Below are 72,089 nucleotides of genomic sequence, written 5' to 3' on the forward strand. Positions count from 1 at the left end.
AGGTGCCTGGACACAGGAAGACTTGCTCATTAATGATAAAGAAAACAGGAACTTTTAGCTTATTTTCAATAACATCTGTGAATGGAGGTGCATGCAGATTTTTCTATTTTAGCCATTTTGGACATACCATTCTCAGCCTCTCATTTTTGTTTCTGGTGAGCCAGTCAAGCTTCTAATGGGATCTCCCTTTGGACATTATCTCCAAGACATACTGTGGCTGAAAGAATATGAGTAGCCTGTTACTTAGCCAATATAACCAAAGCATTATTCATCTTCCTTCAGGGAGAGCCAAGAAGTAAAACATCTATATGCAAAAACTCATCCAAAGCACCATGTAGTCATCAACTCACAATGAACTGTTTACAACTTCCATCCCCAGATGTTGATAGACCCAGCCAGTCCTGCATGACTCAACTTTATTGGCCTGTACAATTGGTCTTACACATGGGCACTCTTGTGTGTCCATCTCTATTCCTGATCTCTTTTGTTCTCAGGGAGCCTACAGAAATAGCTCAGGTGTCCAGAAAGGGCAGGCCAGACCCAGCCTGTCAGCAGCTTAACCAAGTGACAAGACTCAGAGGTGAATTCATCACAATTCATTCCAGCTTTCTCAGCCAAGCAGCTAGGTGCATTAGTGGGACAAAAGCTCTTTCGTGGACCTTGGCATCAGAAAGCCTTCAGTCAGCACTAGAAATGTTCACAGGGGAGCTGTTGGAGGTTTTTCAAAGTGAGTGAGTTTTTAATTAAAAAAAAACAAAACAGAAAAACAGAAGCTCCCCGTGAACATTTCTAATGTTTCACCCAGGTCCTAGTTGATTCAAATTACTCTAGTTGGGTTGCATCCAGTAGGGAAGGTGGGGTGCTCTGTAGCAGTGCCTGGAGACTTCACTAAGACTTTGGGAGTCAGCTTTATCTTTGTGGACTACAATAACATGTGACTTATTTGCCATTTGAGCAGCCTGAAAGTGGATGGATTAGACAGTATCTTTCCACTAATGGGCATAGTGAAGGTAGTTCAGCAACATCTTCCCTCTTCTTATGTATGTATATTGGTCCCATTACTGTACTATCTGGACACCTCGCAGTGCATTTGTCCCTGCAGCACCCGTGTGAGGCAGGGCAGTGCTATGATCCCCCATTGATCAGGTGGGAAACTGAACAACAGAGAAACTGGGTGACTTAACCTAGTTCACAGAGGGAGGCTGTTGCAGAGCAGGGAACTGAACCCACAGACTAACTTCCTAATGCACTCCACCACTACAGTCATGCAAAGGGTCCCCTTTGCAACCACATCCTTGGCCCTCATGCCACAATAATTTAAAGGCCTAGTATTATTATTGACAATAATAACAATAATTTATTTATTGGAGATGCACAACAATTGGAGTGTTGCCTCTCCCCTCTATTGGGTGGCAGATTAACTATCACAATGATTTTTACCACCTGAGGTGTGCACGTCATCACTGCCTCTACAGGGTGGAATCCAAACTTGTCCAAGAGTTTGTGATCACGTCGCCCAGTAGGTGCTGGAAACTTGCAAAGACAATAAGCCTTAACACTGCTATTGATAGGCAACAGAGATGCTCTGGTAGCCTATTATGTTATTGCTGGAGCAGAGATTCCTGCATTTTCTTCACTTTGCATATGTATGTGTGCAGTTGGCCAGTATGGTGTCTCTTTGCTTCTGACCTGGGATTCATTGTAACCACTGAGATGACTAATATGTTCATGTTAACATAAGCAGGGGCAGCTTAACTGTCAGTCAAAACAAAGGAGGCCAGTTTAGAACTCACACCTAGGGCAGAGAATTAGAGGAAGAAAATTCATTGCCTGTGTGCCAGGAGGAGCATGCAGAGTCCACTTGCTTTTTCAAATGACATTTTACCTGCTTTCATTTACTGTGAGCATCTTCAGTACAACCTTCCCACCCCTGCAGCCAGTTCCTGCAAGAGCAAAGTTAAATTTAAGCTACTGAAGTTAGATATTTCTGAAGCAAAGAGAATCTTTAAAAATGGATTTTTAAAGGTCATTTTGAACTGTGTGTGACCACACATGGTGACCCAGGTCACTCAGCTGGGTAATACCAGCAACAAGGATGGTCACTGTTATCAGGATAAGCTCATCATTTACTTGAAAAGGGCATTTTTTTGCATTGAGGGAGTTTCTTTCCTTCTTTTTTGGAGACTTCAGTGTTATTTGTTTGTGTGGCTGCTTTGGCATCTCTTTTTCCCAGCTGGGGCCAGAAGGGAAGTGCTGAAATTATGTTAAAAACACCAGAGGGTATAGTCATTGTAGGACATCCAATCCTTGAATCAGGAAGAACTGGAGTGGTCTCTTCTTGTCCAGTCATTCAGTTTAACAGACTCTACATGGCGCATTCCAGCAGAGCACTTAAGTGCATCCTCAGCTGTAAGCCTCAGAAGAGGCCCCTTGACTTCAATCAGACCATGCATGGGTGTAAAGTTACATACAAGCTTAAGCGGTCTGTTAGATTGGGCGGCACTGCCCAGAGAAAGTTTGGAAATGTATTGGTGTTGATCTCACCAGATCTCCTAACCTTCTGAGAGTCTCCCATCCTTGTTCTGAGGCCTTCATTAACCACTTTAATGAAGCTCTCCTAGAAGGAAAGAATAGCAAGGGGAGATGGCTTTGTGGCTTAAGCCTTAAGGTTAAATTAAGAGACTTCCTAAAACTACAGGTTTGGTTCCCAGCAGCTGCAAATCCCTTCATCTATGAAAAGCAAAGTGGATTTCACCCTGCTTACTGTCTGGTGATAGATTCTATAGCAACTAGTGTGTTATAAATACCTTGGACAGGTTATTGGTAGGGCAGGAGACATTCTTGCTGATGAGGTTTAGTGAACAAAGACATTAAAAAAGCCCACAACATATGTGGGTGACTAGGGATTTTCTGCAGTCTCCTTAACCGTAATATCACCTCCCACCCCGTTATTGTGCAGTGCACTATGTGCCAACAGATTGCTTCCCCACCACAGCACCAGCTGCCTTTCAGTAGATACATATCTAACAAGGGATCCTTCACGTTTAAAAATGCTATATACCGTAATTGGTACAACATTACATTATTATACATAGCCAGCCTGCTTTATACCATCTGTGTGCCATGATCCCCTTTTAATGATGCTGCCTTTGAAAACCACACATAATAGAAAAGGATACTGATGCTAGCTAGCCCTTTCCTATTACTATAAAAATTAAAGCAGCCAAATCATTGCAGCATAAGGACTGCTTTTTAAATGCTGAAACCCTCGTGTTTGGGTGAAGCACTTTTCATTTTCCATCATTTTTGTTCTACACTGCTAAAATAAGCCCAGCTTCCATCCCCGCAGAATAATTCAGCCCACATTCCCCTAAAACCTAACAGTACACTGCCCTCTACTGCATTTTTCTCTGGCATGTTAAACAGGAAAAGGAAAAGAAAATAGTTCTCTGCTTTGCCGCCCATCCTTTGGCTCAAACGGAGATAAGCAGATGGTTTGCTCGCTCTCGTCAATGACTCCATCATATCCAAGGTAATACACACTTGCCAGAGAGGAGTCAAAATAACAACACGGATTCTGTACAAGGGAGAGTAAATGCAATTGCAAAAACAAGCAGTGAGTGGCCGAGTGTCAGCAGTTCCCATGCCTTGGCCTTGTGGTTTGTCACCTCCTGTCAGAGTTTCAAAACTAGTTACATAACTTAAATAGGTAGTTACTATGCCGTCTTGGTTGTGCGTATTGGCGGAGGGCTGGGGGGGCAGTCCTCTAATGTAAGGCTACAAAACATTGTATAGGAGCCATGTGCACAAAACCAGCATGAGCCACAACTGCATGAACTTGCAATACACTCTAAACTTTGCCTGCCTGAGAGCCACACACCATCTACGTGGACCCCCAGGCCAGGCTTAATTTTCATAAAATGGAGTAGATGGCAACCAGGCTCTCTTTATGCTGAAGGTGCAACCTGGGAAGAATTCAGGTCAGCACATTCGGTGCTTCCTATTGATTGTGGTGCTACAGCATGGCATACCAGGACCTGTAGTGGTCCCTTTGGATCATTATTAATGAGAAGGATGGACAAAAGGCTTAATTTGGCTCACAGATTTCACTTTGAATCTCCATGCCCCAGGCTGCTTGCATTTGATTCTGCTTGACTGAAATCAAATAGTGCGTTTGCTTAGGTTTAGATTTTTAGATTTGGTCTCACTGTAGAGCACTTAAATTCATCCTGATGGATGATGAATAAAATCAACTAGAGAGGTTGTGAGAAATCCTCATGGAGATGGAGTGTGTTTCTGAAAATGCCGGGCCCAACAAGTACAGCTGTCATCAACGAAGCAGCATCCCCTTTGCTTCAGAGATGGATCTGGATAAGTAATTCATTTGCACTCAAGCAATGCGGTTCAACTCTTGAGATGGACTGCAAACACCTCAACATGTAGGGATGTTTGGATCTGGAGTTTTGGTTTAGCCCATTACAGGAGTGCGGGAACCAGGTGCAAACACAGATTCCAAATTCTAAAAAGTGGAGGGCTCAGTATTCCTATCCCGAAACATGCAAAAATCATGTCAGCTCCCACACAGTCATGAGATGGGAGTGAAAATCAAGAGGGTTTTTGCTTGTCTGTTTGTCTGTTTGTTTGTTTGTTTAAATGAAAACATTGGATTTTTTTGGTATGTGTCATCTGATTGTTGAGCCTTTAAGTGTTCATGTCATCCAGTTTTTCTATGCAACCAAGAGGACTAGAAACTTAATTCTCTAAAAAAAAAAAGAAAAAAAAAGACAGAAATTGAGATTATCAAATAATCTCCTGACTCCAGAAGCTGGAGACTGAAGAAAAAATAAATACAATGAGCATACCATGAGTGGGGTAGCTCAACAGTTTGAGTGTTGGCTGGCTAAGCCCAGGGTTGTGAGTTCATCCTTGAGGGGGCCATCTGGGGAAAACAGATTTTTTTTAAAAAAGGGATGGTGCTTGGTCCTGTAAAGGGGGCAGGGGACTGGACTCAATGACCTCCTGAGGTCCCTTCCAGCTATATGAGATGTGTATCTCCATATATTATTGTTACCATGAGAAAATTATAAGAGCTGGTGATACTGGGGGCTTATATCTGGTGTTTGCTGATAATTAACAGGGCTGGTCAAAGCAATTTGGAATCAATGAGAACCTATCTGAACCTTTGCTCAAACTTGAATGGTGAAACATTTCTGAGTTCTGAGAAAGTTCAAGTCATGTCATTTCCTCCCTTCCTCCCCTATGTCCTTTTTTTGATCTTCCTCTGCATTCCTCAGTTACAGACAAGCTTGGAAGTGCTAAATAACCACAAGAAAGCCTGTTCTTGTGGGAATGTTATCCTGAATCAGGAGGTACTGAAAACCTCATGGGCAAGTCTTTACTTACTGAAAATCCAGTCCCATTTGGCAGACTTGAAAGATTCAGAGAAACACACAGAATTTAAGGTGCTTATCCATACCATTGATCCTTTGAACGCTACCCATCACTACTGATCAATATATTTAACTCAGCTGGGGAAAGTCAAAGAATGGTGATCTGTTTTGGTATCTGTGGTTCTCCCTCCTGACCTGTTCGGCAGCCACAACTTCATGAATAAATAGAATGCAGCTGGATAAGAAAGTATCTCACTCTCTTTACCAAGGGTTCTGCACAGTCTGCCTGTTGGTCCACAGACCTCCAAAAAACCAGACTGCAGGGGGTGGAGGAATTGGGTGGAAATGTTAGTCCGTGACACAATCTCTCTGAGATACAATTGTCGAGGATGAAAATTTGGGAGAACCCCTGCTCTGTACAGAGTAGCATGACAAGCCTAAAGGAAAAGCCAAGTAAACACACTTTAAGAGACAAGCTGCTAATAAATCTGTGACAAAAGACAATGTATAAATCTGTGCTTTTGAAATTATTATCCAGCCATCCCTGCTGTGCATTCTTGTGCTGCTGCAGGATAAAATAAATTGGTCTAGCTAAAGAAATGGCAGGAAACGTATGAATATTCCCTTCACTGTAATATTGACCTTTGATGTTGCTGACCTTCTTTCCCCCTGAGTTGAGTGACACAGTTACTGAGGACAGATGAAGAAATTCACTGAAAGCAGGGAATGCAACTGGGAGTAGAACCCAGGGCCGTGACTGCTGCGTTGCTTGTGTGTCTGAGCTATATCACCATGACTGAGTGGAATAAAATACAACTCCCCTGGGAAATGTGCAGAATCTGCCTTCTTAAAGGAACTGGGATTGCTTAGAACTATAGCCAAATTCTCCTATTTCTAAAAGATTAAAGGCCTTTCTATTCTTTCTCTTTTCTTTTTCTAAGAAGCCCTTGTAAGAAGCTTAGCGTAGGAAGGTGACTTTGGGGTGTAGGAGGTGGACAGAACTTAGTTTTTTATAAAATAGGGACTAATCCTGAAAAGTGCTGAGCATCTTCATCTTCTGTTGACTTCAGCAATGGCTGTAGGTTTACATGATCTATCAAGATGAAGCCCTAAGGCCCAGATCCTAATCCTCAGGTCCCCAGATAACTTTGATGAACTAGGCCCCAAACGCTTCTCCTGCAAAAGAGTGCATGTGAGGGGGTTCTTAGATGGAATTCCCTGGACTCCCACAAAACTTCCACTGCTCAGAGGAGTCCATGCATTTTCCATTACGTATACCTTAATTTCTGGCAATTCCTTTGTTTTGCAGGATTGGGCACTTAGACTGCAGCCATCTGAGGGGGGAGTCCTACCAGGCTGTAACTTCTGATGGTAATGTGCATGCTGCTGTAATAGGATATACAAACCCCACAATTGTATGAAAGGGGATTAGGTGCTGCTTTGGGCTAGCACGGTCCTGCCCTTCCCTATCAACATCTCATTTAAAGACTGGAGGAAGAGATAAAAGGAGGGAACTCCAGTTAGAAGGGGGGCAACGACAACTCTGACTTGTTATTTTTCATCACTACCTCCCTGGGTCGGGAGTGGGTAATTTGCGCGCCTGCCTTCCTTGGCTGTGGTAGCCGTTTCTCAGGCTCCCTCTCCGGAATCGAACCTTGATTCCCCATTACCCATAGTCACCACGGTAGGCACAGGAAGTAGCTCCCTAGCTCCCAGAGAGAGGGCTGACAGCAAAGACAGCCCTTGCTGTTGCAGAAAGAAGAACACAGATCCCATGAGCTCAGGAAAAAAAGAGAGAGGGATTTATGCTAGAGATCCAGTGAACTCTGGGGCACAGTCTGACACTGCCATGGTTCCTCTGGAGTAAAAAGAGGGCAATATCTTCAAAGAAGCCATATACAGTTTTTCCTTCTTTTCTCAGGAAGTGAGGACTGTTTGATTTCTTTTCATGTAGATCCTTGAGAGGGGAAGAAACTGCCAGAAGGCCTTGGACAGAAGGTTGAGCACCCACTCTGCTAAACTGACAGGCCCTGCACCCATAGTAGTAGGGTAGTCTGAAGTGCATGCTTGTAATCTCCACATAGCTCTGGAAAGGAGCATTCTGCCACGGCTGCTGGAATAATGTGTCTAGTGGAGGTGGTGAGAGCTGTTGAACCATACTGGAAACCCTGTATATAATGGAAACCACTCCAAACCAAAGGGTGCTCCAGCATCTGCCACAACCCTAATTCCAGCACCTACACATTCTGCCAAGCACTGATTTGACAGTTGCTGTACACACACCACAAGAGATGCATCCCCTGAACCAAAGAGCTAACAGCCAAAACACGGAGCATCTGTGAAGCACCAAGCACACTTCTGGCATGGTATGATTTCATTAATTAGCAGTCACTAGTCATAAAATTCAGCCCTACAATGTGAACTGCTTCCATACCGTAATGTTTGGGGAGGCATATTCCACTTTGACAGCAAAATTCTGAAGTATAGGCAGCAACACTGTGTCTGCAGAGAAGTGCATGAATAGCTACTCCTCATCGGCATGCACAGGAGCTCTTCTGGGTGGATTACATGTAAAACATAGGTCTTGTGTGCGCAATGCATGTACTTGTGCTATACACAGGTGCAGCTTAGGTACCTCCATTTGAACATGATCCCTAAATCTTTTTTCTCTTTTGTCACATCACTTAAAAACCCCCCAAAAAAACAGCTTCTCACTACTCTTCTGTGACCTTGCAAAAATAATGTCTGGTGAACTGATAAGCCCTCTTTCCGCAGCTGTGATGGTGCCCATGCTACTAGATAGAAAGTTAACTCTTTTAATGGTGTATATGATTATGTTGCCCTCTAGTGAGCAAAGGCTCACAGAGCTGATAAACCCTACAAGCACAGCTATAGATATTATTGTTATTTTCTATTATTTATAGAGCACCACAGTTGCAAGTGGAGGTGAAAGTGAATGCTGATTTGCTCCAGCCTTAGTGTAAGTAATCTTCTAAGTTTAAATAAACTCTGGAAAGCACTCAGATACCATAGTGGGGCTTAACAACCTACACACAATAGAACAGAAATTAGATCCAAGGCTAGAGATGGCAATAAAAAAAATGGATGACAGAGCAAGTAGAGAGAACAGTGACTGCACAGGAAAAACATAGGAGAGATGCTTACTTACATCCCTATCATTAATTTCTCATTTTAAAATAAATTTATATTAATAGCGAGCAGACCTTTTTTTCTGGTGGAATTGACTGGAACGGAGCTCTGCCACCTTTCCCTCCCACCCTCCAGCCCAGGATCCTGCAGCTGGCACCTTTTTTTCTAGAAAAAAAAGCACTGCCAGTGAGGTTGGAGATGGATGTTCCAGTGGGAAGGACCTATAATTTCAAAGCACAAACTCATTAATCCTATCTCGGCTTATGGCCCTAAAGGCAATGCATTATATTGTGATGATGCCAGTGGAACAAGGAAGTAGCTTTAAAAAACAAAACAAAACCATGTTTGTTTTCAAACACCCCTGTTCCTGCTTGCAAAGTGCTGAGAATTCTAGAAGCAATGTCAGATGGCTGAGTGTAGTTTAACTGTGTACCAATGCTTTTAAATGTCCAAGAAGCTGCCAATATGAAGCTCTAGAGCCGGAGTCTTATTCAGGTACCCAAAGTCAGCATGTGTATGTTGCTCGAGTCCTGCATCTGCTGAGCTACTTGCCTGATCCTTCACTCACACATCCACCCAGCTCATCCATGCAAGTAGTTCCAGCGTTGTCACATGAGTTAGCAACTCTGGCTGAGAAATGACAATTATTTTACAAGCAGAATGTTTTGAATTGACATTTTAGTGTAAACAACTCTTTGATGTTGGTGAAAGGACAATCTATGGAGTCCCATTTGCAAAACTAACCATGACTTGAAGGTTATTATTTATTACACTGTGATAATGTCTTGAAGGTCCTGATCAGGGTTAAGGCTTATCACAGCAGGAGATTTGAACAGTGTATAGGCTATAGCCCTCTCTAGTGGGTTTAGGAGTCTGCTACCATGACCATTAGATAAGGTTAGGTTCTTTGCTCAAGTGGTAGAGGCTCATGCTTTTAGTACTGAAGGCTCCTGACTCAAAGGCCTGGTGTTGGCCCTGATAGGGCCAGCTACATGTAGAGTAAACTTGTCCCCATCTGGGGAGTTCTGCTTCTTAGCTAAAGAGTTTTTCTTCCCATCTTAACAACATATGCAGGTTCAGTCCTATGCCAAAGCCCCTCCAGGGCTGTCTACACTGTCACTAAAGCTGATGTAAGTTACGTCACTCAGGGTGTGAAAAAGCCCCCTCCTGAGCATTGTAACTCAGGTGGACTTCAAGCAGTGTCCACACTGCATACTCTGTCAGCCAGAGACATGTTTCCACTGACAAAGCTTCCGCCTCTAGCTGAGGTGAAGTAATTATGCCGAAGGCAGAGTGGTCTCCTGTTAGTGAGCACATCTTCACCAGACTCACTGTCTCAGGACATCTGCGCCAAAGTAGCGTGACTAACCCTCACTACCTGAAAGCCTCTCCAGTCCCATCCCAGCCCCTTTTTGGAATGCAAGGCTATTATGTGAATCACACACTGTCACAGCCAGTGACAATTTACTTAATGGTGCCAAAATTTGTGAACTTGCCTAAAGGCTTTTGACATCATTTGGCATGAACATTAGTCAATAAATCCTGGGATGGAGGCAATTTGCATGTCACCCAAATGACTGGATATCAAATTAGGCTACTGACAGGCTCCAGAAGAGCACTCTCCTCTCATCATTAATCTTGACAAAGAGGATCGGGGGCAAGGCCGTGAATAGGAACCTGAGCTATGAGAGATTGATGCAGCAACCTAAGGTCACCCAGTTATCATTGATTTTGAAGAAGACATCAACTTTCCATTTCCTCTTTCAGTTCCAAAACAGCAGTGTGCTTGGTGGTATGGGGGCTGATTGCATGTAACAGCAAATGTAGTTTCTTTTCCTGTGAAATGTTAATGCTAAAAATCCCTGGTCCCTAGTCCCTTCCTATAGGACCAACAACTTTCACAGAAATCAGTGAAAGTTATTGGCACACTTGGGCTGCAGGAGAATAGGATCCCAGTTTAGGATCTTTATATTGCACTGTTTTATTCCCTTTCATATTAGAGAGACAAGGTGGGTGAGATAATATCTTTTATTGGATCATCTTGTATCTGTATGAGAGACAAGCTTTCAAGATTACACAGAGCTTTTCTTCAGGTCTGGAAAACTTACTCTGAGTGTCAATAAAAGAAAACATAAATATAAGTGGGCAGCACATGTATCAAAGTCCGGGGGAAGCTGTGCCTCTCCAAACAGCTCTGTGTGGTCCCAGCTATCCTCCACCCCCAAGGCCTCCTTTTATTTCCCCCTTGCAGTGTGGGGCTCTTCGTCCATGGCCAGAGCCCCAGGCCAGGGATTCTGAGCAGCTGGAGCCAGTGCTCATGCCACCAGCCCACTAGAGAATCAGACAGAGGGTGCTGGGGGGGCAGTGCTTGTGGGCAAGATCACTGGGGGAGCCCCTTGCCTCTGTCTGCATGCCTTTGCCTAGGAGCTGGACCTGCTGGCAGCTTCCAGAGTGCAGCATAGTGCCGTGGTAGGCAGGGAGCCTGTTTCAGGTTCACTGCACTGCTGGCCCCCACAACCTGGAGCCCCACCAGAAATAAGTTTGTGACCCTCTAACCTGGAGCCTTCTGCTGTACCCCAAACCCCTCTTTTCCAGCTCCACCCCTGAGCCCATACCCCGGGTAGAGCCTTCGCTCCCTCCCATACCCCAGCCCCAAGCCCAGTGGAAGTGAGTCAGAGTGGGGGAAAGTAGTGATCGGGGGCCCAGCCAGGATGTTCAGTTTTGCATGATTAGAAAACTGGTAATCCTACTGAATGTCTATCCCATGTTTGGGGGCTGCATGAGTGACCTTGCCACCCACCAAGCACTCCGAGGCAGGATGCACACTGCCCACCTGCAAGGTGCTCTGAAGCCAGGGTTGCTGGAGCAGCCCAAGACTAATTGGAGGGAGATGGTGGCAACGTGAGGCCTCTGGGGTCCAGCAGATGAAGGAAGCGGGGGGGTGTTCAGGAAGAAGGGGGAGGCCAGGCCTTTTGCTAGCTTTGCTAAGCGAAGGTTCACCCTAAGCAAAGGTATTATCTCATCTGCCTTGTCTCTCTGGCTGCGTCTACACGTGCACGCTACTTCGAAGTAGCGGCAGTAACTTCGAAATAGCGCCCGTCACGTCTACACGTGTTGGGCGCTATTTCGAAGTTGAAATCGACGTTAGGCGGTGAGACGTCAAAGTCGCTAACCCCATGAGCGGATGGGAATAGCGCCCTACTTCGACGTTCAACATCGAAGTAGGGACGTGTAGACGATCCGCGTCCCGCAACATCGAAATAGCGGGGTCCTCCATGGCGGCCATCAGCTGGGGGGTTGAGAGATACTCTCTCTCCAGCCCTTGCGGGGCTCTGTGGTCACCGTGGGCAGCAGCCCTTAGCCCAGGGCTTCTGGCTGCTGCTGCTGCAGCTGGGGGTCCGTGCTGCATATACAGGGTCTGCAACTAGTTGTTGGCTCTGTGTATCTTGCACTGTTTAATGAAAGTGTGTCTGGGAGGGGCCCTTTAAGGGAGCAACTTGCTGTTGAGTCCGCCCCGTGACCCTGTCTGCAGCTGTGCCTGGCTCCCTTATTTCGATGTGTGCTACTTTGGCGTGTAGACGTGCCCTCACTGTGCCTATTTCGATGTTGGGCTGAGCAACGTCGAAGTTGAACATCGACGTTGCCAGCCTTGGAGGACGTGTAGATGTTATTCATTGAAATAGCCTATTTCGATGTCGCAACATCGAAATAAGCTATTTCGAAGTTGGGTGCACGTGTAGACGTAGCCTCAAATATCTTGGGATGACCATAGCTACAGCAACTCTCTCACCTCTAATCTTTTTGATGAACCATATATAAAGACAGTGCTGTCAGAATCTGTCCTGTAGATGGCACCTTCTTCCAATTTTTCTCATTCTATGGGATTCATAAGTAAGATAACAGCAACGAAGGGTTCTGTGGCACATTATAGACTAACAGAAAAGTTTTGAGCATGAGCTTTCGTGAGCACAGTCTCTGATGAAGTGAGTCTGTGCTCACGAAAGCTCATGCTCAAAACTTTTCTGTTAGTCTATAAGGTGCCACAGGACCCTTCGTTGCTGTTACAGATCCAGACTAACATGGCTACCCCTCCGATAAGTAAAATACAGTATTTTTACAGCCCTATTTACAGGGTCTTTTAGACCAAGGGTTCTTAACCTTTTTCTTTCTGAGCCTACTCTCCACCTCCAAAAAATCAGAAATAACCTGATGGCCCACTTGTGTCACGGCAGCTTTTCTGCACACAAATGCCAGGGACAGCGGGAAGGGGTAGCAAGCAAGGCAATTGTCCAAGGCCCCACACCACCAGACACCCGGGCAAAGCTAAGTTGCTCAAGCTTTGGTTTCAGCCATGGGTGGTGGGGCTCAGGACTTCAGTGCTGTATGGAAGGGCTTTTGGCTTTCTGCACTTGGCCCCAGTGAGTCTAATGCCAGCCTGGTTTGGCAATCCAACCCTCTTCCCCACAAAAAATAAACTTGTTCCTGGCCACCCCGGGGATTCCTGGATGAGAATTGTCATTTTAGACATCACCTCTAGTTAGTCTTAGGGGGTAGCTGTGCTAGTTTGCAGCTTCACAAAAAAGAAACAGTCCCGTAGCACCTTGAAGACCAACAAATTTATTTACTATGTAATGAGCTTCTGTGGGTATGCTATTTTTTTAAAGTGCTACAGGACTTTTTTTTTTAATTTTTTTTTTTTTGTCTAGATAGATAGCTGGGGTAAAGATGCAGCTTGGCAACCTGTAGCAGCAAATTACACAATTTTGCAGCTGTTTAAAAAAAGTGCAAATACCACAGGTATTAAATGTGTAAGCACCTCCTTTGGTGGGGAGTAGGTGGCCACAAACGGTGCCTATAATGGAAAAGCCTTTTTCAAGCTGCACATTGACCCCATAGCGTTCCCTATTCTTTACCAACCCCCTTGTCCCTATTTTACAGACTGGAACCAACAGGGACAGGGCTGAAGGGATGAGTTTTCACAGGGAGTCAGTGCCACAGACTAGAACAGGGAGCCAGAGAGTCTTGCTCTGTGGTTCAGTTTACTAAACCCTTCCCCTCGCAACCTGGGACTAGAACGCTCAAGCCCTAAAGAAACTCCGAGTTACTGCACCACCCAAACCACGAGGTGGCGCGCTGCGCGTGCACACATCCAACCCTTCTTGAGCTGTCCCAAGTTTTCCCTGCGGGGGAGGTGGAAGTGCGGCTGGTTTCTGTTTCCCTCGATTCACTCTATGGGTTAGTCCAGGGACGGAGCGCGGTAACGCACACCCCCGCCTCATCCTCAATAGACTCTCCCAATCGCCTCCTTCCTTCCCCACCCGGAAGGAAAGAGGCGGGGTTAAGGGCTGAGGGAAAAAGCGCCGGCTTTTGCTGCGCGCGTCGCCTGTTGCGGCACAGCCATGCCGCCCCCGGTCCAGGTGCCCGACTGGGAAGCGCTGCGGCTTCGCGTCCGGACGCTGATCGACTCCCACCGCGTCACGGTCTTCAGCAAGAGCTACTGCCCCTACTGCCGCAAGGTGTGGAGGCGGGGGCCTGGGGTGGGCCTTGCCGCCTGGCCCGCGCGCCGCTGCGGGTCTCCTGATCAGCTCCGGAGTGAGCGGGTTCCCTCTCAGCTCCAGAGCTATCTAAGGCGGTCTGCAGGCCCGGCGTAGCAGGCTGGGCGGCGGGGTGGGGGAGGGAATTCCCCGCGGTCCTCGAGGTAAATGTTCATTTCTCGGGGCGGGGATTCGTCACCCGCTGCCTTCGGAGCCCTGACTCGGGAAACGCTAATTACACCGGCAGGCGCTAACAGGCCGTCTTACGTTAACGAGGGGCTAGGGGAATGGGCGGGATTAGGGCAGTGCCGAGCAGTTTATTCGTTCTTGTGTTAAGCCCGTTTTACAGCCGCCGTTTAAGGCCCGCAGGGTTTCTCTGGTGTGTGCCCCAGATTTCTCAGGCAGAGGATTGTCTTAATCTCTTCAGGAGCCTTTCTGTGTGAAACGAAGTAGTTGCCTTGGGACCAAACTTAAGCTTCCCCTTTCCTCGGGGACGTTGGTGCAAAGCTTGGCTCCTCATTGATTTGTCTTTCTGTTGTGGAATGTCCTGTGTCCTAGCTCTGCAGCGCGTAGCTTGCTGATGAAGCCAAGTTTGAATGGGGGAACCAAAGTAGTTTAGAAAACTATGTCTTTCCTGTTCTATATCATCAACAATTTCCAGTCACCTTCTGACAGCAGAATTCTGGTGCAAAATGTATTCCCAAGTTGACAGGATCTCAAATATTTATTCACAGTTAGAAGTGAAAGCTTTTTAAAACTTGAAAAATCTTATGTGAGCCTTGAAGGAAACGCTAAGCTGGAGTAATAGGTTGTAACGTCTAGTAACACTTTTCTGTCTTTTTTACATTGAAATTGGTTTCTTGGTAGCCATTGCCATGGTGTCATATTCTGAATTTGGATCCATGTGTGAAGATGCAGTCAATGGAGACTTTATTATAGAAAGAGTTCAAAATCACAGTTTTTATTCTGGTTGACAAACAGTTATTCTTATCTGGAGTACCTACTATATTGACATTACATAATTTAAGTAACTTGCATTACGTTATGGAATGCATTTTACTTGGACCAAATTAAGGTCCAAAAACAAGATTCTCAGTTCTGAAAATATAATCTGTTGCTATGCTTTATTTAGAAAGCCCATGTAGAGAAGTTTGAGCAAGTGAAATGATTATAGATTAAATATCTGGATATGCCAAAACCTAAAGATATACCTATAACAAAACTGTTCTGCAGAGGATTCTCTTTTTTTTTTTTTTCTTGGTGATTTTGGAAGAGACTTATGCATGAAGGGAAGAATCCATCCATCAATTGGTGCTCATGAGCCTGCCTTTGTCCATGCTACTCAGTAGTAATAGTAGTAGTACTAATTGTTGAGTGGTGTTAACTATTTTTAGCAATATATAGGAATCCAGTGAATTTTTTTTTAAAGAGTTCTCTTTTCTACTCTATTTCACCAGTTGCTGGTGCTGCTAAGGCTATTCCAGGTGATGGGAAGTGGCTACAGAACTGTGTGTGGTGTCAATGAAGAACTCTGGAATTAGTGTTCTTTCCTGCCACTGCTCAAGCAGAGGTGTTGTACAGGGCTCCTAGCTCTAAGGAAACATACAGCTTCTGAAGCATTATACTTACTGTCCCAAAGAGAAGGGCAAGTACTGCTAAAAGTAGTCTTTGGAGCAGTGTTGCATCTGGGCTTGCATGTCTTCACTATGGGCTTGATCAACAGGGCAGCAATCAGTCCATTAGGGGTTGATTTATTGTGTATAGTATAGATGGAATAAATTAACTGTCATGTTGATTTTAAGTATTCACATCTCAATGAGAAACACAAGGGGAGTCAGGTGGGAGAGCATCTCCAGTTTACAGGGCACAGTGAAGTTCCATATGTTAGGTTGATCTTCCAGGGAAGTATAGACCAGGCCTTATTGGGAAAGACAAAAGGAAATATGCATAAAGTTGGATTAGGGGGACAAGTGGTAAATCTGGAGCAAAGAAGGGTGCTTGAGTGGAATGAGGGTCCATTGCGTGTTTTCTTCATGGGCAGAGGAAGAGCGAGGCACAGGTTGGGGAGAGTATGTCAAAAGAACAAACACGGTCAAGAAAATGTGTGTATTAAAAGTCAAAGGGAAAACAGGAGAGTAAATTGGACCAGGAGTAAGAAACAGTGACCCACAGCAGGGAAAAATTGTTAATGGTAAGATGAGAAGGAAGGCAGCAGACACACATGTACAAAGGAAGTCAGTGATTCTTAAATGTTGAAGAAAATTAGAATGAAAAGCTACAGGAGATTTTTAAGCTGTTATATTAGCTGTCTTATGTAATGAAGTTCAGCATCTTTTTCCATTAAAATATTTCAGACATTTACTCCGTCATAACACCTTGTTTTGATAAAACTGAAATATGGATGAAATGAGATTGGGAAGGGAGGGGCACAGGGTTATCCTGCTTGATAACAATGCTTTGGGGAGAGCTGAGCCTGGAGGAGTGGGTTGAACATTGAACTAGAAAAGTTATAGGTACAGTTAATGAAGACTAGGGAAAATTGAGATGTTTAGAAGAACCTAATTTTTTAAAGAAAGGAGCAGCATAGTGGCAAATTTAGCTTGGTGAACATAGGATAATATGCCAACAGGAACAGCTTAGGCTATTTGTATATATGGTGTTCGGAAGATTTTGTGGACCGGCCAAAGGAAAATAGACTCAATAGTTCAAAATAATCTTTCATCTTCTTAGGCCCATTTATGGAAAAAAGAATCTTTCTGTAAGTCATTTTGAATAGTGTCTAGTTCAGGCATTTCAGTAATGCCATTCATCTAAGGCAGGGTTTCCTAAACTTAAAATAGTTGGGACCCAGTTTTTTTCAGTACCTTTTTTGCAGCCCAAAAATATAAACCCATATAAAAAAAGTGAAAAATCAATCAATTTGCACTGTTTGTTTATTCACGATAATAATAGTACCTAGTGATAACTTGTATATTTTCTAAGGAGCAGTATTTCCCCCCCCCGCCCCCCCCCGAAGGCCAGTACTGGGCCGCAGAGCACACTTTGGGAAACGCTGATCTAAGGAAATTTGTTAAGTGCCAATACTCATTTCATACAGAAGGGTAAACCAGTGCCTAAATTCCAGTCCTGTGATATAACCACTAGACAAACTGCTTCCTGAAAGACTAATGGAAATGTCTACAGCAGGGGTCACCAACACCTGGCACAGGTGCCAGCAGTGGTACGTGAGGTGGGAGTTCAGCCTTGCTCCTCCACGAAGCATGGAACTTGCTCAAAGCCATGTCACCTGTGGATTAACAAAAGCCCAGCTAATGCTACCAGCTACCATCTAAACAATAAAGCTCTGCATCTTTATTAATGAAGCTGTTATAAGTAGGACTATTAGCGACTTGAAAAAGTACAGTATTACTTGAACCAGCACATAGAGGTCAAAAGGTCAAATTTTGTCACCACCACCACCCCCCCTCAAAGTTTGATACCCCCGGCCGAGAGGCAGAGAGAATAAAGCAAATGTCCTATACAAGGAATAAGACAGGCATCTTTTTTTTTTTTTGTTGTTGATTTTAACTTTATTGGTTTGTTTGGAAATCTTCCATTTACTACTGAATCTGGTTATATCAGACTAACTGATCTGTATAAATAAAAGGCTTTGAATTTACTGCCTTTTTTTAAAGGAAAAGCAGTGTCACTTGACTAAATGAATTTTTTATCAGAAGTGAGCCAGTGAACTGCTTAACAAATCATGCAGTTTTTTTTATCCTGATAGTTTACTTTGCAGTTTCCCTGAACGTATGCCTATCTAAGCAAAGCTGTACAAAGGGAGTTGTCACCATCTGACTTTCTTGGGGTTACTGGCAGACAGTAATAACTTGCATGTATTCTAAATTTTTGCCACCATGGAGAAATTTGTGCTGGATGAGATGGTAAAACATTTAAATGCTAGCAGTGGCTGCATTGCCATGTAGAAACAACTTGATATGCAAAGTAACCAGAACTTCAGATGACTGCTGATTGTAGTAGTCTTATGGTATGCCCTCAGCTAATATATTATGCATCCACACAAATGCTTAATGACATGTCAGGTCAGCTCAGTTTAGTGTGTTACGTAATGCTAATTGACATACAAAACAGTAGACCCAGGACACTGCTTATTAGGTAACTCCACTTTCTGAGGTTTAAAGTAGGGAAACAGGTTGGAATGATGAGAATGAATGCTGCCGGGAAGAGTTTTAGAAAGAATATTTTCATTCCATGGTGCCTTTGTTCCAGGTTATTTTCCATAAAGTCAAGTGACTCACTAGTATTGTTTCTCTTAGCTGTTTCTCTCTTTTGTAAGAGTTGTAAGGGATTTCTCATCTGTGTACAAATGAACCAGTTGAATATTTGGGTACTACAAATCAATATACAGACTGTAAATGTCTGTCTTTACTGTGAGAATGTCTAACCTTTTCCATGTTTTGTTAGCACTTCTAGGAAAAGTTCCCTATGACTCAAAATAAAGATGGAAAAGTTAGAGAGCCTTTTTTTAAATAACTGAATTGTAAGAGGACATCTACCCTCCCTCCTCTTGTTCTTGCATCTCTCCTAAAGAACTTTCCTTGCTGTACTTTAGCATTACAGCAGTTCATTTTTGTCTTGTGCTGCTGCCCGTGCTTGAACTCTTTGTTCTACAGTAGAACCTCAGTATTATGACCTGACCAGCCAAACATACATCATATGAAACCAGAAGAATGCGATCAGACAGCATCAGGCACAGAGAGGGAGGGAGCGAAAGAAAGCAAGTACAGTACAGGTTCAAACTCCCAAAACCAGCATTCTCTACTCTGGCAACATCCGTGGTCTGGCATGACCATGGATGTTACTGTACCAAAGACCCCCCAGCGGGGAGCTATTAGAGAGAGAGCCAGCCGGAGCCCAGCAAGGCTAGTGTTTCCCACCAGGGCCAGACTCTGTGCGACTGGGGCCACACCAGCAGCCTGGCCAGGGCTGAACCTAGTACTTGCTGGGCCAGGGCCACACCAGCAGTCCAGTCAGGGCTGTACCAGTAACACCCGCGATGTCAGGTTTGAGCTGGCACCCGCAGGGTTTTCGCCAGTGCCCACGAGGCCAGGGGTCACATCAGCAGCCCAGCCGGGTCTGGAGCCAGTGCCTGCAGGGTTAGGGAGCCCAGCAGGGCTCTTATCCCCAGCCAGAGCTGGCCTCCGTGGGGCTCGGCCCACACTAGAAGCCTGGCTGCCGCCCTGGCCTCATCCATCTCACGTTTTGAGAGGCATTTCAGATTTTTAAAACTTGAGTGCTGTAGCTACTTCTAGAAACCTCATACTTGTACCTTCTTTGAGTTTTGTCAGATCTGCAGGGAAAGCGTTCTTAAAAAGATCATCATCTGCTGGGTCATCATCCGAGACTGTTACGTTATTAAATATATGGTAGAGTTCAGGTAAAACAGAGCAAGCGATATATATACATTTCCTCAAGGAGAGTAGTCACAAATTTAATTAACACATTAATTTTTTAAGCAAACATCATCAGCTTGGAAGCATGCCATCTGAATGGTGCATGACAGAGTACTGATGTATAGAAGCTCTGGCACATAAATACCTTGCATTGCCAGATATAAAACTTGGCATGCAAATGCCTGCTCTTATTTACAGTGTCTCTTGAAAATAAGAAGCAGGCAGCATTTTCTCCCATAAATGTAAACAAATTTGTTTGAATGCATGGCTGAAGAAGAAGCAAGACTGGGTGGACTTGTAAGCACTGAAATTTTTATATTCTGTTTTTGGGTGCAGTTTATGTAATAAACAGTTTCACTTTCATAAAAGCAGCGGTACTACAGTTTCTTGTATGCACTGAATTGAGAAATACTATTTATCATTTTTAGAGTGCAGATATTATAAATGTGAGCACTGTACACTTTCTGTTATGCATTCCTGTGGCACTTTAGAGACTAACAAATTTATTAGATTTTGTGAAGTGGGCTTTGCCCACAAAAGTCATGACCTAGTAAATGTATTAGTCTCTAATGTGCCACAGGGCTGCTTGTTGTTTAACTCTACAGACTAACACAGGTAGAGTTGCAAAGACTACTTATATTGATTTCATTTGCAACAAAATACATTTGAAAATGTAGCAAAACATCTAAAGTGTTTAAATTTTGATTGTTGTTCTGTTGTTTAATAGTGCAGTTAATCAACGACCCTACTAAATAGCTTTAAAAAGTTACTACCTGCATTGCTGGTTATTGGAGGTGGAGGTTGAAGACTAGCCAAAATCAGAATTTATCCCTTCTTAAAAAGTAAAATACTTGATTCAGTCTTGCAATTTAATTATTAAGTTCAGTAACAGTACCAGCATTTTGTCTAGGCGATTACACTGTAAGATTTCCAGAGTTGACTTTTTCTCCATTTGGAAATCTTTGTAATGTCTGTTGCAAGTGTCCTTCGTAATCCTGCCAATATGAGATTAAAATATTAGTATCCCTGTACTTCAGTTATATATCACTGAGTCTTTGTCCTGTTTTCTTTGTTAATAAGCTCCTAATGTATCCCTCTCTTGTGATTGTTTAAATCTTAGTTGAAAATGAACTGTGATTATGATAAACCAAAATAATGCAAACATTTTAACCCAAAGAGCTTCCTGTTAGAATTTGTCAAATGTGTAATCTGATATTCATAGTTACATTCTAAAATAATGTTGCATTTAGTATCTCCCTTAACTGTTAAACATCTACCTACTGCATTCTTAACTGAGTTTTAGTGGCTGCAAGGGCTCAAGTAGCTGCATAGTGGAATTAGATGCTTGGTGCTCGTCATAGAGATTGAGTTGAAATTATGTGCCCTTTGGCTTTTTGACTGGCCCCTCACTAATATTTTTACTTCTAGAATTATTTCATGGGGGAGACAAGAAAGAGAGATTAAATATGAACTCCAAGTCCTTCCTTGACAGGAATCAAAAGAGCTCTACCAGGAAGTAAAATAAATATATGTAAAATCTCCAGTTATGGGCAAAGTTTACTGTCATGTTAAACATATGCATGTATAACCCCTTTGCCAGCAAACTGGCTCAGCCATAATATACTCCAAGCTTTTTTTAATTAGCTGCAGCTTAATCTCTTACAATGAACCTGATGAAGTGACTGAAGTTGCTCATAGCTAGTTGCTATGAATAAATTGTTTAAAATCTGTCAAAAATGGTAAACCAGACACATTAATTATTAGACTGTTTAATTTATGTATTATAAACAATTTTAACGTTGTCTTGCTTTATTGCAAAGTTCCTGTTCAGTGTTTAGCAAGTCTACCTGGTTTTGATCTGCACATCTTTGTTCTTGACGTGATCATGCCTCACACATGCAAGCAAGGTTAGCAACACCCGCCACTTTCTGAAAGAAGCTGCTGCTGCTTTCCACATAGTGTGATTTTTTTTTTTTTAAGTACACAGTCACTGTTCAGTTTCATTATAAATTGAAGGTTATTTGCGTGCATTTTTCAAACTATTCCACAAACAAAGTTAATGTCCCTTATTTTGAATAGTGAGGGAGAGGTAGCCATGTCAGTCTGTACTCCAACAAAACAAACCAGCAGAAATGTAGCACTTTAAAGACTAACAAAATGATTTACTGGGTGTTGAGGAGGTCACTTCAAAGTCTGAGAATTGGGAGTCATGATAAACATATTCCTAATCCTGGTACAGGTAGTCAGACATAGATCTAGTATCTTTCTGTGCAGTTAAATGACAGAAGTACAGTTTCTAGATTTCAACCTAATGTTGCAGTTTAATAGCTTCCTTACAGAACTACCCATACCATTCCCAAAGACTCTTTGGACATATGTGCATATCTTTGCTGAATAAATAACGCTTGGGTATTCTGTTCTCTACAACTGCTTCTTGAGGTATCCACTCTGAGGTTTTTGTTTGCTTACTTCTGACATGATATATAATAAACTCTTTCATATCTGGAATTTTCAAAAACTGCATTTTAACCATAAGTAAATTTTAGTTATGTTTTCATAAATGTAGTAAATACAAATAAAAACAGCAAATACAGTGGAAGTTACAATGTACAATAATTCTGTTGGTAAATAAAGTGCTCTGAATTCATTTCTGTTAATATCTAATCTTGTTTTTCTTTAGTGCTATGCGTTGCTAGCTATCCTCCTCTATCCAGAATATTTTAATATCCAGCAACCTCCTGGCTGTGGGGCTGCTGCATAGGAAAGAGTTTAGTGTGCTGTTTTCTGTAGACAAAGTTCTCCCATCTCCTTCAGGGTACGCATGGAGTTAGGTACCAAATTTTGAATCCTGTTGAGCTGTGAGTGGTTAACTAAATTTAAATGAAGATGCGATTGTAGCACACGTATTTCATATAATGCAGTCATAACTTCAGTAAAGACTAACCACCTCAGGACAAGCTTTTCAGGGACTTTCTAAGTTTTTGGGTTGCTAATGTGGTAAGGGTGGAATCCTTGGCTTTGCTGCTATTAACCATGATAGCTAGATTAAAGTTAGGACAGACATGACTAGTTGGAGTCACAACATTTGTAGTGTGACTATTCCACTTGTGTTGAATCACATGAGACAACAAAAGGACTGTTTCTCAAAATTAACTTGGGAACAATGACTTGATATCTGCATAACTCTTTAAACAGTTGTGTCTATGTAATCATATTCAGTAGCAGATCTTGGCCCTAAATGACATTTGAACATCAAACCTTTGTCTGAAAATGCAGTGCCCTTTTGTTCATGGTAGCAGATTTCAAATGGAAGTACTCTGGTTTGTTACAGGTAAAAGAACTTTTTGATTCTATGGGAGTAGTCTACTATGCTTTGGAGCTTGATTTAACTGGTAAGTAAAATGACAGCTCTTACATTGAGATGGGTAAATAATATGTAGTCATCCAGATTAAGCCACTTTTTTCCTATAAACTGCCTTGTACTGATCAGAGACACTAATTCTATCTTAAATGATGCCTCTATTGTTGCAAAGTTACAACAGCATTTAAAAAATGCACATTGTGTATATGAAAAAGCACTTTTTAAAAATAAAATCCTAATTTATCAAATAGCAACCTAAGTGGTGGAGATATATGGCAATTTTCCCCCTTTTCTGTCTTATAGGAAAAGTCAGTCTTTCCCCTAAACTCCTTTTTTGTGTTCCTGTATAAATTATTAATGTTTGACTTGATGTAGAAGTGACCTTTGTGAAGAAGTTTGCTGAGTCACTGGGGGAGAAATGACAACTTTCCAGTGCTGGGACTGGAGGCAGTGCCATTTTTTATCAAAGACAAGAAGTCTGAGATTACAATACAATCTGTTTTTGTTAAAATTACTTTAATTGTTGAGAAAACAGCCCTTTTTGGGGCATTAATTAGTAGTCAAGATTGCCAACTCATCCTGAATATATTTAGGAGTGTCAATCATATTTTGTTCTTAAAACTTTGCTACTTACACTGTTTACCACTTCAGTCCTTCATAAATTTCAAAAAATAACTTTTGTGTTAAATAGTTTGAAAGAATGTACTAACTGACTTTCATTGACATCTCTCTCTTTGGTTCAGCGTACTCCATACTAATGTTCCTGCACAGTGAATGCATTCTGGCCTGATAAAGGGAACAGTAGTATACAAATTGATTGCTGAGTCCATCTTATGTTTTGAGGATTGTGACTGTCTTAGGACTCTCTAAGGCTTTGCTTAATTGGAATTCCTAGGATTATTGGCACTGTCTCTGAGTGGGCTTAAATAACCTAAAAAAGTGTGTTAAATATTCCTATTATTAATACCACATATCTCCTGTAGTGTCTGAACTATATTTAGATTTCATAAAACCATCAAGAAGGTGCCTATTCTGAGCATACTCCATTTTGATAGTTGTTTTAAAAGGACAACCATAACCACACCAACAGTAATTGAAACTTGGAAAATAGTCTTCATTTACTAAAAGCTACATTTGAAGTAACCTCTCCATTTTCCGAAAGACTCTCTAGGAAATCAATGTAGTAGCGTGCCCCAAATGTCCATGAATTCTGGCTATATCCAATAAAAGGGCAAGCAAGTTCTAAAGCCCACAGGGCCTGATGAAGAAACACTCCTGCCAGCAGTTCAGTTTTTTTAATTTTGGTTTTGAATTAGCTCAAATCTCTCCACTGATCTTGACTGTGACAATATACATACTCCAGGAAGCCGTTTACCTTAGATATGTTTCATGTAGCATATGTCTTCACCTGCTAAGATCAGTAATTTAACTGCTCAGAAACCTTACACTTAAGTTTGAAGTTCCAATTAATTCCTTCTGTGTAGATTCATACTCTTATGGGACATGCAAAACCTTTTGAAAAGTCTACGTTGGTTTCAAAGCTCATGCTTTTCAAAATGTCTGTCTGCAAACTCGCCATGTCTGAAATAAATTGATTTTTATGAAGGGCTTGTGATGTTGTGCAGTTGGTTTAAAAACACTTCAGTTCCAAATAAGTTAATTTTTTTTTTTTTTTAGATTAAGTTCACTTTCAGCCAGGATTGTTTAGAACTCTTAATGGATTTTTTTTTTTTTTTTAAATCCTTAGATGATGGCCCCAATATTCAGCGAGTGTTAGAAGACATGAGTGACCAGAGGACTGTGCCCAATGTATTTGTGAATGGAACACACGTGGGTGGATATGACAAAACTTTTCAGGTAAGCCTGGCTTTTTCATGAGTTTGAAATGAGTTGTAACTAGAAATGAACTGACTAGGTAACTCTCTGTTTTGAAATAGACAGTTTGGTCACTCTTCTGCAACACTGTTTGCAAAACAGGATCTTGAACGAAGTGTCTTATTTTCTATAATGCTAAGATGGAACTAAATATAGAATTTTCATATTCAAAGGAGATAAAGTTTCTCCATTCTTCTACAAGGCTGTGTCTACATTACCACCTTCCTTCAAAGGGAGGATGGTAATGAGGCTGTTTGGAGTTTACTAATGAAGTGCTTCTGTGCATAGGCAGCACTTCATTAAGCAAATTCCACCCCTGTGGCAACTCCGAAGTTTTAAACTTTGAAGTACCGGCACGTGTCTAGCTGTGGTGCACCCGCCAGTACTTCCAAGTGCCAGGGCATCTTCGAAGTCCCCTTACCTGGGATTTCGAAGATGCCCTGGCACTTCGAAGTATCAACGGGTGCGCCGCAGCTAGACGCATGCCAATACTTTGCAGTTTAAAACTTTGGAGTTGCCACGGGGGTGGAGTTTGCTTAATGAAGTGCTGCCTATGCACGGAAGCACTTTGTTAGTAAACTCTGAACAGCCTCATTACCACCCTCCCTTTGAAGGGAGGGTGGTAATGTAGACACAGCCCAAATGTTTTTAATTCCTGCCTTGAAGTTCTGTACAGTGGAATTCGAATGAACAATGTTTTATCAGTGATTTCTTGACATACCTTTTGTCACATAGCTTTTTCTGTGTGATATAAACATCTCTTTGAAAGTCCTATGAAAGGCTAAGTAACTGTGAACTTTAAGTATTATGTGAGTCTCCCTTTTAAACTCCCAGACTTGAAAAATGGTATCTCAGTGATCCTCTTTAATAAGGATTCCAAAATTAGGCTAGGAGCATCAGGTAGGATGGTGTAGGTGGGGAGGGAGGGGGGTGGCTGTTGAATTCATACTTCATCATACAGCTCTGAGTAACCTGTATGTATGTTTGTTACAGGCTTACCAGAATGGCTCGCTTCAGAGGGTGCTAGAGGATAACATAGATGGTGCAGAAGTTTATGATTACGATCTTATTGTTATTGGTGGTGGCTCCGGCGGACTTGCATGTTCCAAGGTATGCATTTGGGTTTGTACTGGTACACTGAATTTTGCCTGTATACTAAGTCTCATGAAACTTTTGCTCTCTGAATCTGTCATTCTAATGTAATTGATTCTACGTTTCAATGAGTCTTCCCATCCAGTTAGAAGTTTAATGGGTTGAACACTGATATAAGTATAGTGCAACATGTACTCCTTCATGAGCTTATAGTTCAGAACTTTGGCCAGGTTCTTTGCTATAGTATAGTCTTTTTTAGCTTTGAGTTGTTCCTGGACCAACAAGACCAAGGAACTCAAGAACATAGAGCCTTTTGTCTTTGGAAGCTTGTTCAGAAAGGTTGTAGGTTGAAAGTATTTTTAGCTCTCCTGTCTGGGCAGTAGAAGAAAGGGCAATGGCAAACATGCATATGTTTTATTCAGATAATCATTATTGACGGTGCTGGCAGTTGTATATGAATGCTTGTAGATATTTCTTCCCCAGGGGTGTGTGTGTAAGTGATACATATTTTCAAAGGATTGGAAGTGAAAATGAGGCTCCCCTGCAGCATTTGATTGGGTTAGGTCGTGGCATAGATTTTCAGAATCTGGTCTGTGCCCCAGCCTGTAACCAGTCTCTTAGAAGTGTGCTAGGCTCAAAGGATCCACAGTTACACAAGGAACAGCCCAGCATCTTGATTCTGAAGCTGGTACCCACAGAACAAATTGTGACCCCCTGCAGTAAGTCAAAGCAAGATAGACTTCTAAGGGAGAGTTATTCCTCCTTTTTTAGAACATAAAGTATCTTCAGCAACTGCAAGAAGCCTTTTTAAAACAAATTAACAGTGTTAAGTGTGTGGAATAGAGAGCCTACTGCTTTAGGTTAGCATGAGAGGCAGGCTTATGGTATGGTTCTAGTTTGTGGGAGCTAGGGCTCTGCCAGGCCATGTTTCTGTGAGCTTATCTGTCCCCTTTTGTTCTTGGAGTGCGTGTACACTTATAGCAGTCCAGCTGTACCAATTCAGCTGCAACACATCTAGTGAAGACACTGTATGCCAACAGGAGAGCGCTCTCCCACTGTCATAATGAAACCACCTTCATGAATGGCAGAAACTGTGATGTTACAGGCAACATAAGTGTTCATCTGCACAGCATTATTTTGGTGTAGTTTGTTACTCAGGGGTAGGGGCCTAAGTGAATGTGAGGACTTACCACTGAAGGCATTGTTCACCCAGCATAGAAGGATGGTTCTATGCCTCCAGAAGGGGTGGGACCTCAGGCAGAAGGAACAGGGCTGGGGACAGACTTCCTCCAGCCAGCCCTTCATGACTGCCACTACTGCTGCCATGGCTGTCGGAGCCTCTCCCAACAGAATTGTTAGTTTAAAAAAAATACTCAAATTGCACAACACGTTTGAGACTCTCAGCAATCTACATAGCCTAAAAGTGCCCTTTTATATTGCTAGCCCCCAAGGTAGTTGCCTCCTTTGAGCTCTCTTCCCCTCACCCCAGCTGGTAGGGTCTGGCAGCACTTTAGCATCAGCTGCGTGTGGGCCAGTACCAACAACTGGGTCTTACTGACAAACCATGCACTAGCCTACTTTCACTTCTGCTCAGGGAAGTGGTTTAGTCAACCCCTGCGCAACATAATTTGCGTTGTTTTAAGCTGCAGTATAGGTATACTGTTAGGGCAGGCCTACATTACAGCAGAGATTTAGCTCTGAACTCAAACCGTTGGTGGGTGATGTAGTGAAGACCTGGCAAATAGACTGCAGGTCGCTCTCCAGTTGACCTTGTAGTCTACCACTGACAAGAAGAGTAAGGTAGATACATGGGAGAGTTTTTCATTGACACACACTCTCTGGTATAGACTGCACAGTTGCTTGGTACATCAACTCCGGATATGTTGTTAGCAGGCATGTTGCTGAAAGCTGTTTAGTGTAGACAAAGCCTAACAGAGACATCATAAAAATATTACCAAAGTTATAGCACTTAACACAAGCACTGATGTAATTGTTGTTGAATGAGAAGGATAAGTGGTACAGAGACTGTCATCAGGAATGTTTTCTGTATGACAACCATTTGGAGGAAATGAGTAGTGAAAGCTTTTAGCATCAGAAAGTAATGGAGAAGTTCAGCAGTTCATATCTGACCTTGTTTTTTGTTTTTTTTTTTAAATACAGGAAGCTGCTACTCTGGGAAAGAAGGTTATGGTGCTAGATTATGTTGTACCAACACCTTTGGGTACTTCATGGGGTAAGGTTCTTTTATGGGTCCTAGCTTCAAATCAAATACTTATGAATAGATTTAAATGCTGATGTATTGCTTAAATTATTTAGTTTCAAGGTTTTGTGTTTTTTTTTTTTTTGGTATGCTAGCTGTATGCATGTGAGGCTGTTCTACAACATAAATGATGGAAGAAATAAATCCCACTCAACCTTCCTGTTCCATCTGGATTTTTATACCTAGCCTGCATTTCACTATTTTACTTCAATTTCTTATTAGCAACTCTTTGATTTCATGTTCACAGTAAATTCTTTCCTATTTAACCTTCCCTATTTACATCCTGAAACATTTTAATCGCTTATAGGGAAGCTGATATACATGAAGCACATTTGAGCTCCGTAGCTTAACACATGAGAGAGTGGCTAAATTATAGTATCTGTATTTTATCTTGAAGTGCTTAACGCTGTGATTCATACAGTATTCTATGGGATCAAATGGATCATACATAGGTGTTAAAACAAGAAGTTTTGTGGCACCTTACAGACTAACAGATTTGTGAGCATAGGCTTTCATGGGCAAAGACTCACTTTGTCAGATGAATGTTACAGGCATCTCAGACATTGATGCTTTTCCTGTGTTCTCTGTTTTGACATTCAGTCCTAACTCCTATAGACTAGATCAGTACTCCTTTCTATAAGTAAACTGTTGTATGGAGAACCTTTGTTCAGATAGCTGGGACAAAATCTATCCATGCCAGCTCTCTTTTTGCCCTCCAAGAGCTCCACTATGATGAGCCAGAAGAGTTACTGGCTTGATCTGAAGAAAGCACATGTTGAGTTTTTACGAGAAATTCATGTTGCTTTTTAAATCTAGGGTAATAGCTACGCTGCCTATGTTGACCTACTTAAGCTACCAGTGATTTTTTTTTTTTTTAAATCACCTTGAATATTGGGCAGTAGTTTTTCTGGCGATGAGGGCTATGTCTAGACTGTGGGCTTCCGTTGACAGAGTGCACATGCAGACTGTTGGCAGAGATCTGCCAGTTGGGAGCGTTCTGTCAACATCCCTGTACACCTCATTCCACGAGGAAGAAAGGGTGCCTCAACAGAGAGGGTGTTTCCAACATTTGGCCCCATGTGGATGGTCCAAGTGATGCGGGGGAGGGGCAGGGAGCCTCTCTCAACTGAACTGTCAGTAAAAGATATGCAAATTGCACAACACATCTGAGAATCTTTTGGTAAAAGTTCTCTGCAATCTATACAGCCTAAAAGTGCTGCATATGCTGGTATGCTGCTATACAGGGTTAAAACTTTTGTTGCTTGAGGGGGGTTTTTCCCACGTCCCTGGATGATTAATGTGTTAGTAGTGAAAGTGGCAGTGTAGACACAGCCTTACCTCTGCCACTGACTTCATGAAATAGACATGGCTAATAACATTGTAGAATGGTCTCTTGCACTTCTTGGGTATCATGGAAGTATCATTATATCTGACCACAGAATAAATGGTGGGGAATTACTACTTTGTATGTATGAACATGTTAGGCCTATGTTTAAAGCTTTACTTATATAGTAGAGCTTGGTACTGGAGTTGGAGTAATAGTTCGTGCTTAAAGAAAAATTGTTACTTAACCTTGTCCAGTTACACGTTGCATCGTAATATGTTTTAAAAAAAATCCATTGTATTAATGTAAGAAGTGTTTTAGCCCTGAGTCCAAGGACATTAGACAGACAGGTTTGATGAGATGATAATAAAATATATTACCTTACCTACCTCACCATGTCTCATTTAAATGGCTTTTAGTCACTTGAGTGCGTGGTCTATGTGGTGAATGAGACTTTCATGTTTGTAGAAAAATACTGATGGATGGAATACACAAAGCACGTCATAAAAGTGAGAAGTACACACCTTAAGCTAACGCTGGTAGTAAGATTAAACAAATTTTCTTTCCGTCCCAGGACTTGGTGGCACTTGTGTAAATGTAGGTTGTATTCCGAAGAAACTGATGCATCAAGCTGCGCTTCTGGGACAGGCACTTCAGGATTCAAGGAAATTTGGCTGGGAGTATGATGAGCAAGGTCAGTAACACTAAACACTAGTGTAGGAGGATGCAGATTGGAACTTCTGTTGAATGCTTGTAGTGTAGAAGTAACTAAATAGAATTTAGTTTGCTTGAACAGTATTTCTCTTCTCCCTCAGCACCAAAATCTTTTTTATGAAGTATGACAGTCAGTCTTGTTCCTGGGCTTCTGGCCTGTATTCAGTTTACTGGTCCCACTTAAGGACCCAGTTGCCCTCGCTGAGGTGAGGGGTGGTCTGGGGGGAACCTGGTCGCCATGCACTCGTGCTTGGGTTCTATCCCAGGAACCCTGTGTGGCTGCTAGTGGGAAGGGCTGACTCTCTTAGTCCTTGGCGCAGCAGCTCTTCTTCCCAGACCACTTCCCCAGACAATTTCCCCTTGTATCTTCTCCAGGCTGCAGCAGTAGCGAGTTCCCTATCTTGATTGGCTGAAGCTCCTCCCTCTCCCTCTGTGGTTTCTGATCCTCTCCTCACCTCTCTCCGCTGGCCTCTTTCTTTCTCTCTCCCTGCCCTTCCCACTTTGGAGGGCTTTTAAAGGCTGCTTATTATACCAGTCATGGAGTCAGTTAGCCTCTGTTAGGCTGAGCCATCTACTGCCCAGCTGCCTGTGATTGCCCTGCTGGTGCACTGGAGGCCCTTCTGCTTGTTTGGGCTCCCTCTGAAGAGGCCCTCTGTCCTGGCCCTGCCACAGAAGGTACTTCAACCTGTTCAACACTTCATTACTCCAAAACTAGCTAGCTTGTTGGATTACTTGTGGATGGGCTTCTGAAATCCAGATAACTTTGCCAAGAGAGGCAAGACGTTTTTGTGCCTACTAGATATGAAGAATCACTGAGGAAACTTTAATATGATACAAATATACTTTTCATGTAGTAGTTATTTTACTTGGGCTGGCTGATTTAGCAGGGCATCGCTAAATCTATAATGTGGCCGTAATCTGAATTACGACTGATTAGTAACTATTTTACAGTTTACTGTAAGCTTTTATTGACATTTGTGAAGTTAGTATTTTTTTACACTTTACCTGTAATGCTTTTTTGTTTCTTTTTAGTGAAACACAACTGGGAGACCATGGTAGAGGCCATTCAGAACTACATAGGGTCATTGAATTGGGGTTACAGGGTGTCGTTGAGAGAAAAGACTGTGACGTACCTCAATGCCTATGCAGAATTTATTGAGCCACACAAAATAAAGGTAGTTGACGTGTTTAATATTGCCTTCTTTTCTGTGATCTGTTTAGAATCACCCACTGTATGCCATAAAACTGCTCTTTAGTTGAAACTTAGTGCGTACAAGATTTCAGTTTTGTGCTTTACTTCAGTTAAAGAATTAAAATTATAAGAATATCTTTACTGTTTTGTGTAGACTTGTACTTCAGTAGCAAGCCTAGTGCTTGCATACTCCTACCAGTTACATAAAAGTAATGTGGGGTCTGCAAATAGAGAATCTTGCATAAGCAGAGAGAATTTGTTACACAAGCGTATGTGACATGTTTCCAATATTTTAAATGAGAAGCTATGAAATATAACAAACTGCCTTAATGTTTGTGTATAATTGGTGTTGGTGTCTGATTCTTCAGTGGTATAGATTTTTTTTTTTTTTTTTTTTTTTTTTTTTAAACTATGTCCGTCATTTACCATCTCCGGGTAATGTTTATTTAAAATTAAAACTTTTTTTTTCAACTTTCTATGTGTAACGTGCCGCTTGCCTCATAGCATTGGTGAAAATTGGATATTAATCTCTGAGTAGCTCTGAATAATACTGCCTACTGAGCCAAAAACACACGAATTTTTTTTAAAATGAATTAAAATTAATTTTCAGTATGCTAATGGGCTACCACTCAAACGTTTTGTTTGTTAAAGAACAGGGAAGGATAATAGAAGAATTCTGCATGTGAAGAGCTGTAACTAAAACCTTGCTTGTTCTCAGTACTTGCATAAAATAATGGAGTTGGAATAGCATTCTGGTTATTGGCATGAGAAAGAAGCTTGAAGAGAACAAGTGTGCACTTAATTTGTACTGCTCAGCATGTATTGTAGATGAATTATATAAATTGTTGCAGTAACATGCATCCTAGGTAAATCCTGCTCTGGTGAACAAAATTTTACATACTGTCAATTCCTTGGGTACAGCTGCCTGACTCTCTGGCAGTAAGTTTGATTTAGTCCATTCTACTAAATTGAACAAGGAGTAAAATTATTTGGCTTTTTTTTTTTTTTTTTTTTAAAACAAATGTTACAGAAGACGTTCAATTTTCAGCTATTCATTTAATGTAAATTTGTTACTGAGCTGGGCCAAACGTGGGAAAGTAGAGCAGACTCTTCTAAACTGCTATATGCAAAAGTGCATATCTGATCTTACTTCTGTGGGTGTGACTCATAAGTTCTCAAAACCCTATCAAAAGGAAACAGTTTGCAATAAAATCCCAAAAGAAAGGTTGCCTTTGAAGTTGAGGGAAACTTTAAAAAAAAAAAAAAAAAAAAAAAAAAAAAAAAAATCCATCCTTTGATTTTATTTTTTCCTTATTTGAGTTATCAGCCTATTTTAAAGCACTTTTTTAATCTATGCTTCCTACCCAAGCCTCAATTACTTGAATAACAATGGTTTTTTTTCCCCACTGGTGTCACTATTGAACTCTTCAAGTTCTTTAAGAAACTTTGTGATCTTCCTTATTAAATAATTACAGGTACAACCTCTCTGGTCCAGCACCCTTGGGGACCGAGCAATCCCAGATCAGGGAATTTACGGGACGTCAATTCTGCACCCTTGCTGGCCTCAGCCTGGTCTCCTTGCCTGCAGCTTCTCAGTCCCCTCTTTTCTAGCCACCACCTCTCGGCCTCAGCCGCCCCTCCCTAGCCATGAACGGTCAGCTCACCAGCCCAGGCCACTGCTCCCTGGCTGCTCCTAGCTCCCTTTTGCAGCCAGACCAGCCGTGGCTGCTCTGCCCTGGGCTCCTGCTGCTGGTCTGGCCAGCCCCGGGACTCTCTGGTCCTGCAGGTGACTGATGTTGCCAGATCAGAGGATGCCGGATTTGGGAGTTTTAACCTGTAATGTAAAACTTGATTGTAAAATCTAAGTTATCTTAAACATTCTGAGCTCTGCCCAAGTCAGCTAATCACTTCTTAATTCAGTACACCTAATAATGGGGAAGGTAGTCTAATGTATGTCCCCATACAATCCCATTAATGACAGATGTTAATCTTAAGAAATCCTTTTACTGAAACACATGGTATTTCTACAGTATAATGGCTTTTATTTGGATCTGTTGGTTATCACATGCTTGATAAAGTTGAGGTTTTCATTGTTGGCGGTAGGCCTTGTGACAAAGTTTTTATTCCTGGCATCTAAAAGTACAATAGCAATGTAATTTTTTTCCTGTATCTCAGGCAACCAACAGGAAAGGACAGGAAACCTTTCACACAGCACAGACATTTGTCCTAGCAACAGGAGAAAGGCCCCGATATTTGGGTATCCCTGGAGATAAAGAATACTGCATTACTAGGTGAGATGAGATGATGTTCGTCTCAATTAATAGGACTTATCTCCTGTCTCCTTGTGTGCATGCAAATTGAAACAAAGCTGAATTGTGAAATAGTCACAGTATTTCCATGTGATTCTTTTCAGCGATGACCTCTTCTCCCTGCCTTACTGCCCTGGCAAAACTCTTATTGTGGGTGCCTCCTATGTGGCTCTGGAGTGTGCAGGATTTCTTGCTGGTATTGGTTTGGATGTCACAGTTATGGTGCGCTCCATCCTTCTTCGAGGCTTTGACCAAGAAATGGCGGAGAGAGCAGGTGCCTACATGGAAACTCATGGTGTTAAATTCATCAGGAGATTTGTGCCTATTCAGGCAAGTACTTCCTTTTGTTTTGCTGCTTTCTTGCTAAATAATTAGCTAGCTTGAAAGAATTACACAGAATGCAAGTATTTTATTATTAAAATGTCGAGGAAAAGAGTTCTGCTCTATAGCAGATGAGCTGAAAATTCTGTACAATCAAACCTAAATACAAAAGCATTTTATTGTTGAACATTCAGCAAGGTGTGGACTCTGACAGTGGGGTAAGGCTTCACTTAAGATTACCAGGATTGTGAATTCTTTCCTACAGATTGAAAGGTTGGAGGAAGGCATGCCTGGAAGGCTGAAGGTGGTAGCACAGTCTACTGAAGGACCAGAAATTGTAGAAGGAGAATATAATACTGTAAGCAACTTTATAGTACAGATAACTTATCAGAGATGGGGAACCTCCAGCCCACAGGTAGTGTGTGGTTTGTCAGGGTTAGCTGTGGTCGTGCCCACCCCCACAGGTCAATTAGCTGGGAAAGGCGAACTGTAGTCATTGGCAGCTGTGGGGCTCCGTGCCTGTGGATGCTTGGGTAAACAAACTGTCCTGCAGCCAACCTGTGGCCAAACCTAATGAACTGCATTTAATCAGCACGCTGGAGGCTCCCCCACCCCTGTATTAAATGCGGCCCACAAACATTTGTATGAAAGTACAAGGTTTGTTAAAGATTATTAAAGCTCTTAAATCATGTATATTTGGAAACAAAGGAGAGGAAGGACTTAAGAAATTCAGTAATTTTGGCAACCTGCCAGAGTTGTGAACATACCATAGAAAAAGAGCAAGACTTACTCCTAGTATCAAAATAATCTTTTTTTTTTTTTTTTTTTTTTTGCTGCTATCACTTTTTTTTTTTTTTTTTTTAAACTAACTGGGCTTACAACTGACATCTTCATTTCCTCAAGTTACTTAAAAGTTTGGCATCAATTATCTATTTGTAGTTTTTCAATGAAAAGTGAGCAACAGAATGCTCAGAACATGATAGAAAAGTTTGATAGCTTTTTTGTTATCTTCTGCAGGTTTTGATAGCTATTGGTCGTGATGCCTGTACCAAAAACATTGGTTTAGAAAAGATTGGTGTCAAAATCAATGAAAAGTGAGTATCTTAATTTGTCTGGCACATTCACCCTAGGACTGCTCTCAGCTTCTCACCGGTAACAACTGATAGGGCTTGTCTACACTACCACCTTCCTTCAAAGGCCCTTTTTTTCCAAAAGAGCAGTCCTGTGGCACTGGATTTTTCGATCCCTGGTCCGTTCTCCCAAAAGAGCGGGGGCTGTGTCGATGCTCTCTATCAAAAGAAAAAGCAGTCGAGTAGCACTTTAAAGACTAGCAAAATGGTTTATTAGGTGAGTGTTCATGGGACAGACCCACTTCTTCAGACCAGAACAGACTCAATATTTAAGGCACAGAGAACCAAAAACAGAAAGCAAGGAGGACAAATCAGAAAAAGATAATCAAGGTTACCAAATCAGAGAGTGGAGGGGTGGGGGGGAAGGTCAAGAATTAGATTGAGCCAAGTATGCAGACAAGCCCCTATAGTGACTCAGAAAGTTCCCATCACGATTTAAACCATGTGTTTAATGTGCCGAATTTGAATATAAAAGCCATTCAGACGTTTCTCTTTCCAAAACGGAGCGATAATTCCTTTTCTGTAACACGCGTACCTTTAGGTCATTGATAGAATGCCCTATGCCATTAAAATGTTGACTAACTGGTTTGTGGATCTGGAGTGTTTTGATGTCTGTTTTGTGCCCATTGACCCTTTGTCTAAGGGAGTTAGAAGTCTGTCCAATATACAAAGCATCTGGGCATTGTTGGCACATGATGGTATATATGATGTTAGTAGAGGAGCATGAGAGAGTGCCCGTGATTCTGAGAGTAACCTGGTTAGGTCCAGTGATGGTATTTCCAGAGAAGATATGTGGACAAAGCTGGCAGCGGGCTTTGTTGCAGGGAAAGGTTGCAGGACTGGTATTCCTGGGGTATAGACTGTGGCTGTTAGTGAGGATCCTCATGAGGTTGGGAGGTTGTCTGTAGGAGAGAACAGACATGTCACCCAGGGCCTTCTGGAGTGTAGCATCTTGATTAAGGATAGGTTGTAGGTCTTCAATAATTCGTTGCAGTGGTCTGAGTTGGGGGCTATAGGTGATGACCAGTGGTGTTCTGTTCTTGTGTGTAGACGAGCACGGCTTCCTCTTTGTTTCTATCAAAAGAGTGGATCAATCTTTTGAAAACATCTTACGGAAGAGATCTTCTGGAAGAACATCTTTCAAAAGATTGTTGTAGTGTAGGCACTGCTTTTGATAGTATTTGTCAAAATTATAAAAATCAAGTTTGCCAAGCCTACTCATAGTAAGTTGCCCTGGCACTTCGAAGTACCAGCGGGTGAGCCGCAGCTAGACGTGTGCTGGTACTTCCAAGTTTAAAATTTCGAAGTGGCCCCGGGTGGGAATTTGCACAGCAGCACTTCATTGGTGAGCTCCAACACCCTAATTACCATCCTTCCTTCGAAGGAAGGTGGTAGTGTAGACAAGTCCATAGTGATTTACAAATTCCTGCTTCTGATCCTTGGTATTTAAGCTATTAAAAGTCTCCTTTCAAGAAAGGGAGCATGAGTGTGAGTGTTAACTGCTATTTTTAAGTGTGTGTGTGTGTGTGTGTGTGTGTGTGTGTGTGTATATATATATATATATATATATATATATATATATATATATATATATATATAATGTATGTGTGTGTATATATATATAGGCATCTGTAAAAACTGGATTTTAGAGTCCATATGATAAGTTTGGTTTTGTTTAAATGGTACTACTTTTAATTCAATTATTCTGAAGTGGTCCGTTCTGCTTCTGCTTCATTGACCTATGAGTAGGCTTGGCAAATGTCATTATTTTTATAATTTCGACAAGTATTTTCAAAAGCAATGCCTACACTACAACAATCTTTTGAAAGATGTTCCAGAAGATCTCTCCCATAAGATGTTCTTTCAAAAGATTGATCCACTCTTTTGATAGAGAGCATCCACATAGCCCCAGCTCTTTCAGAAGAACAGACCAGAGACTGAAAAATCCAGCGCCATAGGACTGCTCTTTTTGGGAAACAAAGGGCCCATAGAGTGTCTACACATGCTTGCTTTTGAAAGGAGGCACTCTTCCTGATTAGGGAGCAGACAAGGGCTTCCAGAAGAAGAGCCTCGTTGTTTCAATTTCGGATCGAAAGAGTGCATTTTGTGTGGATGCACCCCATAGTCTTTCACAAAAGGGCCTGATTTTCCCAAAGAAACTTGGTAGAGTAGACATGCCCTTTAAAAATGTCCCACACACTTTAGTACGGATTTAAAAAAAAAAAAAAGGGCGGGGGACGGGCGCGGGAGGGAAATTACAGGGAGTTAGACAGTGAGGAGTTCAATATATTGTCAGCATCACATGTCAGTCTGATTTATGGATGTTTACTTTTCATATTCTAAGTTCTCAAGCAGCTTTTCTGTACCAGTGTGTAAACTTTTTGGTTATGGTCAATAAATATATTAAATCCATTTGTGCATATACAGTTACATGGCTATTTATTGGCATTTACTGATAGAAATCTTAGGTCTTGTGCCCACTTACCAGTGCAAAGGTTGATCTCCTGGGGGTCAGTTTAATGGGGCTGATAAGGTCCTGCTAAATTGATTACTGATTGTGCTCTGGTACTTCACTGGAAGGAGAAGAGTGTCTCTCCCATTGTTGTCCCCCTCCCCGGCGTGGGGAGGCAATGGAAATTTTGAACTAAGGTACTTTGACTCCAGCTATGGTATTCAAGTAGCTGGAGTTGTATATCTTAGTTTGATTTTTTTTGTCACCTAGTGTAGACCTGGCCTTGGCCTGCCAGTGAGATATTTAGTAGGGATACCCATTAAACTGAGGCTTTTATTCTTAGAGAGGTCCCTTTATAATGGTAAAATGGTTCAGTCTGCTTGTGAAAGATAGATCTGTTGTTTCATTTCTCAGATTGAATCTCGTTGAGTTGGGTCTTCTGGTTTAACCTGATTAAATTAGCATTATGAATGAAGCAACAGAGCCTATCAGCTAAAAGCTCTAATGCTTTGCTTGTTATCTGTGCCAATAGATTAGACTTTTGCTTGGGAGATGGAAATATATTTCAGCAAGCTATATAATATTTAAATAGGACAGATCATGATCTCTCTCAGATGTCAGTGGTGGTATTGATATTTACATGTATGTGCAGAGAAGAAAATCTGGTTCAATAAATTCTGTTTGGCAGTGTATGGGAGGAAAAGGCTGTAGTCTCTGGCCCAAGGAGTTTACACTCTAACTAGAGCTAGCATAAATACTTTTTCTTCTGATCAATGCCTGAAAGTGTTTGTTTTCCTTGTAATAGAATAGGTCTTTAAATTGAGAAGGTGAGATCTGAGTATTGAGCTACACCTTTTTATTTTTTTTTCCCAAAAGGAATGGAAAAATTCCTGTAAATGATGAGGAACAAACCAATGTGCCTCATGTCTATGCTATTGGAGATATTTTGGATGGGAAACTTGAACTTACCCCAGTTGCCATTCAGGCAGGCAAGCTACTGGCTCGCAGGCTTTTTGGTGGTGGGTTTATAAAGGTAAGATCATATCCTATGAAAATAACTTCAATTTCCCTATGGTATTCAACTTCAACAGATCTGCAGGGGTTGTCTGAGAATCTTGGGTATTGTGCCATTAAGACAATGATTGTTTGTCACCAAGTCAGATTTGGTACTGCACCTTGCTTAAAAAAGGGATGTTTGTCTCTATGCAGGTCATGTGAACATGTTCGTATAAAGAGAATTTTCATTTTTATTTTTTAGTGTGACTATGTCAATGTACCAACTACAGTGTTTACTCCTTTGGAATATGGCTGTTGTGGATTACCTGAGGAGAGAGCCATCAAAGAATATGGAAAGGAAAACATAGAGGTGAGAAGTGAACATTGTAAGTTTTGAGAAGAATCCCTGTTTTAAACAGTTCCATATAATGTTATAGTAGTATTCAAGTATTTTCTAAGATAGCTGACAATTTCCAAAGCTGTCTCACCAACAGAAACTGGTCCAAGAAAAGACTTTTCTCACTTTTGTGTCTGAAAAATCTAGAAGCATTTGTTTTTAGGTATATCGTTCCATGTGACTCTTAGGCTGCAGCTACACTAGCAAGTTCTTTTGAAAGATTTTTCAAAAGAAGGGGGCTCTTTCAAAAGAACCTGTGGAGCGTCTACACACATGAATCGTTCTTTCAAAAGTTAATAGAAAGAATGCGGTACTTCTTTCAAAAACACTTTTTGACTACCATTTCAGGAAGAGCGCCTTCTTTCAAAAGAAAACATGTAGCTGCTCCACAGGGTCTTTTTTTTGAAAGAGAAGTCTTCGTGGCACCTGATTGTGGTTTCCCCCCGCCCCCCCCCATCCCTGTCCCATTCTTTAGAAAGAGTGGGGACTGCGTGAATATTCTTTCAAAAGAGCAAATCACTTTTTTGAGCATGTATGTGTGCATGCGCAGATGGACGGACGCACTTGTTCGAAAAGTTCTTTCTGAAGAGATCTTCCAGAAGGTCGTCTTTTGAAAGATCTCTTTTGTGTGGAGATGTGGCCTGGGAATATGGGGAAAATTGGATGAGGAAAGGTCACTGCTAGAATAGTGACTGTAAAGTGCTTTGAGCCAAAATTCTAAAAAACTATTCATCCACTACTTTACCACAGTCCTTTGTAGGTTCACTTTAGGTGATACAGTCCTGAGACTTCCCTTGTTTCTGTTCACTCTTATTTTACCTCTTTCGTTTTGGAACTGTTTTACTTCTCCTCCCTGACCTATTTTTGTGCTGCTGGCATGTATTGATGCTGTTTTGTAGACTCTGATTTAATCTTCATTCTGGTTCCTCGTTTCTCCGTCCATTTGGCAAAGTTTTCACAGATGTATTCAAAAGAGTTATTGCAGATCAAACTCTGGAATTTGCTTATGTTGGCAGATGTTTCCCTCTGTATGTGGCACTTCCTGGTTTTACTAGTTTTTATTTAGGATTGAACACTTACTTGGAAATTACTACAGTTCTATTGCTGTGTGTGTGAGAAGGTGAGAGAGAGAGAGAGAGAAGACTGTGGCACTAAACAAAGTAGTGAAGATTAAGTTTACTTTATGGTGGTCTTTAAGTTTTTAGTATTTCTATTAAAAACAATTATAAACAAAGCAGCCTGGCAATGACACAGCTATTTGCCTCAAATTATATTAAGAATATTAAAGTTTTAGAGCCAAGTGTTCATAAGTTAGGAAATGCCAGAATTAATTACCTGAGCAACCATATTTCAGACTCTGTCATGCATATGCACAGCCTTGAAGTACGTGAACAAAGAAACAGAATCCTAAGACAGGAAAAGCCCTAACTAAATTATCCTAGACACGACTTTGTCAAGCCAGAACTTAAAAATCTCTAGGAATGGCTATTCCATCACTTGTCTAGGTACTGTCTCATGTACTTCCACACAATCCCAGTGTCATTTAGTGCATAGGGTGGACTTGGTGTGGGGCTGAACAAAGTTTATCTAGTGGGAAAACTAATCTATAGGATTTGTGACTCGGTGGTGGCAACAGCTGGGATGTGTGTAATGAGATGAGATTGGGGAAGTTCAAAAGAAAGGATCATACCACTGATTTCACCAAGCATGTTGTGAAAATAAACTGGATCACTCGCTGTTATGATGAGCACCATAGAAAAACCTGTGAACATATTAATTTGTCTTTGATAAGATTTTAATAGTGTACAGTGAATAACACATGGGACTATGCATTAAGCAATTAAGATCAAAATATTAAATGCTTCTCAAGGTGACCAATTTCTATTAATGCAGAGAGAAGCAGGATTTTTGTAGAAAAATCTAGTATAATTTTAGACTGTCATAATACCTATGCATAAGGGTAGTGAAATAAGTTTCATAGACAGACTTAGTCTATCATTCCCTGTCTTTTGAGTGCTTAACTTTACAATTTTGCTGTTCTCTTAATGAAGTTGTTTTTATATCATTCCTAGTCCTTTTAAAAAGTGAGAATTTAGATCCCATCACATGGCACCAAACCCACATGATTCAGCAACAGAACTGGAACCTATAGGTCCCTGCCACTTGACCTAACTGATAGTAGTATTAGGTTGTAATCCTCTGTAGACCAGCTCTAGAGTGGGATGGGACACTTTGCCAGTGAGTTTTACAGATATGCTGATAGCAGAAAAAGTGTGATTTGGGGATATCAGATTTCATTTAAGGTTCTGGAAAGCAGTCTTCTTTAGTAGGTGTGGTCTTCTGCCCTGTCTCTTCTAACCTTGTTTCAGTCTTCTCTTCTCTCCACCCATGGCTTCTGCTCTACAATCTCCTTGACCGGTAAATCCTAATCCCCACTGCTCTACTTTTCCCACACATCCTGATCTTATTCTGTCCTCCCACCAACCCTGAGCCCACCTGTACTTTCAATCTCCACCTCTGTCAGCCCAATTGCCCTACCCACCCATTGGTTTCCTGTTCTGCCCATCTTTCCTCTGCTGCTTTCAGACCTTGTCTCCTTGCTCAGTCCATGGAAGTCTATGCATCAGCCCTTCCCCCATAATGTCAATGCCCGGTTTTTGGTGCCATCTGACTCTGATACAGAGGGGACTTCCATGCTGCCTGAGTGCTAAAGAAGGTCACGGAGAGCACAAGAGACATACTCTCTGCATCCCCAACACACAAGCCATCTCCCTGTCAAATTTCAAATATGTATTCTAAAGTATAAGGAGTGCTAGTGCTTTCCTACGGCCTCCTTATGTTCAGAAATGGCTGAATTGGTTTTGAATGAAAATTCCCAAATTCATCCCAGGGCAGACACTCAGCCTGGAAAACTCCCATCCAAGTGTTTGTTTATAAGCAGCTGGAGGTGGGGGGAAAAAAGGAAATTTTGGGGATTGTCAGGCAAACTTGATGCCGGCAGCACAGCATATAAACTTTCTCATTTGGAAGACTGGCAGTGGGTGAAGATGATCACTAAATCCATTCAGAAATTGAAGAATAATGCCATTAGACATTATGGAGAAATTGATATCCAGTAGATTACAGGTTTGGTTACAAACTAGAAAGCTTATACAGAGACTGAAATAGCGTTATCATGCTTAATACTACTTCTTCTTACTCCCTGCAGGTGTTTCACACTTTGTTTTGGCCTCTTGAATGGACAGTAGCTGGCAGAGACAATAATACTTGCTACTCAAAGATCATCTGCAATAAACATGACAACGTATGTATTATAAATTGGAATTTGTGACAGATGTTCAACTTGAGCAGTAAAATTTCTAGGCCATAGACTCAGGAACATATTTAGTAACTGACTTGATGGCAGGGTTTTTCAGTCTATGGACTTTTCCTATCAATGCAGTAACACAGTACATTTTTTATTAAGATATGATATTTGTTGTTTTGATCCACTTTGTAACGTTTGGTTGTATCTAGCAAATTGAGCAATTAATAGTATCGGATTGCTTGTGAAACTTATCTCAGTTGAATAGTGAAGTGAGAGAGTTGTTCAGATTTTTCTTAACAGTAAGTTTTGGTGGGTGATGTGCCTTCTTTCTGGTACTTCAGAAGTTCAAATGTTTTTTTTCATTGGGTTCCAGTTAAGTTGCATGCATTATGCATATTCTTAAGTCTCTACCTTTAAGGAAGCATACCCCTTTCTGTCCCGTTTCTATCTCTTTTTTTAAAACTGGAAAATTTGTTGCTGATTATGAATTGGACGTATGACACAAATTCAGTTTTCCCTATGTGCTTTTAGCTGCAACAATACTTGGTGTAGTCCTAACACATAATAGAGCCAACCATGAAGACCTTTTTGAAGAAATCTAGAATGCCTAAGTGGGAAAATTCATTTTGGCATAAAAAGACTGGTGGTTGGGAGCAGAAGCAGTTTCTAAACACTAGGTTGTATCTAGCTAGATACATGTTTGAGAGGAAGTGACCTTTTTATTTCATTTTTTAAATCTCCTTGATTCTTTAATGAAATTCTGAACTGTTTGTTTTTAAAACTGTTTCATTGAGCATTAGAAGTTCACTGTAGAAACTATGTAAGAACAACACTGTAAGGAGGGAATACCTAGTATGAAGATTGTTCTCTTCTACAAAAAAGCTGGAACAAATGCAATGTAAATGGATGTTTGCATATATGTAACTGATATATTTAGTATCCTGCTGTTGGTACTGTATCCAGACTCTCTGCGGATATAACTGATAAGTGATACTTTTGTGGGACATTTACACACACATTTTACTTTGAAACAATCCTGTTGCTGAGTCTTAATAAAATACACAAGAGAAATTCATACAGAATTTGTTGCTGAAAGATAATCTCGTTTGCCTACAAGTTATTCTTAACTTCATTTGCCACTGCAGCCAGTTGTGACTTCAGAAACCAATTAAGTTGATAAAGTCAAACCTGCAGTAGACATAGTAGTCACATCAGTAACAAGAAGGGAAGATAAATAGCTAACTTCTAATAGCCAAGCTCTCAAAGTAGAACTTTCTACAGGCATCATGAGTGTGTATTTCAATTCTGCCCTTATATAAAGAACCATACTACTACTTCATAGATCAACAACAATCTGAATGTACTGTCTCTAGAATAACAAAAGCTAGCTGGTATAGAAGTTCATTCTTGAGCTGTATTTCTTAATTGTCCTGCTTGATGTAATTCTAAAATGCATTCTGTGTATTTATAACTTCCTCTCCCTCCCATGGTTAATTTGGAAATGAACTTGATGCTTTCATTTACTGACTTGACTGGTGCTTATAGATGCTTCAGAGCAGGTTGACTTCGGTGTCAAGTGTGCTATTGACTATTCATTTCAAGCTAAGTATTAAGTGAACTGAAAGTTGCTCTTCAAATGTGAATGTGAAACTTTACCAGTATAACACCCTATTTTGCTCTGACCTAGTTTTTCTTTTCTTTAAAGAACCGTGTAATAGGATTTCATGTCCTTGGACCCAATGCTGGGGAAATTACCCAAGGTTTTGGTGCCGCAATAAAATGTGGACTCACGAAAGAATTACTTGAAGAAACAATAGGCATACACCCAACATGTGCAGAGGTAAGGGGGAAATGTCAAATTTTTCAAAACAGGAGTTAATTTATGCTTATTGTGGGAAGTTACACGTGCAGGAAGAAAATAGACTCAGTCTGACGTAATCTAAAATGTCGTCATATTAAACCCTTTTATTTTGTTTTTTGAGGGAAGTCCAATGTCACTTAAGTTTTTAAAGGTAAAAAGTGTGAGATTTCTTGTAACTAGTTGTGTAATTTGCATCTAGTTTAAATAGGACATTTGTAGGAGTCTAGCTTAAGCTAGTCTATAACAGGCAACCAACAGCCATTTATACTATTGCATGAAGTATATAAATGCAGAAAGTCATTGTTGCTTTGGTTTTCTTACAGGTCTTCACTACATTGGAAATTACAAAATCTTCTGGAAAAGATATCACTCAGGCAGGCTGCTGAGGTTAAACCCTGCTGTTTTCATATGTTTCTTGCCATGTTCAGTTATCTCTTTGGAAGGCTTATGAAGTGCCAAATACAGTTGGGTAAAATAAATGAAAGCGGCAGTAGCATCAAATCTGTTAGAACTAGAATTGGTGCATTTCTTAAGCTTCCTCAGTAGATAATGGTGGCAATGGAAAGAATAAAACAGCAGGAAAAATACTAACGATAAATCCTGTCTTGCTTGGAGGTAGCACATATAAGTGCTTTTTTGAAGTTTTGGCTCAGAACCCCATTCTGGGGCGAGCTACGACTGATGACTTACCTTGCAAACATAGGAGACCTTTTTGTCACAGTTAGAAAATTGAGCTTCCTTCTGAAGGAGCTTTTGAGTTGCATAAATAATTTTAAAGTTAACTCATTAGGTTCCAGTATTTTTGTATGAATGCTTAGACATAAGTATGAATGTATAATTGGATTATTCTTGGCCAGCTGCTTATTTTACAATTCATGTTGTCACTTGCGTGCTTGCAGTGAGTAACATGGATTTTAATACTATTTTTGATTTAACTTAAAAAACAAAATCATAAATCAAATACAGATGCTAGGCAGTGCAGCTAATGCACTAGTATTTAACTTCTAAAGAGCTGATTCAAGTACCAAATAAGCTATGAGAGAGAGAATTCTGTGCTCCTGTATTACTTCATAGTTGCTTTACCACGGTAATTAGTAATATCTTCCTGAGTCACAGGATTTCGGTACTAGGAATCTTGTGGGTCAGAACTGAAGTATACTGAAAAAGCTCCTAAGTTGTTGATACTTATCTTTGCAGTCTGTGAGCCTAATTAGTGCTGATGGTATCAAATTTAATTTCCATCCTGTGTAAAAATACTACATCATGTAAAAATAATCTGAGCTACAATTCTAAACTATCTGATAAAATTGTCATCTATGTTATGGTCTTTTCTCCCCAATAGTATCTGTACTGTTAATACAGGAGCTAGAGAAATGGCTACACCACTAGGCAGTAAAATACTCTTTATGGACTTAGATGTTGCAGCAGAGAACAGTGACTCATGCTATCATATCCTGTTGTAAGTCTACTGTAGATAGCAAATTGAAACTGTTCCCCTCTGTTCTCAATTATTTTGGGGAAGGTTTGCTTGTATTTGGTGCTTCAGTTTTGTCCAAAGATGTTTTGAGCACTGTATCATAGTTTTTAACTATTCCGTGGTATATCATGAAATTTCAATAAATGAACAATTGCATATGGTGTCGGATACTTGGATTAAGATGCATTACATGTATGTAACATATGCTGTTGGTAGAAATTATGTATCGTCGGCTTATTTAAGAGCCAATGTGCATGATGCTGGAGGTGGGGACCAGTTTCTGTATACTAAAACTGAGATGAACACAACAGTAATATTCTGTACCAAGAGCTATATTCCTTAGGAGGAAGACCTAAACATTTTTTCAGCACTTGACAAGTGCAGAAATGTTAGGTATGTAAAATGTGTGCTTAAGAAATTTTGAATAGATTGTTCACATCAGCATTTGTTGCAAAGGTACTTGAACACAACTAGATGACCAGCTGTTTTTTCATATCACTTGGCATTGATAGTGGAGGTGGGAAGCACACTACAGTGTTCAGATGCCTTAAAACACTAGACATTGTTAATTCAAAAATTACTACTGAATTGATAGTATCATCTTCCTGCTGAACTCCACTTTTTTTCCCCCAGTTCTCCTATATAAATATTGGCAAGCCCAATCCTGTTTCAGAGTTTATATCATTGCTGAAGTGGTGATTGTTTCTAGTTATCTGGTACATCTGATGCTCAGTATGCGAGAGCCTTGTATGGGTAGCTTTACATAGATGTCATCTGTGTGGGGGTAATCTATGCTTTGGATCCAGTTGTGACGGCTTACAAGGCGATCAGTTAAACATTCCTCTGTGTGGGGTATCACTTTTTTGATTAATTGAATGGCAACATAAATTCTAATTCTAATTTACAACCATGCAGAGGATAAAAGAATGGAAGAGCAAGCAGAAGAAACAGACTACAGAAATTATTACTCAAATATTATTTCATAAGCAGTAAATGAGAACACAAATTGCTTGTCACATGTTACAGTAAGGTTTTATTTACAGCTTATAGAAGGTTAATAAATTACCAATGATGCATTGTCCTGGTACTCTAGTCATAAGCAACTCTTTTAAGGTCTGACATGCACATATGCTGTTTATAAATTGTTACTCATGTCGTAACAACATCCATTCTAAACTATTTAAATGGAGCTGGGAGGGAGGAGGCAGGAGCAGAATGTGGGTGTGGAGTCTGAGTGGGAGAGGGGTGTGAGAGACTTTAAACAGAGCCTTTATATAAAATATTGCAATGCTTTGTACAGTTAGCCTCTATGTATTGACTGAAATGGTTGAGAAGAGTACAATATTTTGTACAAATAATGTTTCCAGTGGTATCAGTCCGTCCACAAAGAACATTCTGCTGATAGCAATTAATCAGGAGCACATCTTTTAAAGTGGTGAGCAGACTGGCAGCATGGTTTCATTGTAAGCAAAGAGACCAGGGTTTCATCTAATGTCATTATGTAAAAATCAGAATTTTAGAAATAAAAATTGTTGTTCTCTTGAGCGTGGTGTTAATGGGCTTCAACCTAATTATTACTTGGACGGGTATGCAATTCTCTGCAACAGCATTTTCCTCTAACATGCTTTGAGCGTCACCTTTTTAGAATCTGAATGTTGCATTGCAGCTCCTGAGCCTCACAAGAAAGGAGATGCCAGGCCTGCAGTGGGAGCATGGTATCTTCAATGAGTACTTGTTTGCAGCATCAGGATCTCGATTCTTCAAAACTAGCTGTCATATTTTTTAGTAAAAATCGTGGACAAGTTTTGGTGATAGAAGTTCACGTAAGCCATTATTTGTTCTGACTTAAACAAAATATGGTTCTGCAGGTGCCTGCGCCGCATGATACAGAGCAGCTGCACAGGAGTTAGAAGCCATCTGCTGCAGCTGGCGGCTGCACTGAATATCCCTGCTGCCTGCAGCTCTGCGGGTCCCTCACCCTGTCTGATTGGCAGGGGCAAGAAGCTGCAGAGTACCTTGTTGCCCCCAGGGGCATGAAGTTCCAGGGGTCACTAAAGGTAGCAGGAGTATCTTACAACTCTTGACCACTGCAGGTTGAAGTCACTGAGGTAGCTGGAAGTCAGATGTTCTGACTTGAAATCATGGTATTACCCATAATCAGGATTGCTCAAGCATCAAGACAGACGTAGCAAGTGGGGCTTGAGTCACTGGTATTGTCAAAATACCATAAGCGTAGGGAACCTTTCTCAGGTTGAGAGCCATTGACCCATAAACAAATTAGTTAGGGACCACAAAAGTGAGAATGAAAACAAAGCCTCACTGCTGTGGTCCCTGGCTATGGGGTCTGAGCAGGAGGAAAGGTGCAAGGGCAGGCTGTGGGTGGGGTTATCGGGCAGGAGGGGATGTGGGAGAGGAGTGGGGGCCTGCATGGGGGGGCGGGGTCAGGATGGGGGTGAGGGGCATGGGGGGTGTCTGCCTGGGAGCGGGGCACAGGAGCTCTTTCTGGGCCTAAGGTATGGGCAATGGGCATGAAGTTTACCGATGCCAGTGGCTCTGCCCTCCTTCTTCCCTGCTTTCATGCACTGTCCTCTGCTGCTCTGATTGGCCAGAAGTGGTAGGAAGCCCACAGCTGCTTTCTTCCCCACCTGGCCCCTGGCAGTGACTGCAGTTTGAATCTGGACCATGGCTTGCCTGATCTAGCCTGTGACGCTTGAGGCTTCAAACCTTCTATTGTGCTGCGGGCCAGATGCCATGGAGTGGATCCCCAAGCCTTGGTGGTCCAAATCTGGATTGTGAGGTAGGGGTTCCCCACCCCTGCATGTAGTAGCAAGCTTGGGAGCCTCACTGCTGCTCTGCTAGCTGAACTCATTCCTCTCTTTCCGGTACTAGGTATCCTATAACAGAATGTTGCATGTTGCTATGCTGAAGCATATCCCAGACATGACGGCATTAATGTGAGCAAACAAAGATTTTGGCATAGTCAGAATGAGAAGCCAGGTAAACAGGATTTTAAGTACTAGGAACTTAATGTTTTAAATGTCAGTGGCAAGTCTTTTACCATTTAAAAAAAAAAAAATCCAGATGAGCCTTATTTGTTTTTCTTTGGTAAGTTGTCAGGTGTGTGTTTGGTTGTTGTTTTTTTGCCATTACACTGAGATGTTATCAAGTTAAAAAAAATATTTTAACCAATGAATGTTCTTCAGTTTGGTTGTTACTCAAGAAAGTATGCTTACATTCCAGCTCACTGGTCTACTGAGATTGAAGGGCAACAACTGGGGTACTCCTGGAGCCAGCTACAAGTTTTGTCCCATGCAGAGTACAAGGGTGAAGAAGTAGTAGTAGTGATGGCTGATCAATCTAATTCTAGAGCTGCAGAACTTATTACAGCAGGGGTTGATACTGGTAACTGTTGGAGGGCTGTGGGCCAGTTTTTGATAGCCTTTTCTTCTCTTCCTCCTCTGCGCTGTGTCTGGACCTATCAAATCATAGCACCCCCTCATGGATCACTGCTCTCTAGTGGGGATGGTCCTGCACAAGGTTCTCCCAAGCGCCTATACTCACACTGCACTTTTTCATGTGTGCTTTCAGCATATCCTTATTTCACTTCTGCTAGTCCCCAACACTCCTCTGTCCTTTTTCCAACTCAGAAAACAATGTTTTGGGAGGTGCTGATCAAACATCTGAACTACAGACCAGTCCACAGAAGTTGTTGATGAATGATAATGGCTTCAATGCTGGTCCCATTCAGCTCTGCCAGGCTGCTGGTGTTCATGTGCCTGTCCTCCTAAGTGAGATTTAGGATTCTGCTGAGGCAGCATTGATATTGGTCAAATGCTTTTAAATGACACTTGTCTGTGGTACAAGTTTCACATGCATATAGGATCATTGGAACAAGCACGGCACACTCTAAAAGGAGCTTGGTGTGGGATGGATAAAGTTCTCAAAGACCCTTTGACTCAGACAGGCAAAAGCAGAGCTTGCACAGCTCAACCAGTATTGGATTTCTGCATTAATGTGAACTTTAGTGGAAAGATAATTTGCAAGGTAGGGAAAATGCTCCACATTTTCCAGCAGCTCTCCCCTGAGTTCAATAGAAGATAAAGGAGATTGTCCCCTCAGCAAGGGTTGCTGCACATGTAAGATACTCCAATGAAGAATAAAATTCTCAATATAGTCTTTGTCAATTGAAGAATAGGGTGGGCAGCTTATATTCTGGTTGTAGGCCTTTCGCAGGGCAAGAATGAAAAAAGTAAAATGAAGTGACTTTCTAGTCAAAAGTTCATTAGGTTTGGCTATTTTGAACAGAGTAAAAGGGAGTAACCTGCACCTTTTCATGTAAGTCATGAGTGCTTATCATATCTAAGACTTGCAAGAACTCTTCCAGGGAAAGCCTGGAGTCCTGACTTTAAATGAAGTGTTTTGAGGGATGAGATGGGAGAGGGAAGATTAAAGGTCACTTACACAGGACAACTGCTCTGTAAAGAATCTTTCTTTGCAAGTCATTTTTTAAAAAGTTACTTTAAAAAGACACTTAAACCCAGTTGCTGACATCTTGCCTATTGTTTAAAAACACCTATGAGTACTGAGATGGGAGAGGAAGATAATGGGGTGTTAGGTAATGAGCTTGGTGGTACAAAATACTGTCGCTGGTCAGTTACTTGCTGTTTCATCAACTCCAAGAACTTCACAGGCAAGTTCCTCACCACACTGTGGGTTACTCTTTTTCCAACACCACTGACGGAACCTGACCCAGCATGAAGCAGACTTTGCATAGAGAAAGGAAATCGGGAGGTGACTCTAGATCTCTTAATTAGTGGCAGAGGAGGCAGGTTTGCGGGGGAGGGGGGGAAGGGGGCTGCTACCTGTTCCAGAAGGGAAGGGGGCACTCTGGGGGGGGGGAAGCTGTGCTGCAAGTAGGTTGGGGGGAGGCTGGAAGGGGACGGGTTTGGCCGTTGGCTGCAGGAAGAAGAGGGACAGGGCCGGGCGCTGACTATACGCACGCACCTCGGCTGACTCCCCTTTGCTCCGCTCCCGCGGGGAGAGGCGCCCAGGGCCGCAGCCCAGAGTGGACTCGTTGCTAGGTAACGCAGCTGTTTCCCCAGGCTGCGCGCGTGGGGGAAAAGGGGCCGTTGGCGGCAGGGACCGAGCGGGGCCTCTCGCAGGCGCCGGCTACCTCCAGCGGCCGGAACTGCTGCCTCTGACCCCCCCTTCAATACAGCGCGTCTCCCGCCCCCGGCCCCTTCCAGAGCCTATTGCCCTTCCCCCAACCTGCCCCGGCCCCTCTGGAGCTCGTGGTTCTTCCCACCTTCCGCTTTCCTGCCCCGCCTGCTCCAGAACCAATATCCATTTAATCATCCCACCTCCCTGCCCCATCCTCCTCCAGAGCCTGTTGCCACTCCAGCCTCCCTCCCTCCAGGCCAAGAGGCCCCTCCCCCTCCCCCTCCCCAGCTATGCTCATTTCTTCTTTTCAAGGCTAAAACCCATCTACACACTCTCAGCTCTGCAGGGCAGTAGCCTCCAGCTTCCCTTCTCCCTCCCACCCCAAGAGCCTTCAGGTTCTGTCTGCAAGGACCACCCTCCCTCCCATCTGTCTAATCCCCACTACCAATACCAGATCAAGCATCTCCCTCTTCAAATACATCTCTGTTTCCTTCCCACTTTTCTACTGCAGCTTCCAGGCCTCTCAGTACAGGTGCCATTGCTCTAGTATATTTTATCATGCATTTAATGCTTAATTTAATTGGCTTTTGATAATGCTCCTCCCCAGCTGCAAGGAGAAGGATTATCCAGGCTACTCCTTGGTTGTTGCTAGCCTGGGGGGCAGGAGACTGGACAATGAGAGTTGACTTGCAAAGTGTTATGCAGCTATTCTCTCTCTTAGCTCCCTCCTTCACCCTTACCTTTAGCAGAAAAGTAAAATGGTCAAGAGAAATAAGCATGGGATTTCTCTGAGCCCGAGTTAGCCATTGAGTAGCTGGTATCTTTAGGGAAGTCATTTCACTTCTCTGGAAATCAATACTTTCCTAACTCATACGCGTGTTGAGACTTACCTAATGTTTGCAAAGTACTCCTAACATATAAAATATTGTGTAAGCATTAAGAGCCCTATATAGCTAAAAACAATTGCTTGGTGATAACCAGAAACTATTCTATAGTAGCATTATGTGAAATTATTTTAAACACCGTTGAGAAATTACATAACCTTTTTCCTGGATTTTTTTAAGATGACAAAGAATGCTTAAAAAGAGTGAAAGAATCTTAAACCGGGGTGTCTGAAGTCATAGTCCTGCTTGGCTGATCTTTGCATGTGAACCCTAACACACACAGAGAGGTCAGTGGTGTCAACCTGGATACAGAAGTGGGTCTAAGTGACTAGACCACAAGATGGGCAGTTGGGGAGATGAGAAAGGTCTTGTTAAGCTACAGGACTTAGGCCAAGATACCTTGTTTTTGTGTGTAACTGGCACAGACTTCATATGTGACATTGAGCAAGTCAGTTGCAGTTTCACTTTTTAAATGGGCCTTTGATTTTGACACCTTGGGACTTGATTTTTTCAAAGTTACTGAGTACTTCTAGTTGCCATACACTTTCTTCTGCAATACAAATAATAACTTCTGAAAATGGGGCTCAGGTTGGCTTCCCAAAACAAATTATTTTGGCAGAAAATCCTGTTTTCTCCAAACTCTATGTAAGCTAACATTTTTACTTTTAAATTTCAGATTAACTTGTTGCGGGTGAATGACAGGAAGAAAACTACCAGGAATCAGATCAAAACATACCCATGAACTGATTAGTTTTATGCTCACTGGCTAACAACTTTCCCAGATGGAACCAGACAACTCAATCAACAGTAATTTTAATAAAAAGCCTAGTGAAGCTGCTACAGATAGTTGCAGGAAAAGGTGAATTTCATCACTAGACACAACATGCAAATTAAGAACATGGTAACACATTCATATTGTCCTTTTGGATCTCAATGAATTTACCTTGAACAGGTATAATTTAACAGTGACTCTAACATATATCTGAGAGCTGTATGAAACTGCTAACTTTGTTGGGTAAATGAACAGTGAATGAACATATTTTATCTTGATAAATACAGTATTTAAATATAGTAATCTCTTAGATATGCAGTCTGGCTGAATCAGTGACTCCGTAGTTTTTGATCTCCATGTAAGCTCAGTTTGGTTCTTTTTTTCTGGCCTTGGATTCTGCAGGGAAGCAGTGGTTGACTGCTGTGCAGAAGCTCTTCAATGTCTGAAAGAAAGGAAGCTTATTTCCCTGCAATAACCCTTTTGGCTGCTTCAGCTCCTAATAACTTCCATCCAGCCTTCCTTGATCAGAAGAGTTAGAGGACTGTGGAGATACAGGCCCACTGATGGGGGAGGAGAACAAAGGGAGTAGGTGCCCCAGGGCCTGGCCTTTCAAGGGGGCTGTGGCTGTGGAGAAGCCAGTGCTGTGGTCCTGGTGGGACTAAGGTCAACTGCCCTTGGCCTGACCCCTTCTGCCCTTGGCCCCACCCCTTCCAGGGACACGGAGCCGAGTCCCTTCCCACTTTGCCCCAGCACCTGCAGTGGCTGTTGGCTCACTGGGGAGATATAATAAATGTGGGCTTCCCAAGGGGATCATTAGCTATTGACAGAGCTGAAAAAATTAAGGACAAAACCTAAGGCAAAGAATCCATTCACAGAGGACAATTTCTATCTGGAGTTCCCTGCCAGAATTTGGGTGTCAATAAATTGAATGTATTATGTAAATTACCCATTATTATAGCCTAATTCTAATCTGTTGTTTTTAAGGTTATCTTCTTTAGATCATATAAATGATTCAGAAGATGACCACAAAGTAAAAGAGACAGTGAAAGTGTACATATGTATTATATGTAGTGAGGACATGAACTAGTTCCCTATGAAATATAAGACCTTTTTAGAGGATTTGGATATTCACTGTCTTCTCAAGGAGCTTTGGGTACTAAATGCTTCTTCAAATTGGGCTAGAATGTTTTACTAGGAGTAGAATGGAGTCTTCAGTCCAATATTTGGTCTCTCCACAAGCATGGAATATTTCAAAGGCTCCATAGTGCCCTGGTGGCTAAAACCAAAAAATTATGCACTATAAAATCAAGTCTCATCCTGATTTGGTTAGAAGAATTGTGAGTTCCAAACTAGGAAGATTAAGAGAGGGGAAACAGAGAGCTTTCCAGGGCTATGTGTAAGAATCAAAGAACTGAGAATGAGAATAGATGTTTGTAGATGTAAGTTCAGTAGGGACCACCGCTGCAATTCTCTAATGTGATGCCCTACATAACACATGCCTTAGACAGATCTGAAAATTTATTATTCGTTGAATTAGAGTGTATCTTTTAGAAAAAAAAATCCAATCTTGGGTTTTAAATTGTCTGGTAGGCAGTTTGTCCTTCGTAGATTGACTGTCATATTTTGTTGTCATCTTTTCAGTTACCCTTTGATCCTGTAGAGTTCTAAATACTGAAATAACAAATTGTTCTCCCTATTGCAGAATTGCAAGAAAAGAGGCAACTTCAAAGTCTGTTTGTTTTCTTACCTTTGGCCTCTACTTGGTTAAAAGCTTTATTCAGCAAGGCTTAGATATAGTAGGAGGTAAGAGGCAGCAAAATCTAGTCAAATAAAAGAGGATAGAAGAACCCTAAAATCAATAACAATAAAAAGAAAAATCGAAGTCTGACAATATGATGATAAAAAAATATATTGAAGCATTTGGTTGTGTGTAGGGGGTGGGCACAGAAGTATGGAAAAGGGAGAATTTAATGGAGGGTCTGGCTACACTGTAGCCAAAACTTGAAATAGCTTCTGCAATTTGCATTGTGCAAATTGCATAATTTATTTTCAGTTAATTTATTTCCACCTTGGTCCCATCCGCACAGCACCGGAGTTTGAAATAAGCAGCTATTTTGAAGTTTCCGCTGTCCTTCATACAACGAGGGGTACTGGAACCAATATACTGCACTCAAAATAGCAATTCAAGTTAATATGAATAGTAATGCTATTTCGAGTGCAGTGTTTAGCCACCAAGATGCTGTTTCATGATACATTTGTATCTTGAAATAGCAACAATAGTGTAGCCAAAGCCGAAGTGTTTTGTAAGTATTGAGCCATGCAACTCCCTATAAATGCAGCATTGCTATCACTTAGCATAACCGCCTGAAAATGGACCCATAGATATAAGCCAAGTTTAAATTAAATCTCTGTAAGGCACCTGTGCAAGATAGACACAAGCCACCCTCTGGTGTCTAGTCTGAGGCCTGGATTTAATATGTGATAAGAGCACTTTTCTTTGTAAGCATTATGTTTAGTAGTAATAAAAAAATAATTAATATGTGCCAAAGACTATTTGATTTCTTTTAATTCATAGACAACTGGTGCCTGCAAGGAGGGCTGCCCAGAGAGAAAGGGGAGGGCATAAGCAGGCGCTTCAGTTAGTAATTAAAATATTTCACTGAATTTGGCATAACTTTAAACTAGCAATTCAAGCACAGGTGACTCGTGGTAGCATATGGGAGGTGCAACACCTCAGGGTGCCCACCAAAATTTTAAAGTATCAAATTGAGGTGTTATAGTCCAATGGTAATGAACATTATAAAGATAATTTTGCTCTTCTATTTGTCTGAAGTGCTACAGCTGTTCATAAATAATGTTCAGGGAAACTTTTAGCTTAGTAACACTAGAGGCATATGTTTTGCTTCAACATTCCTAGAATATTTAGTCACAGTCAAGCAGTGAAACTGTCCTCTTCACAATTCTGTTTAGTAACCTACAACAGCAGGATTAGAAGACTGATTTTTGTCGATGGTAAAGGGTTGTTCAGCTTGGATTTACTTGCTTCTAAGAATGTAGGTGAGTGAGATCTTTGGCTGGCTGGCTGGCTGAAGAGGTCAGTCTACCCTGAACTCCTTAAAAGACAGAAGCAGTGTTTCCCAAATGCATTCCATGGAACTCCAGTGTTACACGTGATGTCAATAGGTGTTCCATAAAACATTTTGATGCTAGTGATATTTATCCTTTTAAAATATGAAATATAAAATTACGTATGTATCAAATAATAAGGTATTTGAATAGTATTTAGTTTGTAGGTATATTAATATTTATAACACATTCAAAATAATATAATTATGCAACACTTGCTGAAAGAATCTGAGTCGATTCAGATTTTTTCAGCATGAGTTGTATTCAGAGAAATCTCAGGATGTTGCACCTGGTCTGAGTATCCAACTCTCCAGCATCGTTCCTAATATTAAAGTGGATTTGTGATCAAATGATGCAAAAACACTCTTTCCATTAAAAAACCTCTCAAATGTTACTTTTTTTTATTTTCCAGTAGCTTTCTGTGAAAACAACACATTTATAAAAACAGAAAATTTAAAAATATATTTCCATAACTAATTTGTTTTGCAAATCTTTTTCATAAATATATTTTTAAGCTTTAAGGAATGGACAATATTGTACTTTCTATTTTTGTATGGAATAATGACATGTCCTTCTTTTGGCTGTTATATTGATGTTTGGGTTTGGGTTTGTACTTAATTTTTATACTTAATTATAGGGTTGCTAACGGTCCTTGTATAAAAAGGACATTAATTGTTCATTCAGATGATTTGTTATTGTTCTCTTGTTATTTTTTGTTAAAGACATCTGAAAAAACCTAACATTTTAAAATCAATGTTTGAGCATTACATGTGGTGGAGAGTTTTCGGTATGAACCCCCACTCCCTCTACCACCAGCATGTGTGTGTTCCGTCAATATATTCCAAGCCCAAAAGTGTTTTGTGGCCAAATTAGTTCAGGAAACACTGGGTTAAAGTAAATGTTCACACTCTCTGTTGTAGCTGTCATGTATTTTCCAGGTGTGATCATCTTCCTGTTCAACTCATTTTGATTTATCTTCATTTCACTCCATGAAAAACCTTTGGACTGTAGCATCCTATTGTACATTACTACCTTATATGCAAGCCTCATAAATGAGTAGGCTTTAGTTACTTATGGCTTTATTTACATATCAAAATATCATAAAGTTTTTTTAAAAAATATTGGGGGAACTCAATAGGATCAGGAAATTTGAAATACAACAACAAAATAGTTTTTTAAATAAATAAATATTGTGTTGCAGTTGATAGCAAATGGCTTGAAATTGTTACCATCTATTGGTTCTTCATTGGCTTATGTGGAATGAATTGGGAGACTCAGTTCAGTTTGCAGTGGACAGATGTCCATTTTTCACCAGCTACTTCAGTTGGCTCTTTTGATAGTAATTCCACAAGAGGAACCGCAGGTTGAATTGGCCCCAGAAACTGAATTCTGTTTTTGGCAGATGATGTCCATTTGTTGTTCAGGTACATTACTGAGGCAGTTTGTAGAAAGCTTCCCTTGCTATTTTGTTAGTGTTACACCTATCTCGTAGAAAGAAGGCTTCTGTCTCCAGGCTTTTTTAATGTTATCTTTCCTGAACACTAGAATATTACAACTTAAAAAGCTTAACAAAAATGATTTTTTGAAATAAATGTCATTTAAATTCAACAAAAAAATTTAGTGTTCCTTGTGATTCTTATAGTTACTCATCCTTTCTTATGATAATAGTAATAACTCTTTTAAATATTATTACAACATACATTTTTGTTATATACTATTTCCATTAATGTTAATGTAGAAAATTTTTATTCACCTAAGGATCTATTTGCTTAGCCGCTGAAAGGCGAAACTGGCAGTAACTCCTGCTCAGATATTTTATTGCTCCGTGTGCGTGTGTGTGTGTGTGTGTGTGTATGTGTACATATGTGTGTGTATATATATGTATATACGCACGCACGCACACACACACACTAATACACATATATACTATTTTAAAAAAAAAAAAAAAAGTAGGCAATATTTTTCACATGCAGCCAAACTTTATAAGGTGTTCTATGCTGAAAAGGAACATGAGTGATTTATTGTAAATTGTTTTACTTTGTGTTTTGGGGTTTTGTTTTTGTGTTTTTAGCTAAAAGGGAAATGAATTTTCACAAGTACCAATTCAACATAGTGAGAAGCATGACTTACTGTGAAAAATTCAATGTTTACTTTGTGTTGAGAAGAGACTATACACTTAAGGTAAAAGCACCATCTGCTGCATTTATTTTTTCAGCTGTTTGGACTTGGAATTTATATGTGAGTTTTGTTAGCAGTTTAAACTAATTATTTTATGTAGAATAAAGTCTCAAATATTTTATTTGGGACCACACTATCCAGGATTCAGGCAGAAAGGGGATAGTGCAATTAATCGCAGATATTTCAGGATGCCCTCCTCTTACTGTTTAGTAGACAAATAGAATTTGCTGTTGGAGCTATACAAACCTATTGTGCTTCTACTTTATCTATCTCTTGTGCTATTTATTTTCGTTCCTCAGTACTTGCTTCTCTGCCATTTTAAAATCAAGAAACCATGTTCAAGGTGCACGCAGTTCATCTGGCAGCAAAGCTCAGCATTATCATTGTGCCATAAGAACAGCCATACTAGGTTAGACCAAAGGTATTCTCTCTTGAGACAGTGGCCAATCTCAGGTGCCCCAGAGGGAATGAACAGAGCAGGTAATCATCAAGTGATCTATCCACTGTTTCCCATTCCCAGCTTCTGAAAAACAGAGGCCAGGGATACCATTCCTGCCTGTCCTGGCTAATAGCCATTGATGGACATATCCTCCAGGAATTATATAGCTCTTTTTTGAGCGCTGTTATAGTCTTGGCCTTTACTACATCCTCTGGCAAGAAGTTCCACAGGTTGTCTGTAAATTGTGTGAAGAAGTACTTCATTTATTTGTTTGATTGTTTGTTTTAAAACTGCTAGCTATTAATTTTGTTTAGTGATCTCTAGCTCTTGTGTTAGGGGAAGGAGTAAATAACTTTTCTTTATTCATTTCTGTATGCTAGTCATAATTTTCTACTCCTAAATTATATTTTCCCTTGGTCCTCTTTTTTTCAAGATGAAAGGTCCCAGGGTTATTAATCTCTCCTCATATGGCAGTCATTCCATACCCCTAATTTTTTCTGTTACCCTTTTTTTTTGGTTACCCTTTTTTTGATTTTTTTTCCAATGCCTATGTATCTCTTTTGAGATGAGACAACAACATCTGCATGCAGTGTTCAAGGTGTGGGCATACCATGGATTTATAGAGAGACAATAAAATATTCTTTGTCTTAACAATTCCCAACATTCTGTTTGCCTTTTTAACTGTCAGAGAACTATCCACAATGACTCCAAGATCTCTTTCTTGAGTGATAAAAGCTAATTTAATCCTCATCATTTTATTTCTCCCATCATAGTTTGCTAAACTAGTTCCACTAATGTTTATTATGACAGAAAACATTATGGCAACACTACAGTTGTCAAATTTGCGGTGTGTCTACACACAAAATGCATTTTGTTGACAGTCTGTTAGCAAAACCCAGCACTTCTGCTGACAGCATTCTGCCTCTCTGCAATGAGGAATGACCCCATTATCAACAGTTTCTGTCAACAAAAAAGCCGTGTAGACACTCCAGGGGGGCCCTCTGTCAACAGACAGGGCTTCCGGTTCATTAGGCAGCCCTGTTTGCTGAGCTTCCGGTTGGCTGTTCTGTCTAGAGAGTTGCTGGGAAGTCTGACCACTCTCTGTTGACAGAACAGATTGCTCTTTCAATCCACTTTTGTGCGTGGATGTGATCTGTTGACAGAAGTCTTCTAGAAGATCTCTTCTAGCAGTAACTTTCTGCTGACTGATCACTGTGGTGTAGATGTAGCCTACAAGAAACAGCACACTCTTGAAGGAGAAAGAGTGGCTGATTTTTGCATCTGCTATTGGCATGGAAAGTAACTTAAGTTTCATAGAACTATGGCTTTTGTCACTTAGGCTACGTCTACACTAGGGGAAAACTTTGAAATTGCCATGCTAATGGCCAAATCGGAGAATACTAATGAGGCTCTGAAATGAATGTTCATTGTCTCATTAACATACTGCCGGCCGTGGCATGTTTCACTCTTGCATGGCTCATCCCCACAGGGTTCCTTCTTAAAAGGACACTGCAAATTTCAAAATCCCCTTATTCCTGTCAGCTGATAGGAATAAGGGCATTTTAATGTTTGCAGGGTCCTTTCGAAAAGGACCTCCATGTAGATGAGCTATGTGCAAGCAAAATGCGGCACTTTTGAAGTGCCACTGCCGGCAGCATGCTAATAATGCACTGTTCGGCAGATGGGATGGCCACTGTCGGCAGATGGGATGCTGGGCTGGATGGACCTGTGGTCTGACCCAGTATGGCCATTCTTATGTTCTTATGTTCACTGAATATTCATTTCAGTGCCTCATTAGTATTCTCCAGTTTGTCCATTAGCATGGCCATTTCGAAGTTTTCCCCTATTGTAGATGTAGCCTTAGTGTGATTAATCTGTTTCTTTTAGATTAGATATACTGATTAATCTGTTTGAGGTATTTTAGGGTTCATTTTGTCACAGTAGCTGAAAACAATTGGAAGAGGCATAGATTGATAACAATACAGCCTAACTTACCCTATAAGATCCTGTCTCCATTAAATATCTGTCTATAATGATTTACTTTGCTACAGTCAAGTTTACAGTCAGAAATTATATTTTTTCTTGCCAATTGTAAATTCACTGTGGGGAATGATGTGTATATCTATTGTTTATAGTTTAATTTTAAAAATTAAAACTAATAGTCTGTCAATGAGGACAAAGTTTCTGAAGAAATTGTATCGTATCTTTTGGGGAATTATATGCTTGCTCTCAGAGGCCTAAGTCTAGAAGGAGACAACTTCCATGTTTCAGCACTTTGTTGGATCAGCAATTTATGCCAAAAAGGCAGTGGAGATTGATTTGTGAACATAGTTTTCCTTTCATAAGGTGTATAATAAGGACTTTGAAGAGATTTGCTCAGGAGAAAATGGGGAGTCACATCTGTTCACATTTATGGTATTCAATCCTGTGAGTGATGAGCTCATTACAGGAGGAATCAAGGGAGTAAAGGTAAGGGACTATCTCAGATGGGGTTTGAGTTGTCTCATGCAACATTTTGGAAGCACAAAGATGAATTTAATGTACGTGAAAGGGTGACTGAATGCCTTGGTGGACCAGTCAAGGGAACTTTCAGACTTAACTGGTTTGAGCTGAGCATTGGTCAATAGTGACTGAAGGATGTTACCCTGTGATGGCTGCTATTTGTGCCAATTAGTTTTTAGTGGTCAGATATTCAGACCCCCAAAACACTATCATAACTTGATAGTAGTCTCTGCAGCGAGATCAAGGGCTGAATGCACAATGGTAACAAACCCTTTTTACTTTACTACAGGCAATTATTTCAGGATGAGACTCATTAGATTTCTGGGGATGAAACTTGCATTTCTGCCGTGTGTGTGTGTGTGTGTGTGTGTGTGTGTGTGTGTGTGTGTGTGTGTGTGTGTGTGTGTGTGTGTGTGTGTGTGTGTAGAATTGTCGGTTCAGAACCTTTTACCAACAATATGTATTTTAAGAAGAAAATGTTCAGAAACTATTGTAGATTGCCTTGTTTATTTAGTATCACTAATAGCTGTGTTGACATGATGAACAAAGAGGCTCAGCGGCTGAGCATAATTTCTTGGTGATGAAAGTATCTTGTGATCTTCATTTGTTTTTTGTCTTGTCAAAACAAATTAAAAGTTTGATGAATGTTTTCTTCCTAAAACTGCTTTTACTTTAGGCGTATGTGTTTTGAAGTGTTCAGGTCTGTCGGTATGAAAGTAATGGGAGACGATGGCTTCTTGAAAAGGTTTTTACATTTGTCATTCAGATTTCCACTTCTAGATGCAAGTTTGCAAAATTGTCTTTGTGTTCCTCTTTTCTTTTAGATTTGGAAATTTAAGGAAACAGACAGTATAGATTATTCTGATGCAGTTCACATGTCCAACTATAAGCTTTTCCCCAGGTAAGAAGATTTTAAATATTTGAGTTTCTAAAGTGAATATGCACATGGGTTCTCATAACCAATTTTTTTTGGTAGCCTCAAAGTGTCACCACCAACTCTTGCTGATAGACCACTCACACTTTTTTCTAAAATATGTAATTAACTTTAGGAAAAAATATGCACACATACAAATCCAATCATTATAAGTAATTTAGGATATGTTTGTTTGTTTCCAGTTCAATAATAAAAATAATGCTGTGAAAAGTGATATTTATATGATTGTTAATATAATTTTTCACAGCAGACTTACTAGCTGGCTGGGAGACTAAAAACTGACATTGAGAAACAGATTAATCGTTGTTTAAAGCTTCCAAACAACCTAGTAAGTCCGCTGTGAAAAGTGATGCTTGGATGTTTTTAATTTTATGTTTCTCAGCAGTCCTGGGGCAAGCTACTCTATACTTTTGTTGTGAAGGCTTTTATAATGTTAATATAACTTTTTATGAACGATTGATTGTACACAGGAGTGATGCATGGGGGAAAAGGGGTTCATGTGCCCCCAAAAGCCATGAGCTGGAGAGGCTGGCCAGGAGCTGGGGAACCTAATGGGGTGGTCTGTTGCCCACACCAGGGCCTCCCTTCCTCCACACTCACTGGTAGTGGCAGGGGAAGCACATCTTTGTGGCCCAGCTCACTCTGCTTCTCCAGCTGTGTCTCCAGGGCAGGATGTGGGAACACTCTCTCATGAACTGGCAGGCAGACTTGGAGAGAGGGAAAGCAAAGGGGGAAGTTGCCCCCAGGCCCAGCAATTCCAAGGGGTAGCTGAAGCTCCAGGCCCTTTTTAAACATTGTGGAGTGTTATGTTGCTGGTCTGCACGTGGCGGAGGGTCTGGGGGAAACTCTGACAGCCCTAAGCCACTACCCTTCTGTCCTTGCCCTGCCCTTTCTGGGGTCAGGGAGCTGGGCCTCCCTCCCACCTTGTCCTCAGGCTCCCAGCTGCTCTCAGCACCACTGCCTCCAGGAAGCAGAGCAATGTAGCTGGAGGAGCAGAGCAAGCTGAGGCAGTGTTGCTCCACTTCCCCAGCTGCTGCCAGTGAGTGTGGGGTAGGGTGTTTGCTCCCAGCTGCCAGCACCGTTCCCCAAACCACACTATATTCCCAAAGCACATTGGTTAGAGTGGCAGAGGTACAAAGGCAGGGAGGGCAGAGCAGGAGTTGGGAGAGGCAGGGCTTGGGACAGAGGGGGTTTGTCCTAGCCCTTTCCCGGCATGTAGATGATGGCCCCCTGGTTCCCTCCCTCCACCATCAGTCACTCCTGATTGTACATTGTGTATCTATTCACAAACACATATACTGCTGGAAGTTTATGTAGAAAGATAGAATTTAATATGGTTTCATGGCTCTCTCTAAACACAGTAGACTTAGACTTACAATAAGTAATCTTAGTTTTACAGAGACAGTAATACAAAAATAACCTTGTGACCTTTTTGGAAACTCAAAACATTCCTAAAATAGTTCATAAGTCAACATATTTAACCTGGGATGGGTATGCTGTAAAATTTTATTGCCATTTATTTGGGATGATCAGATTTACTTACCAGTAGTAAATTCATGCAAGTGTCAATAAAATCTCTAAAACACATATTCCCAACATGGAGCTTGTGATGATTAGGCAATTGTTTGAACACTGTAATCAACCAAAATGTGTTCATTACCAGCTTACAGGAAAACATCCTTTTAAGAAAAATAAAATATATCCAGCAGCTCTCACAAAATGAGCTGTGTAGTCTTGCAGTATGCAAAAAAACAAACCAAATGACCTTATCATTTTATTTAAATGTGTACAGAAGTGTTGCTGTGGTCTTAATGTTGTTGTTGTTGTTGTTTGTTTTTTTTAATATAGTGAAGAATTTCCACACGTGAGGCAAATGTGGTGTACAAATGTGAAGCTGGATGTCGATATGCAAAGACTCTATTTCTTTTCTAATTGCAACCTGTTCTGCTATGATACCAAAGGGAATATACTGTTTCAGCTAAACAACGCCCACCAAAGTACCATTCTCTCCTGTGTCTATTCATCGTATTCTAATGCTTTGATTACCTCCTCCAGAGACTCAGAAAGTAAGGTGGCACATTGGAACAAAGCATCTGAGCTTGTGATCAGACCTCTCCTGTTTCTTCTTACTTTTCCATGCATTTATAATGAGACAGCAATGCAATTACTTTAAAACAGTGGTCCCTCAGTGTATAAATGAAATTCTAATTCTAAATTTAACTACATCAATTCTTGCTCCCTCATTTGAAACCATCAAGGAAATTTTCCATAGTCCATATTGGCAGGGAGTCTGGTATTCATTGGTTCCCTCAGAAATGCAAAGTCCAGGTTCCATGTTGTGTCACATAATCAGTTTCTTACAGGAACAGGGTGACCCAGAAAACTAATGGAACTTGGCCTATTCCATCATCATCTCATGTTTCTCTGAATTTTCATAAATAGAACAGTTTATCTATTAACATTTGAACCACAAACATAAATCCTAACACTTCAAGTGTGACTTCTTTATGAATGTACAAATACTGAAGCTTTTCAAAAAGTTCAGCAGATGAGTAAGTCAGAGTCATTATTTATTAATATTAATCTCTCAGAAAATATCTTCCCATTATCCTCCAGTGACTCCAGGAATCACTTTCTGGGATAATGGCAAGGTGCTGAGCACATCCAAGAAGATGCAAAATTTCCTTGTTTCATATTATGAAAGGAAGTGGTCCTTATTAAAACTGGACCCTACTGTGCATCCTGTCAACATAAAATTTTGAAGTATCAGTTCCTCCAATCAGCATGGTATTTCATTTGTCATCTCATTAAGTCAGCATGATATAGATTTCAATTGGACTGTTATCTACCAAGTGTCACTCACTTGTAAATATGTGGCCTTCAAGGGAATAAGCAAACACATTCTGAATGGTTAATTGATAATATTACTTTCCAAGCTTTATAGTCTTTTTCAAGTAAAGAAGCATCTGGCTTCCTTTTCAGTACACTGACTACAGCATGAGAAAATTCCCAACCACTATGTTTTGACTTTATGACTTAAATTATTAGAAGAATCAGGGGTCGTCATGATGAAAAGAACAGGAGTCATGGCTGTTTTCAAAATCAGAGAAATCGTGTTCATGACTCTCATGAATTGACTCCTTTCATTGTCTGTTGCATTTCTTCATAGTAAGTATAACATTAGTTCTCAGACGAAAAATTAGTGTTAGATCAAAAGCAAAAGTACAGAGTGTTTTTCAGAGTTTGTGGGTTTTTTAAGAGTAATCTGTTTTTAGTGTTGTCCTTAGGAAAATAACCAGAGACAAAGAAATGTACATGTTGAACCTCTCTAATCTGGCACTCTTAGGACCTGACCTGTGCCTGGTGAGAGAATTCTCTGGACCAAGGGTGGTCGTACTGGCTAGCAGCATTGCCAACACTTTCACTGCTTACTGGTGCTTAGAAGACATTTGGAATAAATTACAGCTAAATAACAGCACAGAACACTGTCAGCCAGGACTGGTGGGTGGAAACAAACTTTATGAAACCAGAGGAAACTTGGCCACACCCATGTTAAGTGGTCCTCCTGCTAACTAAAAATCATCCTGGATTACAGATGTTGCCAGACGAGAGAGTTCCAGATTAGAGAGGTTCAGCTTGTAGTTTATTTTTACTTCTTCATAGTTTAGTTCTCACTGACAGTTATTGTTTTTTGTTTTAACCAGTAAAATCTTGGAACGACCAGGGCTGTTTGTTGCATGTGTTTCATGGCCACACCAAGCCTGTCACACAGGTCTTCCTCCACCCAAACACTTTGTCTTTATTTATCTCTGGATCTTTAGATGGAACAGTGAAACTTTGGTCACTGAATACAATGGAGTTGTTTTACAGGTACTTAGGCCATACCATTTATGTGAGTTTCAATGTTAACAAATAACAAAATATAATTAAGTTAAAATGCATTTCTGTCATTAGAATTTGCAGCATTTTATGGTGCTTTGGATGAATTTCAAAGGAGAGTGTATCTTTAAAGAGCAAAATAATTATCTTTTTGATTATATGTCTCTAAGCATATTGCCAGAATTGGGCTCTATTTTCCATTCCTTTGGCTCACCTGTGATGAGCTGAGGGTACTCAAATTTGCTGGAGGTGCTCATTATCTCATAGCATTAGGCCCCAGATCCTCAACAGTATTTAAGCAGTTAACTCCAGTGGATTTCGAACGGGAGTTAGGCATCTTAAGTATCTTTCTGGAACTAAGGCAAGGTGCTCTGACTATAAGGCAAGAAAGCCAGATAAATAGAAATATATATCTCAGCTGTTCTCCTCTCATTAGAAGGTAAAGATCTCTTCAGCACAGCTTTAGTGGAAATTTGGGTGAAACCAAAGCCAAAATGGTTTGTTTAGATTTCAAGCATGTAAAGCTGTTAAATTTTTTAAAATAAAATTGGTGGAAAATTCAAACAGAAAGTAATTTTGTGAGTAAAGTGAAACACAAATGTAAGTATTAGCAGCTCAGGGCCATATTCATTAAAAAGTCAGCTCACTTTTACTGGTGAGTTATACTATAATTCTGTGAGCATTTATACAAGAGCTACGATGTGCAAGAAAAAATAAGATGTACATTTTATGGGCTTGCAGTTTGTTGCACAGTTATGAATAAATCTTTACCACTTAAAAATGCTATAAGTGTGGCACTTCCCAAGGAATAAATCATTTACACAGCTCTGAATTGGCTTTGAAGAATTGGCCCTGTAGTTGCATGGCACCAAATCATATATTGATTTTTAAGGAGATCTCCACACCAGTGACTTTATATGGCCTGTAGTAAGTGATTCAATAAGATATATCATTTTTACTAACTTATAAAGGGCTATAATAAGGCCTTGAAATTCAGTTTATGTCCTCTTGAGTATTATAATTTCCAGTAACATTTTTATGTAATCTTCAGGAATTTGCACAGTATATACTTACCATATAAGTAAATGGTAGTTTCACATCTTTGTGGTCTGCATACCAGATTCACCAAGGTGCCTAATACGGTCAATGATGACTGTAACTGGTCATAGTCAAAATGTGAGTATGGGATAAAGAATTATTTTTAGCTAAACTTGGTCAACACTGAAAAATGTTCCATGTAGTTTAACCTTAACTCTAATATAATTGATGTAACTTACTGCTGACTTGATTTAATTAATGATTTTCTTTGACTTGTGATGATTTTATCTTTTGTCTAGTTTACCATTATTCTCTGAAGGAATTGTTTGGATGGGCCTGACTGAAGATAAGTTACTGTACTGCTCTTCTGCACGCACTCTTCATGTGTACGACTTGAACTATTTTACCAAATTCTGGTCTCATGTCAGCAGTCAGATTAAAGCTCTGTCCCTCTGTGGTGCCAATGGAAAATCCTGCAGGGTGTTAGCTATGGGATCTGACAACAGGTATGTTTTACTACATGTGCTAATGGAAGTTTGATGTTTGGAGCTGGGTTTTTGGTTGGGTTGCATATCCACTACTGACAGGAAACTTGCAATAGAAAAAGTGTGTGTATTAATAAACACTACAGTCAACCATATCAAAGGGTTTTAGCTGCCACCTGTTAAAATTACAAAGTAGCAAAGTAATCAAATAGAGAAGACACCCACTTGCTTGACTCAATATTGGTTTCAAATTTTCCATATTTCTGAGATATATGTTGTAGTCAAAATAAATTCCTGTGATTCATTCTTAAAGAAAATTTAACACTTAGGACAAAATATCAGTGTTCTACTAGACATCCAGACAGCGCAAAGCGAGCATTACTGGAAAAAGTAAAACAAAAAGCAGTCAAGTAGCACTTTAAAGACTAGCAAAATGGTTTATTAGGTGAGCTTTCGTGGGACAGACCCCCTTCTTCAGACCATAGCCAGACCAGAACAGACTCAATATAAATGTTGAGTCTGTTCTGGTCTGGCTATGGTCTGAAGAAGTGGGTCTGTCCCACGAAAGCTCACCTAATAAACCATTTTGCTAGTCTTTAAAGTGCTACTTGACTGCTTTTTGTTTTGATAGTGTATAGACTAGCACGGCTTCCTCTTTGTTACTATGGAAAAAGTAACATCACAACTTTTAACTTTATTGATGTGCATTAGCTTACAAGAGTTTTTAACATAGAGTGACTAGAAAACCTGGTATTTTTTAACTTGAAAATAACAAGGCCCATCCATTTAAAGGGAATGCTTGCACGCAACGTTAAAGTCACTGGGGGGGGATGAATTGAAGTGTAATGCCTAGATCTTAATTAAAGAGCAACTCTGCATTAACCTTTTTCCTTTGTTACTTTCTTCTGTTTGTCTTTCCTAAGTTTAAGAATTTTCTCTCAGTGTAATGGGACGAAGTTATGTACTGTGCTGCCGCCTCCCTATCCCTCTCCGCACCAGTCAGTTCTCAGTTTTACCTATAATCGAACCAGTGGAACAATTTACTTCCTCCTGACTTCTTGGGATATATGGGTCTACACAGCTAGGTACTACATCTGCTTTATTAAGCATGTATTGTTTTGTAGCCTGTCTGAATTGCCTGATTTTTCTCACCCTGTTGTATTTGTTTTTTTGTTTGTTTTCATTTCATTATAGTGGGTGGATGAGATGTCTTGGTGTTAGGTGAAGACAGTGAGTGTGTTCTGGAAAACGTTCAAAGTATTTTACAAATCTTAATATTAATGAATACTGGATAGGTGGATCAGTATTATTACAGCCTGTTGTCAAAAGGGCAAAAGTGAGGCCCAAGAGTCAGAATGACTAGACTGAGGGCACGCTGGAAGTCTGTGGAAGAGCTGCTTATCGAACCCAGACTTCCCAACTCCCTATCCATTAGCAAAAAAACCAGACTTCCTTGATGTTTGAAGCACTAGATTTCTAACAGCTACTGAACCTGACAGTCTCCTGTGAGATAGCTGATGTGATGATGCCCAGCCTGCATAGACGTACTTTGTTCTAACACCGCACAAATTAGAAAACTGAAAATAGCAGTGTAGCTGGGGTAGCACAGGCAGCATTGAGTGGTGGCATGGGCTAACCACCACACTGCTATTTTTGTCACTATAGCTTGCACAGAGCTAGTATGGTGGTTTTGCACAAGCTGGGAAGCACCCCCTCATAACCTGAGCTGAAGTGGTGTTGCTTAGGAAGCTAACATGATACATAGGGCTGAATTTTCAACTGCAGTTGTCACAATTTTCTCCACAAAATTCCACCTGCCAAACAATACCCTGTCTGATTGGTGTGTGCAACTATGAGTGTGCAATTTTATTACCATTATTTATTATTTGTATTGTAGTAGTGCTTGGAGGCCCCTGTGAGGGGCCCATAGAGATAGAGCTCATAATTACGGACTATGTCAAGATGCCATAGGCAAATAAACAGCAAAAGACTATTGGAGCAATGTGGGGGATGAGGAAACAACAAACAAGGAGGCATTTGCATAAACCAGCCTGACCAGGTGCAATGCCTATGTGATTTTAAAACATAATTTATTTCAATTAATGTCTTGCAAAACCAGAGGCTGGTCTGAGGCCATCTAAAAATGTGACTTATTTGCTTACATCTCTTTACTTACCCCATTCTTATCCCCCTCAGAATTTGGTCTTTTCATTATTAGTGACTAATTTAATTAGTATATTCTTCATCATTTGATGGGACAAAACAGGTAGCAAGATCAGATAGCCTATGGATATCAATTAATAAAAATTTTCCTGAATTTTTTTCCTGTATAATTTTAAATAATAATGTGATTTTCAGGTACTTTTTATTTTGTTTTACATTTGAAGCTAAATAAATAGCAGACAATGATAATCTGAGGCCATGCAGCCTTCTGGAGAAGGGACAGACAATTCCATCATCTACTTTAAATCTCCAATGAGCAAAACATGGAAGAGACCACACTGAAGGCAAAAACTGGAGGCCTGGTTTGTTATCACAATATAGAATGGAGCTGTTGTTTGTGCTTTTTCTCCCTATCACATTAAGCCCTCACTTCTCCTTTCAACTCTGAGGCCCATTGTTGTAGCGTCTTAACTTGTGCCAGAAAAGAGTTGCTTCCAACAATGTGCTCAGTGAGTTGCAAAATTTCAGCTGAAATATTAGCCAAATGATTTATGGGTTTATCCACCCTTAATGCCCAATGATCAGTTTGGATTAATTCTTTGGAGATTTTTATCTCTGCCAGCTGGGTGAGCTGAACAGCTAACATGCAGGTATTCTGAAACATACAGGAGAACAAGTTTCTGATTTTGTGATGTAGGGAAGGGATGAAGTGAAGGTTTTTAAGGAATGGACCCTTTCAACTGACAAATTTGCTGGTCTTCTGCAAGGTAATTGTAACAGCCTGTCATTTCCTTTGGGATCTCTGGGCATGAAAGATGCAAAGGGATTTATAAACATGCAAATACACCAACATTTCATTTACCATCTAGTGTGAAAAGCAGAACCATATAACATCAAAAACAACATTGTGTGGCAATTTGGGGAAGGAAATGAAGAAGAAGAATGTATTCAGCTGAAACCTTGGAGGGAATTTAGGTCAGTAGAACCTTAGCCAGAATGTGGTTAAGGACACCAAGGTTAACAGTCTCATTCTTGAGAACAGTGCAATATAATCTTTAATAACAATTAATGGTCAGGACCAAAAGAAGACTCTGATACTACATTTATTGTTGGTACCTTGTAATTACAATGTATCTATACTTTGAGTTGGCATGTTTTTTTGTTTTTTTTGTTTTTTTTAAGTTATAAATATTGGGTGCAGTGTCAAAGGAAATGGGTTAAACTTTTTAAATAAACAGTGACCCAGGTAATTTCCCTGCTAGCCAGAACAAGTTCAAGATGTTTGTCACAGTTTTAATTGGTGATTGAAGACACTGGTAGTTTTCATAAACATTTGTTGAGTAGACTGCCCTTGACTGGCAATGCCAATACAAGACTGCCTGCAGAAGTTATAATGACTTAACTAATTTTGATGGAGTATTGTCCCTTTCTCACTTAGAAGTGAAAGTCTAATGTAAATACTGGACAATGGAGTGAAAAGTTAAGGCTAAAATTAGGGAAAGAATGAAAACAGTCACAGGAGATAAGACAAGACCAAAATGAGTGTGGAGGCCTTTGCCTGAAGACAAACATGCTAGTGTATATTTGAAAGTTGATAAAATTTCACCCTTACTGTCTCTGACTGTTTTACGCTTGAAATCCTGGATGAAATAAGACAAGTGTGATTCTCTGTTGGAAAGGGACTTCATAAATAATTTGATATGTGTTTACTGCCTTCCATACTATGTGCTGCAGTCAGAGGTGTTATTGCAGCATGTGTAGACATACATGAGCTAGTTTAATCTAGATGGCTTAGGTAAAGTTATGAGAGTGTGGACTTCAGCCCGAGCTTCCCTCTCAAATGATGACCCAGGACACAACCTCTGCAGCAGCCCATTCTGCCATGGCGTCACTGCTAGTGGTTACCTGAGCTACCTGTGTTAAAGCTTGGGTATCCCTAAACATACTGTAATCACACGCCCCAGTTACAGAGAAGCTGTACTCCAGAGAGTATTAAATCTGCACCAGTTCCAGATAAAATGTTAGGCCTTCAAGCACTGTCTTCGATCTGAAAGTCTAGCTCAGTTCCTTATAGCTTATACTCATTGCCAGTAATAGAGATTGTGCAGGCAGAATTTGCCCCTGTACTTGAAACACAAGTAATAACTCTATTAATGGTTCATGAGATATCATAGACACCACTTTGTGGCTATGGTTACACTGACACAAACCACAGGCAGCAGTATGCAAATGGACAGTCTTGAAAATGTAAATGACTGCTCATTTGCATATTTGCTCACCAGCAGGTGCTGCCACTGGCACATAAAAAGCTGTGTAAAAGTGGTTATGCTAGTGAACCCCACATTTGTCAGCAACCTCTTATGCCTGGAAAAAATCAGGCACGAGAGGCTGCCGACAAAGGGGGGATTTGCTGGACGTTTACACAGGATTTTTTGTGCTGGCAACAGCGTTCACCAGTAAGTGAATATGCAAGTGAGCATCCATTTGCATTTTGAGACCACCCATTTGCATGCTGCTGCCCGCAGTTTGGGTCAGTGTAACCATAGCCTATGGCTGTGTTGTCTCTATCCTGCTGATTTGAGTGAAATAAGTCTGTCAAGCAATTTAAAAAAATTAATCATGATTAATCATGCTGTTAGAAATTAATAGAATACCATTTATGGAAATGTTTTATATTTTTACATTTTCAAATATATTGATTTCAGTTACAGCACAGAATACAATGTGTACAGTGTTCACTTTGTACAGTAGGGTCACAACATTCACAAAGGTTCAGTGTTCAGAATCCTCGCAAATGTTGATTTTTGTGAGCAGGGGTGGTGCTCAGAGCCCTGGGGAAGCGGCGGTTGCCAGCACTCCCAACCCCAGAGCCCCGGCAAGTGGCGTCTGCCTGCACTCCCTGCCCCGGAGCCCCAGCAAGCAGCAACCACCAAC

The 72,089-nt window shown here is 40.8% G+C and overlaps 1 protein-coding gene across 1 annotated transcript; it reads left to right on the forward strand.

The window, feature by feature from the left end:
- Positions 1–13,879: 13,879 nt before the first annotated feature.
- TXNRD3 (thioredoxin reductase 3) lies at positions 13,880–47,139 on the forward strand. Its single transcript, XM_075005148.1, has 16 exons — positions 13,880–14,056; positions 22,859–22,919; positions 24,636–24,745; positions 25,757–25,873; positions 28,016–28,088; positions 30,014–30,133; positions 31,186–31,328; positions 33,521–33,636; positions 33,759–33,984; positions 34,241–34,333; positions 34,993–35,069; positions 38,434–38,590; positions 38,816–38,923; positions 42,159–42,254; positions 43,963–44,097; positions 44,442–47,139. Exons 1-16 carry the CDS (start codon positions 13,940–13,942, stop codon positions 44,502–44,504), a joined length of 1,812 nt encoding a protein of 603 aa, XP_074861249.1. The 5' UTR covers positions 13,880–13,939; the 3' UTR covers positions 44,505–47,139.
- The last annotated feature ends 24,950 nt before the right edge of the window (positions 47,140–72,089 follow it).

The sequence above is a fragment of the Carettochelys insculpta genome, chromosome 11 (genome assembly GCF_033958435.1).
Source record: "Carettochelys insculpta isolate YL-2023 chromosome 11, ASM3395843v1, whole genome shotgun sequence".
In the NCBI taxonomy this organism is placed as follows: domain Eukaryota; kingdom Metazoa; phylum Chordata; order Testudines; family Carettochelyidae; genus Carettochelys; species Carettochelys insculpta.

Bases quoted from the DNA above. Each gene is read 5' to 3' on its own strand.
- TXNRD3 (XM_075005148.1), top strand. From the start codon at position 13,940: ATGCCGCCCCCGGTCCAGGTGCCCGACTGGGAAGCGCTGCGGCTTCGC. The intron at 22,920-24,635 runs GTAAGTAAAATG...TTAAATCCTTAG, and splicing joins TTTGGAGCTTGATTTAACTG to ATGATGGCCCCAATATTCAG. The intron at 38,591-38,815 runs GTAAGATCATAT...TTTATTTTTTAG, and splicing joins TTGGTGGTGGGTTTATAAAG to TGTGACTATGTCAATGTACC.